We start from the raw sequence: 68,479 nt of genomic DNA, 5'->3' as shown, positions 1-68,479 counted from the left end.
ATGACAGTGTTTTAGCAGTTTTTTTCACAAGTGGTGAAGAACCTAACCCTGAGTGTTCCACAATGTGAGACGTTAAAAAGGTGTGACACTAATGCAGCTGAGTTGTGTCACATTGAGGCACCAGAGACGAGCTCGGCTCCATATGTTCAAACAACAGGCCAACGCTGAACATTATTCCAGGTCATAGGTAACAATGTGGTATCACTTTGGTTAATGTGCTGTAATTTAAACATCCATAGTGGAGGGGGGACTCAGAGATAGTCCCCGGGCAGTGACATCATCTCTTCCTGTCTCCGCTGCCAGCCCCTTGACCTTGTACAGTGCGCGTTGAAAGGTGATACTCGCTCTAAACGGAGCATCACGCAGTTAGCCTAGCGCAGGCATCTTAATGGGACTGTGGTTTGGCAGTACCTGTGCTCAACACATCACAGATACTCAAACAGGATGTCCGTCTGCTCGAGTTTTACTGGTAATGTCACCAAAATCTTTGTAGCCCATTTACAATTAATAGTATTTTTCTTTTTCAGATGATTACTTTTATAAATATATTGGGGAATTTATAATAAAGGATGTTTGTAGAACACTGGAACACTCGGATGGACTATCCTTCTATCCTATACTGTTTGTCCCTCTGTTCACTAACCCCAACCAGTCAAAGCAGATGGCTGCCACCTCTGAACCTGGTTCCGCTGGAGATTTCTTCCTAAAAAGAGGGAGTTTTTTCTTCCCACTGTCGCTAAATGCTTGTTCATGTGGATCTTGTTGGGGTCTTTCTTCTTTTTTACTATGGACTTTATATTTTGTTCAGCACTTTGAGATGACTTTGTTGTATTTTGCACTATATAAATAAAGCTGAATTGAATTGAATTGAAATTGTAGATAATTGTAATGTCAAGCTCTATTAAAAGATCGTTTATAAGAATATAAACTGTCTAGCATGAGGTACTACCCTAATTAGCTGCTCTTCAACCAGGCAGGGCCAGCCCAATGTGCAGGCCAATATTGTTGGGAATTGTGAAACTGTCATGCTAATTAATCTATTGTTTTGTGCATACCAACATGAGGGCACCATCATTTAGTTTTGTGTGGTCTTTCTCGTGCCATCTCTCCCCACACAGAACAAAGAAGCTGCTAACCGTGAGTATAAAGAACGCCGCTGACCGTAAACTGTGACCGTCTGCGGATGTTTCTCTGTAATTTGCACATATTTTGTTTATCGGAAAAACATAAAACATGATGGATGTTGTAAACATGACTAGAAGTGGGAGCCTTTCATTTGGCTGTGATACATCATAAAAAAAACTCCAATCAACCAAACAGATATGGTTTGTAAATAAGGAAACCAAAGTGAATCAAGTAAGCTCAGGGAGAACATCCAAACTCCAGACATAGAAATCAGGATTGACAGAATCTAAAGCCAGGACATTTTCCAAGGCTGTAATTAACATGATTAGCACCAAAAAGGTTGAAATAAACACCTTTGTACAGGAAGTTACACCCCAGAGGCTGGATCCCCAACTTCTTTTTTCGTTACGATAATGTAAATAAAGCTCACAGGCAGCACCAACTCCAAAGACAAAGTTCAATTAAAGTCTTTAAATCTATTATGACCTCCACTAAGGGACTATGGATTCATTCCATGACTGCATTTACAAAACATGAACGTATGAAAGCTTAAAGACACTTTTTCAGAAACTAGAAATAACAGCAACAAACATTCATGACCACTGTCCATCACAATTTTTTTAAAAAAAAAAAAAACAACAACAGGCCTTTCGATGAATGAGTTTGTCACCTGTCACTGCCTGTGATTAATGTTCCAGACTTCAGATGGTCTATAAAAAGATTAGGGTAATTTCATTAGTTTTATTTTCCCTCGTGCTTCTAGCTTCCTTCATGGTCTCAGCATTTAGGTCACAGCTTTATGCTGCCAAAAGAAATCTCAGGCCAATATTAATGTGATGGCTGCTTGGGTGCGTCTGGTTCTATGTATGGTCAGGCAGAGATGGCGTATTGAAGGAATGCACCACAAGCAGAGCTCATTAAATCTGTTGCCAGCATTTGAGCGGCAGCTTGGTCCGTTCGGTCCACGTTTCTTTGTCATCGCTCTGTGCGTTTTTCTTTACGTCTGCAGTTGCTCATGTTTTGGACGGGATTCAGAGTTTGAACATGTAACAGTCATGTCTGTGGCATGCAGCCCTGATTGTGTAGCTTATGATGGCTGATTGTGACAAATGCACAGACAGAATGGCTTGCGTTAATACTAGAGTTGTTTTAAAGTGATGCAGGCTTTCCTTTGGCGCAGACAATACAAAAGAAACTTCAGCACCATCCACTTTCAGTGCCAATTAAAATGTGTCAGAGCAGTGTAGATGTGATATGCCAAGAGGCTGCGTAACTTCATTTGTATCAGCGTGGCAGGACTTTCCTTTTGTCCACTGCTGCAGCATTTAGACGTGATTAATCATGGCGACAAGAGGCTGACACAAGCAGGTCATTTGGTTAAAATGAGTCTACACAGTCAGCGGTTACAAGGAAGGTGGCACTAAAGAAAGAGTCTACATCACCTAACTGTAATCAATCACAATGTAAATGTCAATGGCCTCCATCTGCTCACGCTGGTCCTGATGTTGTGGCGATGACAGAGACAGACTCATCATTGTTTCATAGTATATAAAGCCCACTATTGCCTATTTTTACTCTTTTTCTGCAAATACACCAAACTTGCCATATTTTAACCTATTTTTATCATTTTTTCTTGGCATATTTATGCTCCTTTAATGCATTTTTTCTACATACATTACTCCCATTTCTGCCACTTTTCCACCAAATTTCAACGCCTTTTCTGCAAATTTTTTCCACTTTCAAGACATTTTCTGCACTTATAAACCCTTTTCACTAGTTTTACCATCTAATGTTGCATATGTTGACCCTTTATTGTCACTTTTAACATCTTTTCACCATGTTTCATGCTTCTTTTTGTCAACTTAACCACATTTACAATTTGTCATGCCCTTTATTAGCCAATGTCGACACTTTGAACCTTTTTTACTTTTGAACCAATTTCTGTGGTTTTCAAAATCCACAATGTGTGAAGCAGAATTCACCAAGCCTTTGATGGTTCACCCATTAATAGGGAACTTGAGCTGGGATTAGACCATCGTGACACAGGTTAGTTTTACTCTACTGATGATGTGTTGTTGCAATAGTAATCGGGCATTAGCCCATCATGTCCAAATGTTGTTTTGTTAGTGAGTTTCCATGTTTTCTATTTCTTAATGTATGTGTCATGTTAGAGAACAACCAATATGAGCAGAAATGTTGACCTCATTCCATGGACAAAACTAAAAACATCTGAGGTTGAGTGTGGTCGACACACCCTTTTAACTGCAGTGAGGAAACGAGGCTCCTTTTAACAGCCTGACATCTAAAATCCTATCTCTGACATCAGAGATATTACCTGATCATTGATACCAAGTTCACCACTAAACGCTGCTTATCCCTCGCTCCCTCCCACAAAGTGATCTGACCTCCAAGGCCTCCCACCTGCGTCTGTGTAACCTTTGTACGCAGTTCTTTCCTGTGTCCCTCATATCTTTCAGTCCCTTTATTCCTCATGCCTGCACAGTGATGAATGGCTGTCCCATGTGTTACAGTACGAGCGTGTTTGTCTAAAGTTCTGCTCTCGCTTTCGTGTTTTTTTAACCCTCTAGGGAGGGGAGGCTTTCCCCCTTTTTTGCCAAGAATCATTGTGAGTAATGGGAAGAGTAACAGGACAGTCTGCATTGTTCCCCTAAAGATACAATGTATCTATATGATCCTTAAACAACGTACTTGTGAGTTAGTTACTTCTTTATTCAGTGAATGTGCTGTGCTTTAACCCTATACAACTCTATTGATACTTTCTCACCCAAAGGGGTAAATCATCTAAGTGGAGGAGGCCAGCATGGCTACAGTTTACACACCCCCATATATAGGCAGTAGACATTAGGTAAACGCTAGGTAGACGTTAGGTCAACTGAAAATAGCCACTACTCAGTCAGCTGCTTTGTTTGTAGTGCTGATATGCATAAGTGAGTTGGCAAAGGTGAAGCTGACAGCAGGTGGAGGCGAGAGATAGAAAGAAAGAGAGAGAGAGAGAGAGAGAGAGAGAGAAAGAGAGAGAGAGAGAGAGAGAAAGCACCTGTATTGTGCTGACTGTCAGAGTTTGTATGAATCACTCTGTTGGCTCGCCCATCACCACTTTCACCTTCATACAGTAAAGCAGGCTGCGGGTCTGCACCCATGTCTGGGCTGCTCCGGTTTGGTCTTATTGCTCGGGATGGCCCGAACCAAACGCAGACAACATGAAGTCATGTCTACACTGAACCTGCAGCACAACAGAATTTTGATAGCTGCAACTAATCACACCATCACATCAGCTGCGTTTCCATTACCCTTGGAAACGCGCAAAATCTAAATAGCCCAATAAAAACTGGTAATGAATACACCCAAATTTTGAAAAAACACTGAAATATCGCCAAAAAGTTATTACGCTTTCATGAAGAGGTATTTCAGATGTTTCAATTTTGAAATGTGTTGCGAAAGCGCTATGGAAACATCTTTTCCGCAAATACACGTCACAGGACATGACCACGTCTCTCCGAGTAAACATGACGCGGTACGTATAGACAAAAGAGGAGACCGCAACATTTTTTTATTGTGATGCTTATAAAAAAATCATTCCTGCCACATTAGGCGTGAAACAACAAAGGAATACAGAGTGTTCTAAGGAAGTTCTGAGGATCCGTTTTCCTGCGGCAAAGTCTCACGGTATGAGATTTCACGGGGTGAGATTTCACGGGAGTTGCGAGGCTCCTGCCCAAAACAATGTTCAATGGAAACACGTTGAAAGCGAAATTATTCTTTGTGGACATTTAGAACTATTGCTTTTATTTTGCGAAAGTTTGTAACAAAAACCCAGCGAATGAGAGCGGACTCAACATTTCTCTCTCCTCACAAGAAAACAGAGCGAAGGTGCGTTATTTATTAAGAAAGTAATTCTTCAGAAGTAGTGCTTCTGAAGTACTACTTGAAGTAGTGACAGATATCAAAGTTTTTTTTTTTGCGTCATTTGTTAAAAATCAGCATCAGCGTATTGAAATTCAAATTGCTCTGAGAGGACTCTGGACCTCTGCTCCTTCCCTTAGCTCTGTATTTGAGTTTTAGAAATCCAGGAGCGTGACGCTACTATTCGGCCAATCAGAGAGCTTTTTACAAACAAAGTGCTCCATGAGCTGTTTTGGGGTCGTTACTATTTGGCTGCCCGACTAAAGTCAGTGCTTGTTCTGGTTCAATTGGAAGTAAAAACGCAATGGCGAATGTTTCAGCAGGCAAAGTCCCCATCGCGGTGTAAGGCTGTGGTTGTGGAAAAGCAACAGTCTAAAGTTGTAAAGATATTCGGACGAAACGGACTCGACGTAGATCCGTGACCGCACGCTGTCAGAGGGAGAGTTATAATAGACGGGATAGATCACATGTAAACCTTTGACATGCATATATAAGGCGGAGAGAACATGTGCAATTAGTTTGTAGTGTGGACATGGAGAGGTGTGGGTCTGCTCTGACCTGCAGCTGGTATATATATATATATATATATATATATATACACATATATATATATATATTTATATATAAATAGATGCTGAATATTGGAAAGACATTAACTTCTGGACTAATAAACTCAGCTACAGTTTCCAAGTTAAACCCTTCTCCCGTGCTGCAAAAATCCATGATTTAGCAGTCCTGCTGCATTCATCCATTAGAAAGTGGATACGGATACGGCTTTATCAAAGAACCACTGGTAAGCATCAATACATGCCTATCCTGATAAGATGCATGTGAACTGGAAATACTTCAGCAGGCAAAATGTAATCTGGATTGGTCACCAGTTCATTGTCACGTGTCCAACCCATTTTAATCCAGGGACCAAATAAGATTAAAATGGCCACATAGGAAAGAAATATATATTGTAGCTAGCTTTTCACACTGTTAATGTGTGCTTAAAAATCATCGACTAAGATGCAAAATGTTTAGAACTCACAGCATACTCCTCATGCCCTGATTTCTTTTCTTTTTTTTTTAACATAGATGCACAGATAATAACCTAATAAACAGATTATATCCTGCTCTATGTAAGATAAAAACACATATTTCAAGAAACGGATCCTTTTCCCTTTCCATTCTGACAACAACTAATATTTTTCCACATACACACTAGAAAAAAAGAAACAATAATGGGAAAAATGCCTTCTTCATCCCCAGGTGGATCTTCTCTATACTTTCTTTTCTTTTTCTTCTTTTACACATCAATTGAAACACAATGATGTAATTACAGATGAAATACTCAATTTTAAATAGAGTAAAATACTTCATCCACTTTAAGATACTCCAAACAAAGGGCCATGTTTTCTAATGACAAAGACTCAGGCAGCCATGCTCCAAGCAGCAATTAACAGAACTGACAAACTCTGAGTCGTGTTAAAGCACCTCACTGTTTGTTTACAAATGCAACAAACAGCGAGCTTATGTCACCATGAAGAACCGACTGGAAACTCTCAAAATAAACAAATAAACAGTTGGAAATAAACTCTCTCTTTGTCTGTTTCCAGTGTCGGAGAGTCATTGGGATTATACAATCAGGGTGATTACACTTTACAGGCAAAGCCGTCAGTTCACCTTCAGGAGAAACATGCTGAAAGCTGTATTGAAATACACATAAATCACTAAACTTATTGCCTGCATATGGTCATGATTACTCATACTACTGTGTTCATAATTCAAACATGTTTTATGCTCAGTCCTGCTTTCACACTTGCATTAAAAAAAACACAAGCACACAAAATATATATTACTCTTTCATTTTCCCTTCACTCTCTGATTGCTATTACTACCGTAGTATTTCACTGCATAACTATGTGCTTCCCTCTAAGCCAGAAATGAGACATTCCTGGCCTGAAAATGGAGCAGTAAACGTGCCTTTAAGACCAACTATGGGTGCTCATCTAGTGTTGTTGTTTTTTTACATGCAGACACATTATACGCTTAAAAGCTGGCTGAAATTGCAATCATGCACGCTTGAAGAACTACGGTAATATTCTGTATGTTTTGAATCAATGACATACTTGCAGCCTGTTTAAGGCAAAGATGGTTTGGTGCTAGCTCCAAGGTTGCTGTTATAACACTAGGTTAAATAATAGACAGCTGGGAAAGGTTAATATCAAGTCCTCCCTCAGGTACACAGACTAATTAAGGTCCACTGTTGGGATTTCTTTGTCTGCCAAAGAATGAGCGCAGCAGATTCTATATGGGAGGATTTCAGTGTTTCTCCTATCAGTGTGTAAGTGCTGAGGTGTTGTTAGTTCATTTACATCATTGTTTTTTTTTTCTTGGAACAAAATTCCCTCAAACTCAGACATTGAACCTTAGGAACTGGGAAAGGACCAGTCAGCCCAAACATGGAGAAAAAAAAAAATCCCTGCACACAAAGTAGGTTAAAAATCAGAAACACTGATTGTGTAAGTAAATTTTATTTATAAAGCGCTTTTCACAGATAAAAATCACAAAGTGCTGTACAAAACATTTCAGTTACATCCTTTCCAAAGGAACATGAAAAGACATATATACACATATAACATGGGAGGACAAGAACGAGAGAACTGTGGGTCGTCAATGGCATGGGAAGCGTCCTGTATTTAGATGAAAAGTCAGCCTCTGTAGGCGCTTCACATGCTCCCTTGTAGCTTTCGGAGGGCCAATGGAGGCATTGAAAAATAAACCCTTTGCTTTCCCTCTGATACAGTCAGATGATGTGTGATGACCTTGGTAGACCTGGTTCAGAAAACAAAAGTCCAGGTGGCGATGGGGGAAGAGCTGGGGGAGATGGAGGGGGACGGAGCATCAGTCTGCACAACATCTTTGGTGAAATAAAAGACAGACAGCCTTGAGCGACTGGCGTGTGGAGGAGGCCAATGATGATAAGCTGTTACGACCCCTCTTTGGTCTCCAGCAGTAAAATCCAATAATGTGATCTCAAACTGCAGGCCGAGCACTTAGCCTCTCCAAGGTGGTTACAATCCCGCCTAAAACGCTTCAAAGTAGTGACCTCCCACTTATTCAAGAAATCCATTGTGTATCCGGCCACAAACGTTCCGTCCGGACACGCGGGTTCACCCCTGCCCGGTCTTTTTGTCAAAAGAATTTGATCGATTGCATTGAGAAACCAGCTGACCAATTCCATCATTTCGGTTTTTGGATAAAATGCAGAGAGAGTCTCCAATTAGATCCAGAAGACTGAAGAGAAAACAGCAGCAAGGACAGATAGGGATGAGAGTGGGAGCAGAGAAAAATGTGACCGCCTTCACCGAGTAGCAGAAGAGAATGTGAATCAACAATACACAACACAACTGGCAGAAAGCAGCACCAGACAAGGCTAAGATACAGTTTTTGTCTGAATGCTGCATCAGCATTTGAACCAAAGGAACCCCTGCAAATATTTTTAAGTTCTATTTAAATAATTGTTGCCTTACAAAGCCCCTAAAGGCACAGGCAAAAATACAAAAATTCAACTTCTGCGAAATCTTGCAAAACTAGTGCAATTTTTTTTTGGCATGTTCCATTGAGGGCTTCATACTGCCTACAATTATCACTTAATTTAAACATTTCATGTATAAATCTGTACAAATTTTTGTGCAAACTTAAGTTCAGCGCAAAGTTTTCAAGTGCAACATGACATGTCACATGACTGTGAAAAAAAAGCCTTTCAATCCCTCTGGAAATTGAGTTTCAACCAGGAATTACCAACCAGTGTTAACTGGTTTTCGGGGGCAAACATTTATCGGAACCGTTTGCCCCCGGTTTATGAGGTCTTTCTTTTAGATCATCGTGAGAGAAGTTAGTTTTAAGGGTTCAACGTATAAATACTGTCATCATCCTGTCCGGAAAAAAAAATACTTCCTACAAGGTTAAAACTCTTCTTTATGAGATGTTTTAAAATCATTCTTTGGGAAGCACTTTTGTGAGATCGAGGGCTTTGGTTTATCAAAGAAGCATCCGATGAGTCACAGTATCTAATGAAAACCTATAAAAATAAAGGCTGTTGCGACACTTTTTACTTTATTCCTTGCGAGTTTTCAATATTAGCTTGGAATTACAGTAAAATGTTGTATTACATTTCTTTTAATCTTAGCTAACATTTTAGCTTTTTTCATTGTTGTTTTATGTGAATAAATCCTGACAGCTACAGCCTGGGTAATTTATTCAATTATACTTATTATACCTCACTTACTTTTGCTTTTGTTTTACTTTCCTCCAGGATTCATTCCACACATGTATCTCTCATGGTTAAAATTCTGAGAAAATGGAGTTAAGTACCGGTGACTCTTACTTCTAGACTTTTCATTTTGTGACGGAATCAGGTGTAAACTCTTTTCTCTGGCATCAAGCTCTAATCTTGTTGCTATAAACTCATTGCGCCTACCTCTGTTTGTGCACGGCTGTAAAAACATCTCTCCCTCTGTAGCCACAACATGTCCACAGTCTAGTTTTCTAAATGATTTCACTTTATTTCACAAACAATGATTGTTTCACATCCCCATCTTCAAACTAAACCCAACACAGTGTGAGGAAACTTCTGCAAAACCCTCACGTCCATTACTCCTAATTTCATGCTCGTTCTTTCGTCTCTAATGACTTTACAAAATAAACCAATTATGTGCAGCCCTGCAGTGCATTGGATATTTGAGCAACCAATTTGTTTTAATGAGGTGATGCAGTGTATTTTCACTCCCCCCCACTCCCCTGTTTATCTTTCTCCATGTGTGTCATGCAGCCACTAACACAAAGTCCTGGTTTGCATCCTTTCCCCCTCTTTTTTTTCTTTTTTTCTTCAGCTCAGACATTTCCCCGCCTTCTTTCTGAAGGCCTTGTTGAGACCCGAGAGGCTCGTGGGGTTAAAACCTGCAGCTTGCATGATGAGAGGGACATTTTCGAGCAAGATGGCAAGGGGGACAGTGGCTGCGTACCTGCATGGAGTCCTTCTCGTGACTTTGTGGAAACCTTCGCTGCAAGGCGGTGAGTCTTTACGTGCACGTGTGATGCACTTTTGGTCCAGGTGTAACAATTTTAGTGAACTGAATGCAAATTGTCCGTTTTTTGGGTAATTTTTAAATGAGGTTGTTCTTCACTGTGTTTAATTAATATGGATTTATAGGGGCCTGTCATGCAATATTTGATCAAGCGGAAAATATTATGTTTTGCAGATTTTTTAAAATTCTTAAATATATGAGATTAATATTATAATGCACATTACTTTTGAGTTGTATGTTGTGCAGAAAATTGTCCTTCAAATACTGTGAAAGTTATTTCGAGGACAAATTATTCTTTCTTACAATGCCATTGGTTCAAAATGTGGTTAACTTTATGATTTAGAGTTTTTAGGTTTTTTTTTTAAATTGACTTCCTAAAACTATACCATACTAAACCATATTTGCCTTTTTAAGTGTCTCCATCATGACAATTTCTTTTTTTTTTTTTTTAGAAAAGTTTAGGATTAAAACTTCTTATATTTAATGCCTATTTTGCCCTTTTGAATAAAGTGTGAGCAACAATATTATAAGGCATGAAATAAGGTTACGAATACAGTAAAACTCAACTATAATAGACCCTGTTGCCTTTGATCTCTTATCTCAAAATGTGAAATGTTGAGGAGTGACCAATATTTTTTGTGCTTTTGTTTTAACTAAAGATGGAGGTGAATTGTCTTTGGTTTCAGTTTTGACATCTGTTGGATTTGTCTGTTAAAAACTCAGTGAGTGATGAAGCTATGCAATCATCATCTAAATTAATGTGATGATATCTTCAAAATAAAAGCCCTACTGTGGAAATCTTACCTGTTTTACTTACTTAAACACAGTCATCAAGTTTCAAAATCATTCCACTTCAATTTGCATTAATTACAGCTGGAAAATAACTCACATGCAACACGAGAAAAAAGTTGAAGTACAACAACAACTTTGAAGTCTTGCTCTTACTCTGCAGAGTTCACATGTTCTGTTTAAGTGTGCCTAAGTTTCTGTCTGAAAATGTTCTCAAAAATCATTATCAGGTGTATTCTGAGATCCTAAAAATATGTCATGACCTGTTTAAGACCAACAGATCTTGGTACGCAGGATTATATAATTAGAACAAATCTGACTCATTGCAGGGCATTCCAAGATGGTTTATATTTCCAAACAGTGAGTGGACTCCGAGTGAATTTCAGAAAACGTGTGTATCGGCCCAACTCCTAATTATAAAAGACTGCTCCAAGAACACCTAATTTTGGCCGTGTCCAGCAGGTTGAGCTAAATGACTGAGGATAATTGGCTGTGTTGTTGTGAAAGTGCTGTTTATGGCATTACTGCAGTGAGATCCGTACCCTACATTCTTTAACAGTCCCCACAGAATTCTTACTTTCACATCTAGGCTGTGGGTTCCAAAGAAAAAAAAAGCCCAAAACACTTCCTTTTATAGTACTTCTACTCCCCAACTTTCTATTTTTAGCTTTGGGTGATTTGTGTAAAACACCATCGGTGTAGAAAAGTGTGAGAATTATTACAGAGCAAACATGCCTTTTAGGTGAAGCAGCGTTTGTTATCAACAGAGTAACTCAGGCGCCGAGCTTTGAGTTGATAATACACACACGCACACACACACACACACACACACACACACACACACACACACACACACACACACACACACACACACACACACACACACACACACACACAGACACACACACACACACACACTTCTCTGTGCTGGAGCTTGTGTGAGAGTGGATATGATGTGTTAACAGCTATTAAGAGAAATTAAATGGATTAGGTGCAGCCACAGAGGAGAAAATGTTGTGGTTGATGACTCACAATTGTGTCGCCTGTTATAGGATCTAAAACATTGGAAACACTGTGTTCCAGTTAACTGCTGCAGGAGTTGCTTGTTTAAGAGACCTGAGTGAATGACTTTCACTAACACAGCCTTTTAAGATAATTTACATCCATATTGTGAGTTTAATTTTTTTTTATGAAACCGACTTTGGTTTTGTTTCAGGTGTTTACATACCTACTGGTGGAGCTGCAGCTGGTGCTGGACCTGTACCTGGATTTGGACCAGGTGGGACTGGAACAGGATTTGGTCCTGGAAGTGCTGGAACAGGTTATCAGCGTGGTGGAGAAGCTGGACCAGGAGGAACTGGTGCTGGTTTAGGAAGCTTTGGGCCAGGAGCTGGTGGAGGTAAAGGAGATGTGTTCCGGTGAATGGCATGCAGTAAATGTGAGATGGTTTACTGTTAAAGGGTTAGCATTGTTGGTTATTTTTTCTCGATGTAACCCCCTGAATGGTTCTGGACTGTTCAGTTTGGTATGGGGAGTCAAAGGCTTGGCACAAATTCCATACACTGTTCACCAACAAATTTTGTGAAGGTGTATCAGGATAGGGTTAGGCCAGTATATTTGGGGAGACCCAAAAGCACCATTGAACTCTGGTTCTGATTTGATGTAATCTCTCAAGATCTTGTTTGCTTAAATGTGAAGAGGAGCAATCTATGAAGTGAAATCAAGAGAAACAAAGAAATGAGAACTAGAGTTATCTTGGCTCCTGTTTAAGCCAAACTAAAGCAAATTCATGTGTAAACATTTTCAGCATTCCTTCCACAAGACAGAATTGTTTCCCAGTCACAAGTGTTGCTTTCGGCATTCTCCACATCCAGTGGGTATGATTTATTCTGCAAGTTTTCAATTCTTTATTTGTTCCTTAGCTGGCTTTGGTGGTCAAAGACCAGGAGGTGTCGGACCAGGAGGTGTCGGACCAGGAGGTGTTGGACCAGGAGGGTTTGGACCAGGAGGTGTCGGACCAGGAGGGGTCGGACCAGGAGGGTTTGGACCTGGAAGTGTTGGACCAGGAGGTTTCAGGCCAAGCACCTTTGGTCAAGGCAGTGGTGAGTTCAAGGACATAAATCTAGTCTAATTCACTTTGAGAGGAGTCCCTTTTTTCTATTGTAAATATTTTTCTCTATGAGGTGGACAATCTTCAAAATCAGGCAAGTCTTCACGTTTGTTGGCCTTTAGACTGAATACTCATTCTATGACTTTTCAAAGTTAAAGTGAAGGAGCAAGCCTAGTAATCACAGTGATAAAACACCACTAAAACAGTAAAGTTGATCTTCATCTCTTTGTTCTCCTCATATTTAGGAGGTGTCTATGGTGGTCTGGGACCGGGTGGAACTGGGACAGGTGGTTTTGAGCCAAGTGGTGTTGGTCGTGGAAGTTATGGAACTGGAGCTGTAGGCAGTGGTACCGCTGGCCAAGGAACAGGTAAGATGATATTTGTTCAATGACATTCTTCTGCATGACATAATGGCGACTGATTAAGCAGCAAAAACCTGCAGGAAAGTGGATGTAGTAGACTCTAGCTGCACACATCTGATATTGATCATGTTGGAACATTACAATTTTGGTTGGATTGATGTTTGAAATGTATTTCATTCCCATAAATATTTTTAGCACTTGAGCCCACTCATCCATTGCAAGAAAACCTTACTGTAGTATTTTGAAAATGTAATAAGAACACGTCATAAGATGATTTAAAACTGATTCTCTCAGCACTCTTATCATGTGACATTCACAATAAGTGGAAGCTCTCAGCTCCACTCACACGACTCTGCTCTGCTGCTTTCAGTGTAAATATTGTTCCTATGTTCAGGATAAGGACCCCATATATGTTCCGAGTTTCATTTCCTCATCGCTTCAAGCTTATAAGTTATTGTTGGGGGGTTACCCAGCTTCACACACACATGTGCACTGTGATTAAAGCTAATGCCTTGGAAATGTCAGGGCCCTGATAAAGAGAGGAAGACTAATTTGCTTTGGAAAGTCATTGTTTTTCATCCCTGAGTTACCCTTACTGAAGAAAGGAGGAGGAAGTGGAGTTGGGCTTGTTGCTGGGGAGGCGGGGGCAATAATGTGAAAACGGTGTTGGTAAAGCCTCAGCTTTGAACCCTTTGAAATCATTATGTCAGTGGGTCAAAAGCAGATCAGTATGAACGCAGGAATCACACCAGTCATACTTTTTAGAGAAACATGGGTTACATCCAAAATCTATGCTGTCCACAAGTTAGAAGATCCAATGAAACTCCATTGGAGATCAAGATAATCAATGAACAGTTTGAAATGTATCTGTAATGAAGTCTACTCTTATTAACATTAGATAAGATTACATTTACAGATGCTGGTCCATTAAACAAACTTAAAGACAGATAATAAAAACAATGCCTATACTGTATACTCATCAATGTGTTTTTGGATAGGAATAAAAATATCCTGAATTCAAACTAGATTGGTGCCACACTGCAGACTGTCCCATCCAGCACTTAATGATGTAAGCAGCAGTCTACAACGGCTGCACATGAACTAAACAAACATTTGCATTGATGCAGGTGGCTATGGGGGGTATGGAGGATATGGACCAACTGATGGAACTGGCCCCAAACCACCGAAAACAGGTAACGCTGTTTACACGGTTCATTGTAATATAATAAACAACTTTATATTTCTACTGCAAAAACAAACTACTTTTATCAGTCCTCACTTTGAAAAACTACTGACCTCTGTATCATTTACCTTAGGTGGTGTTGGAACAACATTTGGTGGAACTGGTTATGGGCCTGGGGGTGCAGGAGTCGGGCCTGGTGGTGCAGGATATGGACCTGGCAGTGCAGGATATGGACCTGGCGGTGCAGGGTATGGGCCTGGTGGTGCAGGAGTTGGGCCTGGTGGTGCCGGATTCGGGCCTGGTGGTGCAGGGTATGGGCCTGGCGGTGCAGGAGTCGGGCCTAGTGGTGCCGGATTCGGGCCTGGCGGTGCAGGAGTCGGGCCTGGTGGTGCCGGATTCGGGCCTGGTGGTGCAGGGTATGGGCCTGGCGGTGCAGGATTCGGGCCTGGTGGTACAGGAGTCGGGCCTGGCAGTGCAGGAGTCAGGCCTGGCGGTGCAGGGTATGGGCCTGGTGGTGCAGGAGTTGGGCCTGGCGGTGCAGGGTATGGGTCTGGTGGTGCAGGAGTCGGACCTGGCGGTGCAGCAGTAGGGCCAGGCGGGGCAGGAGTCAGGCCTGGCGGTGCAGGATTTGGGCCTGGCGGTGCAGGAGTCGGGCCTGGCGATGCAGGAGTTGGGCCTGGCGGTGCAGGAGTCGGGCCTGGCGGTGCAGGATTTGGGCCTGGTGGTGCAGGAGTCGGGCTTGGTCAAGGTGGAGCTGCTGTCCCAGGAAGAGGTGAATAATTTGATGTAATATAGTGCTTAAAACATTATTTACATTAAAATGAAATAAAGTCAGTGTAATTGTTTTAAAAATGTATATATAAACTTTAAATGTCAATTAATGTAGTACATTGTAGTTTTAAAACTAAGGTTGAATTGTAAATAAACATTTGGAGTAGAATTAATTACAATAGGTACATGACATTTTCAAATCTACATAAGTTGTATCTGTTTCATGTTCAAGGTTCACTACTTCCACAAACTGGTACAACTGGAGCAGGGCATGGTGGGAAGAGTGGTGGAAAAGCATCGAAACAAATTCCAGGTAAACCCCACATAAATTCAAATACTCTCCTCAGGAGGAGTTTCTGCTTAACGGCTGTGGTCTCACACAGGAATTGGAGTACCTGGACTCTACCAAGGTGGATTTGTACCAGGACAAGGTGAGTTGTCACATAAATGTAAAAGCATATGCAAAACTACTGACATATACCATCTAAGAAATCAAATGTCACTGGATACTTTTGGTCAGGCTTTGGAGGCAGAGGTGTTCTCCCCGGAGTGGCCACAGGATCAGGATTGGGGTCTCAGACTGGTATAAAAATATTTCAATATTCATGCATCCTGGAATATCCCCTTGTGGGATAAAAAAAAAAACATAATACAACATTGCTTTAATCTTCATTGGTGCAGGAGTACTTGGTCAGGGAGGTACTGGACCAGGAGGGACAGGAAGTGAGTCACATTCTTCAACATGATGTGAAAATTAAAAGCTCTCTGCCTGATACTTGAGGGGTTCTTTGTAACAATTTCAACAACTAAAATTCAGTATTTCACAAATTTAGTGATGTGTGTCTTGTCTTAGATGGTCGTGGCCAGCAGCTTCCAGGGGTTTTTCGAGGATATCCGCTCATTACACCAAAGTCAGGTAGGCAAAAACTAGAAGAGGAGTAACAGTTTTCTTGTCTTTAAATAATAAATGTATTGCCTACATTTCTTAGTCTAAGATGCTTTTCCTCTCTTGACTACAGGGGCGGGAAAATCGAAGAAACTCGGCAAAGCAGCAGCTAAATATGGTAGAGACAGAACAGCTTTGTCATTAAAAAGAAGCACTCATAAGAAACATATTCAGGACTTCTTCATCCATACTCACTTAGCTGATTGCAACATTTGTCTGTACATTTGTAACATTAAGGTGCAGGAGTTGGAACCTGGGGACCTAGTCAAGGAGGCGTTTTAGGTGGTGGAGCTGGTCAGCAAGCAGGGGGAGGAGTGGGAGTCGCACCTGGTTCAGGTGGAGGTGTGGGGACAAGAGTCGGAACGGGATTTGGAGGAGGTGTTGGAACAGGAGCCGGACCAGGACTTGGAGGAGGTGTGGGGACAGGAGTTGGACCAGGACTCGGAGGAGGTGTTGGAACAGGAGCCGGACCTGGACTTGCAGGAGGTGTGGGGACAGGAGGTGGACCAGGACTTGGAGGAGGTGTGGGGACAGGACTCCGTCCTGGATTTGGAGGAACAGGAGCAGCTGGAACAGGAGGTTGTATAAAAGTGTTTTTTTCGTCTTCTTGTTATGGTGTTATTTCCTGTCTCTGTGATATTACTGTTAACACCTAAAAATTCCTTCACTGTTATGGTAAAATAGTTTGACTCATTCAAGTTTATAGTTTGATAACCATTCGTTTCCACATCATTTGGAATCACAGGTTACGTCCCTGGCTCTGACAAAGCTCGTAAATATGGTGAGACCTTTAAAATACTACAACCACAAACTAATGCATGTTATTAAAGCCTCACTCACTCATTGTCCAGGAGCTGGAGGGACTGGTGGTGGCACCGGCTTTAGCCCTGGAGGTGCTGGTACTGGGACAGTTGGAGGACCAGGAGGAGTGGGCACTGGTGTAGGACCCGGTTCAGGTGTTGGCTATGGTCCTGGTGGGGGCAGCACTGGGCCAGGTGGTCTTGGTTACGGTCAAGGTGCAGCGGGGGCTGGATATGGAGGGGCAAGAACAGGACCTGGTGGTAAACATTATTCCAAAGATTCTGCCTAATACCAAATGTTACCAGTAATAAGTGACGTAGTCTAGCAGAGAGCAAAGTGTAGGATACATGTAACAGTCTTTTTAAATTTGTTTTTCAGGTTATGACGCCAATGCCAAAGCACGAAAATATGGTAAGAATAACAATCAGCCGTGGACACCTGTGATAATAATGTTACTGCGTTGAAAAGAAAGGCACTGTTCTTTGTCTCATAGGTATGCTTAGTGGGGCACTCGGAGGGTCAGGAGGAGCAGGGACTGGTTATGGACCAGCTGGTGCTGGACAAGGAGGAGCAGGTACTGGTTATGGACCAGGTGGTGTAGGGACTAGTTATGGACCTGGTGGAGCTGGACAAGGAGGAGCAGGGACTGGTTATGGACCAGGTGGTGTAGGGACTAGTTATGGACCTGGTGGAGCTGGACAAGGAGGAGCAGGGACTGGTTATGGACCAGGTGGTGTAGGGACTAGTTATGGACCTGGTGGAGCTGGACAAGGAGGAGCAGGGACTGGTTATGGACCAGGTGGAGCTGGACCAGGAGGAGTAGGGACTGGTTATGGATCACGAGATGCAGGGACTGGTTATGGACCAGGAGGAGCAGGGACTGGTTATGGACCAAGTGGAGCTGGAACTGGTTATGGACCAGGTGGTGCAGGAACTGGTTATGGACAAGGTGGAGCGGTGCCAGGAGGAGCAGGGACGGGTTATGGACCAAGTGGAGCTGGAACTGGTTATGGACCAGGTGGTGCAGGGACTGGTTATGGGCCAGGTGGAGCAGGACCAGGAAGAGCAGGGACTGGTTACGGTCCAAGCAGTGCAGGGACTAGTTATGGACCAGGAGGAGCAGGGACTGGTTATGGACCGGGTGGGACAGGAACTGGTTATGGACCGGGTGGAGCTGGCTATGGACCTGGAGGTAAAGATACATTTTTTACTCAAGGCTTTTCAGATTCAAAGGTATCAACATCATCAAGTGATTCTCAAATGCTGATGTTTTTTCAGGCTATGCCGGAGCCAAAGCCCGTAAACACGGTAAGACACTCAGATCCAACGAGCCCTATTGATTTTGTTCTTCTTTTGTCTAAAGTCATCTGCTAAGACTGATCTGTGAACCTAATCAGGTTGATGTTTAATCCATATTTGCTGCAGGGCTTCCTGGAGGTGCTGGAGGTGCCCTGGGGGTTGAGGCTGGACCTGGTTCTGCAGGGGGAGTAGGTGGTGGCCTCCCTGGCCAAGGTGCAGTAACAACCAGTGGTGGACCTGGTTCTGGAGTTAGAGTTGGACCTGGAGCTGGAGGTATTATTGGAAAAACAGAGCTGAGTTTGCACAGCACGAAGATAACATTGAATGATTGAAATACTTTTAATTGATCTTTCATTTGAAATAGCCATTATGAAAACTATAGAAACATCTTCAATAAAAGAACATAATGAACAAATAAGGATATACATTCCCAATAGTTTAGTAGCAGCTAATCCACAGACAATAGTGCTGAACCATATTTCTAAGCACCAAATTCTGATCCAAATCTCCCCTTTGTCCCAGTAGCAGGGGGCTATGGTCCTGGTTCTGGAGGAGCACTGGGCACTGGAAGAGGATATGGGCCTGGTGGATTTTGGCCTGGCGCTGGAGCTGGTACTGGTTACGGACCAGGTGGAGGTTATAGTGCAGGACCAGGAACTGGATATGGAGGTTTAAATATTACTTAAGCTTGGAGGTTTTTTTTTTTCTTTAACAAACTAAAAAAACTAACTAAATCTTTTTATACGAACAGGTTTTGGAGCTGGACAAAAGCCTTCAAAATATGGTAGCCTATATACAGTATCTATGTCCTTCTCTGTTCAAGAAACTCAAATATTGATAGTTTTTATAGCAACATTCCTACAAATCATTTTGCTTGTGTAATTCTGATGAAGGTCAGGGTGCGGGTGGAGCAGGAGCTGGAGGAGTGCTTGGAGGTGGAGCAGGAAGAGGTAAGCTGCTTTAAAAACTGCAAAAATTATCATTTTCATTGTTTGCTGGTGTCAAATGGCTGTGGAGCTTTGGATGTATGTCTTTGGTCAAAGTGCAAGAGCTCCTGCAGGATCATCTGAGTGGCAGATTTCACTTTGAGTGATCAGAACAATCACCTCGTGTTCAGTCCTTCTGAAAATCATTCATTGAAAAAAAAAAAAAGGTCATGTGACAAAAAAATATCAAGTTCCCTTGAAGAGTAGAATTGAGTTTTGTTTGCCCAAAATTTTGTAAAAAGTACATGAAAGGATTATTGCTACTTGCATTGATTTGCAAATTAAATACATCATTATGACAGTGACAAGGGTTTGAGACATCTTAGACATTCAGGATGAACAATCATTTTTGAACGACAAACAAGGTAAATATCTAAATAAAAAAAATGTAAAAAATACATTCTCAATCCTTTTGAAATAAGGGAACAAACTTTTTTCTTGGTTGAAAAGTTGGTTTATGTCAAATTCAAATTCATGAGTTTTCTTCAAGGTTTTTACTGATACAGTGTAATTGTTGATTTCATCCTCAGATTATGGTACATCTGCAAAATATGGTAAAGTGCAAATTGGTTTTAATTTGGCAGTAAAAACAGTTTGAACTGTTTACTTTAGTTTAAATATAAAAATCTATTTACCTTGTAATTTTCTACTCTAATAACTGAAGGCCAACCTGATGGGGTCATACCAGGAGTTGGCACAGGAAGTGGCACCACAGGAGCTGGTACAGGGACTGGAACCACAGGAACTGGAACCACAGGAGTTGGTACAGGAACTGGTACTACAGGGACTAGAACAACAGGATCTATTGGGGCTGGCACAGGAATTAGACCCACAGCAATTGGACCTACAGGAGCTGATACAGGAAGTGGTACTTCAGGAAATGGCACCAGTACAGGAGGTGTTGGGGGAACAGTTGGATCAAGTGGTGAGGTTCTGTGTAAAGTTTAAAAACGTTTATATATCATTCCAAAATAAGTACAAAAATGTGCTGAACTGTGTCTGTTGCATCAGGTGGGGGACCTGAATCCACAGGAAGCACAGCAGCTCCAGGATCAGAAGGTATCTGCATATACACAATACACACAAACTCTGTTGGTCTTTTTATGACTTCATTGTCGCACATTTCTCTCGTAAGCTTTGACCCTTGTTATATTTGATGTTATCTTATTTAAATGCTTTGTCATTATTCCAGGTGACAGGGCTGTGATTGAGGGATCTGGAAGTTCTGGTGGAGAAGGCAAGTGAACCTATCTGATCTACAGACATTTATTCCACTTTCCACCACCCAGAGACATTACCTCTATAAAAACTCGTAAAACAACCCCTAAATGTATGAAAACATAATGCATTCTATATTTAAATAGGAGACACTAGTGTAGCTGGCAGCCCGACCGGTGCAGGAGGTGATGGAGATCGACTGGGTGGAGCAGGAATCCCAATTATTGGTGCAAAACCAGGTAAGTTCATGCTTCACATTTAAAATGCATGTAAAATGTATCTGCCTACATTTGATCGAAAATGGTTTTTAAACTGTACCACAGGTAGAGAATGTTTTCATATCATCCTAAAGGTCCTGTTGTATCTTCTTTATCAAACAGGACTCAATGGGACCACCATTTCAGGTCAGAAACTAAGTTCACTCATATCTGCCTGAACAAATGGCACCACACCTGTTATGTAATACCTTTTACCCTTATGAACTAAATTTCTGCCAGTGCCATGTGGATAAGACCTCTCAGGCACATTAGATTCTAAACTGTATATAAGTGATTGTTTTATATGGAAGGGAATAGCGCCACCATGTGGCCCTGCAAACATCCAATTACACAAATGTAAAACTGTTACATTTATCAATACTGTAATATCTATATCATTTTAATTCAGATTAGCTTTTTATATTATTGGATTTATATATTAGATATATTTTAATTTATACAAAAGTGGCAATAACTAAACTATGATTAATTAAAAATAATACACGTGAGCAAAAACTATATAGAAATATATTGATATTTTCATCAACTAATACAAAGTAATTTTGCAGGGACTGGTGACAGGACAAGTGTGATTCTACCGGGAGCCAAACCCCTCAAACCCCCAGGTGATACATATAAGAATAAGTCTGTCTTAACAATTTAAAACAAATATTTACTTGAACATTTTTCCTTTTTTTAGTGAGGTTTACTTATATTTCTGTAATGTAAACATTTTTGACTGTTAAAAGAAAAGGGAGAACATGCTAAATAAGCTTTGTGATATGACTCACCTCACTTATTTAAGATACTTTTCACTGATGTCTTATGTCTTCTGTCTGCAGGTGTTCCCAGAGGAGACACACCAGGTGAGGGAGATGGAGAAGGAGGCCCTGATGGAGAGAGGGAGGGTACTATTGGCATAGCTGGAGGTCCTACTGGTGCAGGAACACCTGGAAGTGTTTCAGGTGGAGTGGCGGGAACTGGAGAAGGAGGAAGCCCTGCAGCAGGAGGAACACCAATGCCACATAAAGGTGCTTCTCCAAACATCAGGAGGTTCTCTGTGATGCCCATGTTTGATCAAGGCGTGTGAGCAGCTCCATCCTGAATGTCTCACAGAACATGGAGCTGATGGAACAACAGGAGGAGGTAGTGGCAGTGCAGGTGGAGTGACGGGTGGGGTCAGCACTGGTCCTGGGTCTGTTGGAGGGGGTCCGGGAAGTGTCGGAGGTGGGACAGGAGCAGGTGGTTTGGTACCAGGTGGAGGAGGTGCAGGAATTGTTAAACCTGGAAAAAGTGAGCTGTCATCATATTTTCTCCTCTGCAATGTTGTGATTCAACATCTCAATAAAGAATCTTCCTCACATCATCTTCCACAGGTTATGGAGCAGGTGGAGCTGGAGTTTTGCCAGCTGGAGGTAATGTAACAGTTCCCACCTGGATTGAGCAAGTTATCAGACACTGAAGTTTTACAGTTTATTTGTTTTCCCTTTCAGGTGTTCGTTATCCGACTGGAGCGGGAGTAGGAGCCGGAAAACCAGGAAAAGGTTCAAAGAGCTATCAAACGATTTCTCCAGTATGATTTAATTTGGCGTAAGTGATAGAGGTTGCATTGTTCTTTTCATTGTTTTTATCTTTTCATCAGTGTATGGAACATTTGGAGCAGGAGGCCAGGGAAGGCTTGGAACTGGTATCTACAACACAGGCCTAGGAGGCTATGGCACAGGTCCAGGAAGCTATGGTACAGGTCCAGGAGGCTATGGTACAGGTCCAGGAGGCTATGGTACAGGTCCAGGAGGCTATGGTACAGGTCCAGGAGGCTATGGCACAGGTCCAGGCAGCTATGGTACAGGTCCAGGTGGTTATGGAGCTGGGCCTGGAGGCTATGGCGGCAGTGCTGGAGGGACTGGTTTTGGTCCTGGTGGTGTTGGGACAGGTCCAGGAGCCACAGGAGGTGCTGGAACAGGAAGAACTGGAGCAGGCCCAGGAGGAGCTGGTGCTGGACCGGGTGGATATGGTGGTGTAGGCCCTGATGGTAAATTGGATTTCTATTAAACTTTGTAGTTAAAAAAAACATTTTGCTTCAATAGAAAATATGTAATAATTGGTTTTGTTCATCAGGCTCGAGATATGGACAAGGAACGGGTACTGGAACTGGAAAACCACCTAAAAGTAAGTACATATGAACAGCAGTGTGGTAATGGTATTTATGAGCATTTTACAAAGAAAGTCAACTGAAGAAAGTTTGTTCTTAGGTTATGGAGCAGGAGCTGGTGGAACAATAGGAAGACAAGGCTTGGGAACTGGTATTGGTCCTGGTCCAGGAGGCTATGTGCCAGGTGGTTACGGGGCTGTTAGTCCTGGTGCAGGCACTTATGGATCTGGTGGCACTGGGCCAAGTGGTTTTGGACAAGGTGGTGCTGTGACAGGGGCAGGAGGATATGGACAGGGTGGTCAAGGACTGAGAAAACCTCCTAAATCAGGTACATTAGCCTTTGCTTCGTCACTAAAAGTGACCATTAATGATACACTTAAATTACATTAAAAACTGTGTATCCCCCTGACAGCCTATGGATCCTCCTCACTTGGCGGACCTGGTTATGGACAAGGTGGTGCAGGAACTGGTTATGGACCAGGTGCGTAAATCTGGTTTACACTGAAGCTGGTTTGAAATGCCCATTATTTTTTCCACTCAATTCCAAAATATCTAAAATCCAACAAATCATTGCAACTGACCAAATGTACACCAGACAATATTACTGTCAGGGATTAGTTTACTAAAAACCCACCGCTTGTTTCAGCTACAGGAGTGGGACCTGGAGGGGCTGGGACTGGAACTAGTGGTTTCGGACCAGGCGGAGCTGGAAGAGGAACTGGTGGTTTCGGACCAGTAGGAGCTGGTACAGGAAGTGGTGGTTACGGACCGGGCGTTGCCGGCACAGGAACTGGTGGTTTTGGACCAGGAGGAGCTGGTACAGGAACTGGTGGTTATGGACCGGGCGGTGCCGGCAGAGGAACTGGTGGTTTCGGACCAGGAGGAGCTGGCACAGGAACTGGTGTTTTCGGACGAGAAGGAGCTGGTACAGGAACTGGTGGTTACGGACTGGGCGGTGCCGGCACAGGAACTGGTGGTTTCGCACCAGGCAGAGCTGGTACAGGAACAGGTGGTTACGGACCGGGAGGAGCTGGCACAGGAACTGGTGGTTACGGACCAGGCAGGGCCGGCACAGGAATTAGTGGTTACGGACCAGGAGGAGCTGGCACAGGAACTGGTGGTTTCGGACCAGGAGTAGCTGGCACAGGAACTGGTGGTTTCGGACCAGGCGGTGCCGGCACAGGAACTGGTGGTTATGGACCAGGAGGAGCTGGCACAGGAACTGGTGGTTTCGGACCAGGCGGTGCCGGCACAGGAATGGGAGGATATGGAGCCGGTGGTCCAGGATCAGGAAAAAGAAAACCATCTAAATCTGGTAAAAAACTGCTTAAAGTTGTACATCCAGCTATATGGACACATTTATTATAATAATAATAATAATAATAATAATACATTTTATTTAAAAGTGCCTTTCAAAACACCCAAGGACACTGTACAGGGCAGTCATTAAAATAAACACAATAAAAATTATTACAGTGTTGCTTTGTGTATGTTGTGATAAATGTATTAACAAGACATTTTTGTCCATTTGAGAAGCTGATCGTTGATTAATTCATAGTTATTTTCTTCTCTGCAGGTTATGGAGGCGCTGGTTATGGGACAGGTAAGTCATCAGCTTTGGAAAGGAATCTGGTAATGGTCTACTAAAAGTCTGAGGTACATATTTTACATTTGTTTTCTGACCTAGGAAGCTTCCTAGGAGCAGGTACAGGACCTGGTACTGGTGGAACTGGAACAAGACCAGGTGGTTTTGGTCCTGGTGGTTACGGACCTGCTGGAACTGGTTCATCTATTGGTATTGGCCAAGGTGTAGCAGGAACTGGTGTTGTTGGCCCGAGTGGTTCAAGACCAGGTGGTTTTGGCTCAGGGGGTGTCGGACCTGGTGGGTTTGGTACAGGTGGCGCTGGAACTCTGCCAGGGGGGTTTGGACCACAGGGAGCTGGTGGATACGGCCCTGGCGATCAAAGGAAGCCTCCTAAATCAGGCTATGGCTCATCATTGGGAGGAACTGGCTATGGACCAGGTTTGGTTCTCATCCTTTTAAACTGTAGTTATTGGAATATGTTTTCATGTGCTTAGCATGTAGACATGAAAGCCACATTTTTGGGTACATTCACTTGCTTATATACCATATACCTAAATAACTATACTAAAATCACTGTACTGTGAAACAAATTTAATTTATGTTTATCTACTTATACAGGAGGAGGTTGGTATATTTAGAAAATTAAATCACCTAATCAAATTTGTTTAAAAAATGAATTTTGTTCCTTAAAAACAGGATTAACTTGAAAGAAAGGGATGTTGGGCTTTCAGGTGTTATTTTTGCTCTAATATACCTGCATACAAACATTTGTTCACCAGGTGGAGGAGTGGGTGTCCTCCCTGGAACTGGAGCAGGAGGTGCCACTGGTGGAGGACCAGGTAAGATTGTGATCTACAAAAACATAACAATAACAGTATAACAGTATTAGACAACTACACAGGTCCAACCATGATTTTGATGATTTTATTACGTTTTTTTATTCTCGTTCACTCACCTGTTTAGGTGGAGCAGCAGCAGGAACAGGAGGAGGAGTAGGAGGTGAACAATGCAAACTAACAACAGACAATAAAAGCTTTTGCATTTTTTTTAATATTGCAAAAGTCATAATCAAAGGTTCTGGCCTGTAATGAGAGCTTTCTTCCAATAGGGGATGCTTCCCTTGGTTTTGGTGGAGGTTATCCAGGTAAGAATGACAACATTGTCTTAATGCCTATGGAGAAATCCCTCACAGAGTCCTGTAAATAATGCACTTTTATCTCTGTGACTGCTCACTTTGGTATTCTAATCCTCATCATGTCACTCCTGGGAAACCTTGTCATTGCTATCAGTTGTTTATCATGACTTGTCTTTCCTGTTTTTGTTCCCTAGGATATGCAGGAGCAGCCCAAAAATGTAAGAAAACTGTCTTTAATCCAGCATTAGCACAAAGGTATACACTAGTCAACCATAGCCATAATAATGATCGCACATAAAGTAAATAACACATCGTTATTTACCTTTTGTCTTAGCACCAAAAGACTTGCCAGCATTCAGATTTTTTATTACACCTTAAACTACAATAAATATGTTGTACAAGTATGTGTTCTATTATAATCCTTGTGCAAACATCACACCATGCAGATTCTTAAGATCAGAAGGTTTAGGTAAATATTTGTGATATTACTAATGTTTTTTTCTGACTTCCTTGTCCCCCCAGCTAAAGCACAGAAAGCAGCTAAATATTCCGCTTTGCAGGCTTTACTTGGAGCCGGGGGCTACCGAGGTATAAACCAAACACACAATGTGACTTTGCAATGAAGCCTAACCACATCCAAACATGAAAGCCTCTCTAGAACCAAACCACCACCATAGGCAGAGTTTGAGATTCTACGATACGATGATGCAAAAATTATTAGTAACATCATTGATAATGTTGACTACAAACTTTTGCGTCGAAGCGTTGTTTACTATTGTAAATTCATGATAAAATCAGGCCTGCTTCATTTTTGCGGCAGTAGCATACATGAACTGCTGGGCACAGTGTCGCCTCACTTTTACATTGTGAAGAAGAATTGCGCAATAGAAGAAGAACCAACCTAAAGTCTCAAAAGTATGAGACTTTAGGTGAGATTTTTAAAAGAACAACAAATGAATTTGTATATATTTTGTACAGTCACTATGTTTTATGGCACTTAAAATGTTTGTATATTATATTAAGAATTGTATTTTTTTGGAAAATGAATCCAAAAATCCCCCCCATAAACTCTGCGTATAGTCACCACTGTCTGAGTTCTAAAGTAATATTTCTCAGATTGTTCCCCTGTCACTGACAGACAATATTTGAGTAGTTAGTGTCATTCACAAAAAGTGAGGAAACGTTTTAATTTCTTTGTGTTCTTGGTGCTGTAGGCGCCGGCTGTCAGGGGAAATACTGTGGCCGTCTAAGGAAGTGAAGGACCAGCACAAAGGAAGTGACCTCACTAAACAACAGTGGTGCTAATGCTAATGCCTGATCCCATCCTGCAAATGTTCACTAAAGCGAGGCGTAGCTTCTTCATTTATTGTTGTACAGATCTCTGTGAGTAAGCGAAAGAGCTTGGATTCAGGATTTTAAAAAGTTATTGGTGTGATTGTATTTCTGTTTCAATGCGTTTGGAATATTTTTTGAGATTATAATTTTTAAAAAATACAATATTTTGCAATCAGCTGTAGTAAAAGCATTTTTTGGGCACATTATTTTCTTCTCTGAACAAACCACCTTAATGTCTGAGCAGATCCTGAGAATAAAAAGATCTACATATGTTGTTTATTAAAAACCAGGAAAGTCGAGCTATACTATTGATTTTTTTTTTTACTATTTTGTTTTAAGTTTGAGAGAGTTTCCATTCCTGTGCAAGTGCCACCGTGATACTAAGGACTCCCTGAGGGCAACTCCTTCAGACCTGTCTGCATGCTGACTAAAGTTTCTCTGAGGTCACACTTTTACCCAGCCAGACTGGATTTCCTGTTGATTCTAGCACTTAACTACTGTTTTTTTTTAAGCTTTTACATCGTGAGTATGGCAGTTAGATTTGATCATGAAAGAGCAGTCTCTGGTTTTCTTTGCTTCAACACTGTAGGCACTGTTTCATAGCTTCACAACACTTTATTATAGCATTAATTTCAAATGTGTTCACAGACTTTGTTTCTAGAAGAATGTTTCTGTCTTGTGTTGTGGCTTATGTTTTAGCTGTTAAACATGAGGGTGAGGAAACATCAAAATCACATCTTTCACTGTGTTTTCCTTCATCTCTTTTGCCACTGTTGGTCACCCACTCACTAGACTTTTTAAATTATACTGAGAACTTCTTTCAGTGTCATTTTACAAATCCACCTGCTTTTTGTAAATCAGTGATTATTTGCCTTTGTTTTTAAATTGTGTGTTTTCAACTTTTGTACAAGGAAGTGCTTTTTTTTCCAACATTGTCCTTGAATTTTAGAACAGCTGTAAGTGAATGTCATTCTTTGTTGATAAAGTGGCACAATGTGTGTTTTTAACATCTGCATTTTTTGATATGGCCTTTGAAGATTATGCACTTTTTTTTGTAAACATTGCTCTCTGAAATAAAGACATGAACAGTGACTCGTTTCATTTTTTATTTAATTTTTTAATTGGGTGTTTGTTTCCACGTTTATATTCAATGCCATTTGATGGGCAATACTGATTCAAAGCCACAACGTTTTTTTTTGTGTGTTTATAACCATAAGTCGAGCAGCTCTGGATAGAAAAAGTGTATCAGTGATAAAAAAAAATGATAAATGGGAATTGGTAATAATATTTAAAATCAGATCAAAGAAAATGTAGTTGAAATTGTAAAACCAGTTCCACACTAAAAGTATTTGGAATATGAAGCAGGTCTGGTTCTTAAATGAATAGATCTGGTGAGCCAGTCTGACCAGTCTAAAACTGTAGAAATACATGAAGGATAGGACAGGAGAAGACAAGACAAGAATAGAAAGCCATTTCAGCATTAATATGACATTGCTGATATCAACCATATTTAGGCTCTAATACAGACAATGGCCAAACCCCAAAAAATATTCCAAAAACCTACAAAATAACAGAAAAATATACAAAACAATTATTTAAAAAACAGCAAAAATTCACAAAATTACTCCAAAAACACACATTGACACTACAAAAATATAAAAAAAGACAACTAACACCCATAAAATTAGAGAGGAATAAACAGAATGACAACAAAACCACAATTAAACTACACAAAATTACCCCAAAACAGACAAAATAACCATTTTGTAGTTTGGATCCAAAATGAATCCTAAAACACAAAACAACGACAAACCCACACAAAATGAGAGAAGAATATACAAGATGGTCGTGTTAAAGATTGGATTGTTCATTAATGCTGACATGAATGTTGATAATGTGGTCCTTGGATCAGACAAGTTGAGCCGAACAATAGATGACCCATTAAAAACTTTTCTTTTCGACAAGATCAAATAAGTTATCCTCAATTGACAGGTGATGCTTTCGCTGACCACAGGTTTAAAGCAGATAAGGCTGCTTTGCATGTGAGGTCAGAGGTGAGCCAAACGTATCTTGGTCAGGGTTGGAGAATGGTGTCCGCTGTCATGGTGCTCAGCAGGTTTCTGACTACAGAGCCAGAAACTCTGCAGGAACGAGTGAGTGTTGTAAACCTCTCACTTAACTAATGGAACATTTCATTAGGCAGCAATGAACACAAGCATATCGTATGATCATAACTATGAAAATGAAGAATTCAGAAACTAATGCAGATAATTGGTCTGATGTGCTTCCATGCTCTGTTATTTAAAGCAAACAAGGACATTATTGTTGGTTTTATGATAGAATTAAAAAAACACCTCCTTCTGTCCGTTAGTGCAGCTGCACTGAATGTTTGTGCGGACATGTTTTAACACTTCAACTATGATTTACAGGCAGAAGATATACATTTAGAGGCTGGGCTACATGCAAAATTCAGATATACAGAGGGAATCAATGGGTTTGTGCACTGATCTAAAGCTTTAAATGCTACATCTGTTTCCCTGCAGAGGTGTAAAGAATACTAATATATCTTACTCAAGTAGAAGTGCTGTTACTTGATTGAAATTGTTCTCAAGTACAATTACAAGTAAGTCATACATAAAATACTCAAACTAAAAAAGGAGACTAAATACTTTGCAATTGGAAGTTAATTTATTTTCCTCAAAGGCATCTGTATAAAATAAAAGGGTTGACAAAATGTAGAATTGTTTTTTTTAAATAAAAAACACACCAATGAATTCAATTTTAAATAAATTTAAAAAAAATACTCAGACTCTAAGTATAGCTACATTTATGAACTCTAAAACAGTGCCATGCCAAATGTGCCATGTGGGTAACAACACAATAGGTCGACGCCACAACCTGAACCAAAGATAGTGGCTGGACGTTGATCAGAAATGCCACGACTAAGAAAATATGGATTATGTTCAATGTGCCAGTACATAAATGGGAAAAAAATAAATAATAATAATTTAAAAAAAACTTACTCAGTAATGATTGGGTGTAAAGATGTAATAAATTACTTTACTTCTTTTAAAACGTGGAAGTTAAAATACTGATTTAGAAATATACTAAAAAATAAATAAATAAGTAAAAAACTACCCATAAATGCAACTCGTTTACAGTAACATGAGTACTTGTAATCCATTACTTTCACCTCTGTTTCCTTGTTAAATGACCTGCATAGTGCAGTAGCTAATTGGAGCATTCATAAAGACATTATGTCTGCTCTGATAGGATAAAGTGTTTTATTCTATTTATTTATTTCACTACCTCAAATATTCATTATAGCTTCCACAGAAACTCGTGCAGGTTCAAACTGAAGAATGTCTGTGTGGGCTTAATTTGTCTCCACTCTGCAGAGCACTGTAACTATATCTAACAGAAGTCTACATAGTGGAAGAGGGGGTGGAGCAGAAACATCTATACTGGGAAAGAGGTGTGTGCCTCCCAGCAGCCAGCAGGGGGACACTGGGCAGCTGGTGTAAAAAGTCAGTGGGTCAGAGCTGCTCAAACTGGGAGAGGAAACAGCTTTACAGAGGAAGCTTCTACTGACATGCAAAGAGTGTGAGAGAGAGTGTGTGCAAAAGTCAAACAACGCCTGTTTCTGGGTTGAGCATCTGAACATATGACAAGTTTGTTTTGTGAGAGATCAACAAGTGTGAGAGCAGCAGGATGTCACGGAGGGATCAGAGGTTCAGGAGAGGAATGAAAGGACGGTAAGAAACGCTACAGTTTCTCCTTTAAATGTCTGTGTAAAGTCAACGCTTTGGAAACCGAGAATACTTCCTTAAAAAGCTCAAACATGATTTTCATTCGAAAATCTTCTTTGAAACAAGTTAAGGCAGGGGTTCATTCATTGTTTCACCTGATCTGAATGAAACAAAAAAACAAAAAAAATAAATACATTTAAAAAAATTAAAAAAATAAAAACAAAATTAATGAACTAAACTAAACTTAAAAAATGAAAAATACTAGATGAGTAGTAAAGTAGTGATGATACTATCATGTCAGGACTGATCCTTGGAGGAACGTAGATGAAATATCTTCAAATGCATGTCAGGACTCATCTGAGACCAAATGTATGAGTGAAAGCACAGATCAGATAAAGTTAGAGGTTTTCACATTCAAAGACAAGGTAAAAAAAGAAAAGAAAAGAAGAAGAAGCACCAGCTGGCTAATGGCTCTTATTAACTAATTATTTCCTCAGTGATTAAAGAGATTCAAGAAAGTTAATCATTCAAACACTTGTTGCAGAATTGCCAAGATTATCATCAGCATTACGATAATACTAGATGTGAACATGATCAAACGAGAACATATGGTAGAATCATGTTTCAATATGAGTTGTATTTTTAAAGATAACAGCTGGAGTTTCCATATTTTTGTTAACTTATGGAATATTTTATGAAGTTATTTTAATTAAATATTGCATCTGAGTGTTGTGAAAACCATACATTAAAAAGGGCTTGTGTGTGTTTTAGTTTAATATGCGCTTTAAACCCAAGATAGGCTTATCTGATTAAGGGGGGCAAACACCAAGATGTTGTATATTTCAGGTAAAAAAAAAAAAAGAGAGAGCAAGAGGTCTAATGTTTTCATTTGATAGTTGATTAATTGTCCATTTAAACCAAGCACTGCATGACATTTACAGTTTAGCTTTGGAGAAAGGAACGTGGGCTTGTTTTGTGTCCAGGAAGTCGACTCCCTCTCTGGTTGTACAGTTGAAAAGATAAGGAAGTAGGACGTCAAAATGTGCACACAGTAGGTATTATTTAGCAGGATGCCAATGAAGTTTTCACCTTTCAGAGGACTGAAGGTTAACCAGAAGCCATTTGTTTACAGTTTGATTTATACTTAAGAAGTAGACATCTTCTAACTGAGTCACTCAGAATGGACGTGTCCATGTTTTTGGGGCATTACAGGGTTTTTCATCTGTGAACCCTCATGAGTGGCTTTTTCTTTTTTGTCACAACAAGTAATAAAAACTTCTTCTTTGACATCTCTCGTCTCGTGCTGTTGTCTTCCCACTGGTTATGTGAAGAAAACCAGCCGCAAGACTGAGTTTTAATCAAATCCCCACAGGAGTGTTTAACATAAAGACAGAGTACATTACATCGGAAGTGGTGCATTGTTTTAAAAATAGACTCGACCGAAGACTATGACTTGAAGTGTAACCAACGGGTCGGCTTTCCTCTCTACTCTCGTGTGTTCTGCTGCTCGTGTGGCTCACGTTACTCTAGTATCCGCTGTCTCACGGCCACAGTTTCTCCTTTCTTTTTTCCAACTACTCACAGCATCACAGTTATGCATGCATGACCTCCTTTCTGTTTTATTTCTCCTCTGTAGGTGTTGCGAGTGTGGCTGTATCCTGTCTCACTGGTACTATGAAAGAGATGGACAGCTCTACTGTAAGAAACACTACTGGTCACGCTTTGGAGAGCACTGCCACGGCTGCAAGGACACCATCAGCACTGGACTAGTTATGGTAAAACTGGGTTGTTTTGAACTACAATCACAAAATGTTTAATTATGGTGGAAAAAATACAATGAAATCAATCAAACTCTTGGTCATTTCTTTTGAAAATCATTTTTCATCAATGCCATAAAGCTGCTGGTGACAATCCCTATCACATCATCTTTTAACACAGATTCAGACATCGTATAGACCTCATAGATCAATAAATCAAAGGTATTTGTTCCACAAAATGGGAGAATTTACTCACAAACTAAGGTCCAACGTTGAATTTGGCACTCGTGAGAGTTTTTTCACTCCATCTCAAACACTGGTTGGGTTTGCTGACAAATGATTGTGTTTTTTGACCTGCGCAAAAGTTTCACGCATCACTTTCACTTTCTATGTGGAAGGATTTATTTTAGGACAAGTTTTGTGGGGTAGAAGGATAGATTTAAAACAGAGATTTGACTTAGAACTGCAACTCGTTTAGCTCGTGTTCTTTAGTAACATTTTGAGCAACAAAATCTTCTCTTTCTACAGCAGCTGTTTATTCTTTCAAAGCCTTCCTGTCTTCTATTTTCCTCCTAATGTGGAGGTAAATTCCTTTTTCTTTGTCCTTTGGTCCATCAGTGAAACAATGTTCTGTGAAAACATCCGTTGTGTGGAGATCAACAGAAGAAAGCAGTGGTTGATCTGACCTAATGTCTTTTTTTAAAATGAAAACCCACATTCTATTGTTTTCTGCATTGTGTTATATAACCTGCCTTCATATGCAGGTTGCTGGGGAGCAGAAGTACCACCCAGAATGCTTCGCCTGCACGAGCTGTGAGGTGGTCATCGGTGATGGAGACACGTACACTTTGATTGAACGATCGAAACTCTACTGGTAAGACAGAAAGTTCAACTAAAGCATATTTTTGAATCTGAATAGGTCACCAGTCATCAAGATGGGGTTTATTAGGTCAAATTAATAATATTAAAAGTTTTCCTGGCATTAACTAATAGAATTAATTCAATCAAAATTTAAAACAAAACAAGACCACTCACCGAGAGCGCAAATCTCCGCCAAGCACCAAACCTTCTACAATATAGTAGGTCTAAATGTATGGGCAACCCAGTTTTTTTTTTTTTTTTTTTTTTTTTGAAAAGTCGTGATATAATTCGCAATCTAGATCTGATCCTGATGAAACTTGGTAGGGTAAATGAGGAAGCAACCCGAAATAACTGAGTCAAATTTCATACGGGTCGACTAATGATGAACATTATGAAATTTTGCCAATGATGACATATATGGATTATTTAATCTTTGAAACTGATCCAGAATCAGTATATTGATCTGGATCTGCTCTGAAATTCAATGGAGTCTACCATGTTGTAAGGTCTATTTTTGGCAACATTTTTGTCAAAATTCCTTAAAGAATAACTAAACCCCAAACCCATTTTTTTCTGCTGAATACATATGTATTTGGGTATTAAGTAGTGATGTTTATCAATCCTAGTCCCATTCTTCACATTTTAGTGAAGGTATTTTATTTTTGCATATTTAGTTGTAAAATGTCAGAGTTACTGACCACTAAGGGTTGAATGCCAGCTATTACAATTGAATTTTGCTATTGGCTGACATAGATTCTTTAGTTTCCTCTGCGTCATCATTGTTGGCCCGGCCCCTTCTATAAAAGCTGAGAGGAGGGAGGAGAGTTTCCTCCAATCACAGCCCTCAGTGAGCATTGTATGACAGTTTGAATAAGGAAGTCCACTGTGTTTCGTGTAAAACAGCCGCAGTAGCGTTGATGTTTTTGACTCTGTGCTTCTATTAAGAGCAGATTCTGCGCTAATCAGAGGGTTCATTAAGCTATGTTTGTATTTAAAGACACAGTTATGCTATGAGTGTATTCCCGTCTGTCTCTGCGTGTGTGCGGGCGCGTGTGTATGTCTTATCGCTGTGTGTGAGCTTTACGTCGTGATTGTGTGTGCCTGTGGTTGGAGTGATAAATCTCAGCTGTGAATTCGCTATGTGTGTGTGTCTACAGACACATCATTGTGTGTATTACCGTCTGTGTCTGCGCACAGCGTAGCGCTTCCTGAGTGGGAGTGTCTTACTGATACAGCAGTAACGCCCATAATCAAGGCATTTTTTTAATTTCCCTCCTAGTGGCAGGTCAGCAGAAAGCAGGGGTTTAATTACTCTTTAAGTCATTTTGATGTAATCCTGCTAAAAAAATAAACGTCATTAGAAAATATGACCTTCTTGGTGAAGGTAAAAAAACTTTTGAGATAAGCAGTTTGAAACAGGATAACTGATAACTGAAACTGATTCTCTTTCCTTTAATGACTGTCCATCTTTCATGACATGCTGTCGTTGGATTATACTGATTTTCTCTCTGTAGTGGCCACTGCTTCCGTCAGGACGCTGTCTCGGCTGCACAGCCCAATGATCTGCTCCCCGAGAGTCCCCACATTGTGGCCCTTGTGTCTCTCCCTCCTCATGCAGTTTGCAGACGAGCTTTGACTGTAACAACCACGATCAGCCATGATAAAAGCCCTATTGTCACTGTGGCAGAGTAAGTTTCCCAACTCTAGACAGTTTTAGTGAATTTAGCATCTTCATTATTAAAATATTTTCCTTTCCATCCTTGTTTCCTCTGATTCGCTCTGTGTCACTCTGCCTCAGGTTAGATTTACATGTTCCCAGTTCTGACTTGCTGTCTTCGATCCATGCTGGTGATCGAGTACTGGAAGTCAACGGTATCCCAATCCGAAATATCTCCGCCGATGAGGTAGGCATCATGCTAGCCTGTGATGACTTCCATGATATGTGAAACTAAATAAACTGATCATAAGGGATGTCATTGATTTACTTGTCATTATAGGTGAACCGTATGATCCAGGACACAAGCAGACCACTACAGCTCACCATTGAACATAACCCAAAAGCTCCCGATGCCCTCCTACACTCAAACAATCCTCCAGATGATGAAACGCGCATTCATGACAAACTTTCACCAACACATAAACTTCCTAGCTTGGAGGAAGAGCCAATTCCTCGAGAGGAGGCGGACAAGTCCAACAGAATAAGCCTCTCACCGCCTCCAAATCCAGTAACCACAGGACTGAGATCCAGAAATATTTTGTAAGTCTTCTTGGCTCAAATTATTCTATTACTCATATTTCTCCCCCGTGTGTATTCACTTTTATTCATTCATTTTCCAGACGCAGCTGTAGCATAGATAAGTGTCCACTGTCTCCTGGAGCACTGTCGCTTTTATCTCACAGGAGAGACATGGTTCGGTCTGAGTCTCTTCGTGTTGATCCCGGGGATCGAACCCATCGCATCTTCAGGCCCTCGGACCTCATCCACGGGGAAGTGCTTGGCAAAGGTTGCTTTGGTCAAGCTGTGAAGGTGCCACTGCTTCTCTTTGTCCTCATTATTTTTCTAAAACTTTTTACACAGCGCTGTGATCACTGTCCGATTAAGGCACATGTGTCAAGGGGCCAAATGTGGCCCTTTGGAGCATCCAATTGGGCCTGCAGGAGAATGTAAAAATGACAGAGAAAACATGAATCATTATGCTCACAGTTATTCTGGTGTTTATATTGCACGATTGCAGTCATTTCTAATGTTAATGAGTTAAAAAAAAAAAAACTCAAGTCTTACAAAACCCTTAAATTTTTCTGAAATAATGACATATTTCCCCCAATTAAACAGAAATTGGTCACAAAATCTAGGAAATTTAAAGTGAATATCGCTTATTGCTTAGATATGGTCGGTTTCTTACATATTTTGTATTTAATGTATATGTAGAAGTGCAAACTAGGGCACAATAATGTTGAAATTACTCATTTTTCCGCATAAAATCTGTGGCCTACTTGAGATCAAATTGCTCCGTATTTGGCCCCTGAACTAAATTGAGATTGACACCCCTGCTTTAAGGTAACGCATCAGGAGACCGGGGAGGTGATGGTGATGAAAGAGTTGATACGTTTTGATGAAGAGACGCAGAAGACGTTCTCAAAGGAGGTAAGAAGTTACCATAGTCAAGCATAAAAAACTTTTGGTTGAGTTTCTTTAGCCTCCAATCATCTCTGTTTTCCCAGGTAAAGGTGATGCGCTGCCTCGACCATGAAAACGTATTAAAGTTCATCGGACTGTTTTATAAAGACAAGAGGATACATTTTGTCTCGGAATACATTCAAGGAGGAACTCTTCGGGAAACAATCATAAAAATGGTGGGTTAACACACACAACTTGATTAACTTTGTTAATCTTGTGTAATCTTAAGTGGACTAATGCAGAAGGTTTGTCATCATAGGAGGAGGATTTTCCCTGGAATATAAGAGTTGGATATGCCAAAGACATTGCAGCGGGAATGGTGAGTTTTTCCTGGTGACTGAGCGATGCAAATTAACTCAGAATGAGAGACAAGTTACCTGTTAAACATAATGTGTCTACTTTAAAGGCTTACCTACACTCCATGAATGTAATCCACCGGGATCTCAACTCATACAACTGCCTAGTCAGAGAGGTAAGCCACTAAGCAAGTTTCTTTCTCTATCAGTTTTATTCTTGACATTCTTAAGTTTATTAAATCAAAGGTTGAAATTGGCAGTGACATGTGCAATATTTCCTTAAAGCAACTCTGGCCGCAGATGCAGATAAAGTCCATCAGCATATGGGAAAAGAATGTAAATAAATAGTTTGTTGTCTTGAACGTTTTCTATAATAACAGATGGAGGTAGACCTGGGGTGGTATCCAAATTTTATATCATCAAACCTTCTCCCTATTTTACTGTGGTATACGGTATTACCTTGACTAATTAAAAATGATGACGTAAGGCTGAGGGTGCATTCACATCGAACGCGACTGCAGTCACTTCAATCACCTGTGATGAGTCGCTTGAACATAGTGATGCTTTTTGGTCACTCCATCACTTCATCGCTCCAGTGACATCATGACCAGGGAACTGCATGTGTGTGTTATGGAGCCGAATGTCAGGGGAGAGAAAAGACTGATCGCTTCTTCTCCGGCCGTATGTTTACAGCACTTATCATTAACAGCGCCGCTTTTACGGTTTATGATTGACTTACGAAGTTACTAAGGGATGAGTTCACTCAGAATGTTGGCTTATTTAAGGAGTTAACCGCTTTAATTTTGCCCCGGTAAGTTGAGGAAGCCTCCTGCTGCAGCCGTCTCACTGTAGCGGGAGGGAGGAGCTGCTGCCTCGGCTTTACAGACGGTGAAGGACAGGAGATTTGTCGCTTGAAAAGTTCACATTTTTCAACTTTGAGCGACGAGGTCGCATTTGACCTAGTTGTTCAAATCACGCAAGTCACGTTCCTTGAGGGGAGATAACTTGAGGTTGCGTCATTGACATTGATTTGATTGTAATCAGCACAAGTGCTCCTGGACATAGAATCATGTTTAGGCATGAAATAAATTATGTTTAATATTTAATCCTTATCTCCTATAGAAGTGCATTGCAGTTTTTTTTTTAAAAGACATTATTGAAACTGATACCATTTCTATTTTTATGACCCTCACAGTATACGGTATTACCACCCAAGCCTTCTTCTTTGTATGTTGCATTTTTTAATGCAATGATTAATCAGATTGTAACCTGATCCAATCCTGCCTTGATTTCTGACCAGAACCAATCAGTGGTGGTGGCAGATTTTGGACTGGCCAGACTGGTGATGGATAGGAGAAATCAGGGCAAAACGTCCTCCCTGGAACGGCCAGCAAAGGGAACGCTGTGCGAGGTTCGCAGACTGGACCGAAAGAAGCGCTACACAGTCGTGGGAAACCCTTACTGGATGGCCCCCGAGATGATCCATGGTAAAGGACGCAAAGGACAAACTCCAGAAACCTAATCGTATCCTGCATGTTCTTCTTTATTCTTCTTCTTCCGAGGAAATCCTACATCCCTTGCGCAAAAGATCCCCAAATTTTGCACAAAGGTCCAGTTCCATGCCAGATTACCACAGCTGCTAAACAGACCAATCATCCTAAACGTGGCGCTACAGCAAGCCTCTAAAGTTCAAAATTCTTAAAATTCACAACAAATCGACTACAATGTGCTACAGATTTGCCTTTACCTAAATGTAGCCCCAACCGTGAAGAAACCTTCGTACACTCAAACCTATTGAAAATTATGAACTCAATCATTACTCACAATTTTCCCTCAAATGACACCAAACTAAAATCTAGGCTAAAGTGCATCATAATGTTTGACAGTAAATGGTGACATATGCATATTCTCTCAACTGTGTGAAATATACATTTTCAATGTTCATTTTACAGCAGTTTAAATTTTAAATAAAATAATGGGATTTTTAAGCATTATTTTTTTTTCCAACTTATGGAAACCAATAAATCACAGTTTAAAACAAATAACCAACATCTCCATGCTGTCTAGATGCAATTTGTGTATTTTCGGATGTTTGTCTTGATAACGTTTGAATTCTGCCTTTAAACGCTACTAGCTGTTGTCATTACCTGCATAACTACCTGCTATAATTGTTGATTGTTTCATGTGTAAGAACAGTGAGAAGTCCTTTATTTTATAGTTTTTTTCTCTCTTCACTTCTCAGGTAAAAGCTATGATGAGCGTGTGGACATCTTCTCCTTTGGCATCATGATATGTGAGGTGAGGCAAAAGTAAAGCAATCATTGTAAAGTACGTATTTAACAACTGAGTAAAACAATAGCAGATGAGTGAGTAAGCTATCCAACTGCTCTATTAAAAATTTAAATCTCTGCCATCAAAAACACTATGATATAGGAAGGATATGATCCAGCTTGTGTCTGCAATGCCCTGGGAGTGTTTTAAAGTTTAGTGTTTCCATGTGTTTCTAAGATAATAGGGAGAGTGAATGCTGACCCAGACTACCTTCCTCGGACCAGTGACTTTGGACTAAATGTAGCTGGTTTCCTGCAGCAGTGCTACACTCCACTGTGCCCTCCTGCCTTCCTCCCACTGGCTGCAATCTGCTGTGACATGGATCCTGATAAACGGTATTCCAAACTCTTTCAACCACTTAAAAGACTTCTATCAGCCGTTATTAGCCATAAAGTGTGGTATCAATTGACTTTGGTACCATCTCTTCCACCAATATTGAAAATTTGATATGTGATGTTGCTTGAAACAACCTAATCTAAATTAATATGGCACTTTTTCCACAACTTTAGTTAATAAGTTTTCCTTTTTTGCACTGATGATGTTTATTTGTTGAATACATCCAGTGGGTATCACATTAAAAGGAGCCTTAACTTGTTATTTCCTTGAAGATATGATGAAACATAAATAAAGTCTAAAGGGGACACTCATAAATCTCTGTTCAAAATCACATACTTACTTACTACACATACTAAGTCTGGCGTCAAAATTAGTATGTAGTGCGTACACATTAGATCGTATGGAAAGATTGAGTATGCAAGAAATACCCGCATGTTTACGATATAGGGACATTTTGAAGTGTGCACGGTGGGCACACTAGTCAGATTCAACCTCAGTCTCCGAAAAAGTTGGCCTGTCGTGTTTCCGTGAGTTTTATTGATCAAATGACCACATGTCAATATTCTACTTGGTCACTTTCAAAAGTGGCAAATCAACGGAGATATTTAGCCTCAGTGTGCTTCAAGTTTTTGGTGTTGTAGGTTTGAAATGCATCTTGGGAAACTTTGAAGTACACTTCAGTGGGAACGGTCATCACCGGTCATTGTCCATAAGTGAATAATGAATGATCAAATGACCAGATGTTGATATTCTACCTCGTCTCTTTCTCACTTAAAATGTGAAACAACAGAGATATTTAGCCTCAGTGTGCTTCAGGTTTTTCTTGTAGGTGTAAAATGCATATTGGGAAACTTTGAAGAATACTTCAGTGGGAACGGTTATCATCCTAATCATACTTATTGAGTTTGTAGTGCCATTTCAAACACAGCTTCTCATTTCTGCATCTTTTTGCCTTCCAGTCTATCCTTTTCCAAGCTGGAGGAGTGCCTGGAGAACCTGCTGATGCACCAGGACATTGGTCTGCCGTTACTTTCTGAGATAGATCAGCTCTCCAGAGTCTTTTGGCAGAAAAACAAGCACCACATTTCACCTCACAACCAGAACCATACTGATGATGAACCAGTTCATCACACTCCCCCAGTGAAGCAGAACCCTGGAGCTCAACAATGTTCAGACGACAAGGACAACCAACAGACAAGGTGCCTAACTCAGAGCGAAGATAACGTATCTGAAAGTCATTCAGATGGAGAGAAGACCACACATTTGCACCCTCGTGTCCAAGTCGGCTCAGAAAGTGGTCAGAGTCCTGAAAATAGTAACTTCGAAGGACAACAAAAAGAAGACTCTACACAAGTAGAGAAGTCTCGGTCAAACAGGAGCAGGAGGATATTTAGAGCAACGTGGGATGGACCCACAGAAGACGGTTCTTTTCTCTGACGTCACAGATGAACCGTGTTCAGGAACGAAGGTTGTTATCAAGATGTTTGCCTTTTTTGAACAACTGGAAGACGATGTTTTGAGAACTGTGCCTGGAAAAGCTGTGGAATTAGGAAGGAAAGCGTACGTAGAATGGGAAATTCTTGCTCATGATCTCACCTCATACTATGTTTTGTGAACTGGTATAAATATGTTCAACAAGAGCTCAGCTGCAAACAGAATTTATTTAATATGTGTGGACAGAGAATGTAAATGCAGGCATTGTTTACTATTTATTCTGTGTAACATAATAACAATTTGTGTTTGTTCATCTGTCTGTCTGACTGTTTTACTTAATTTGTTCTCAGCTGAACCTGCAGATATCAGGGTTCCAAGCTCACGTTTTCCCTGAAGCTGTGAAACTTGTGGCACTTTAAAGTTTTAGCTGCTTTGTATTGTGTTATTTATCTGAATGCCTAATGTCTTACCTACAAAGGTTCAACCATGTCTGATATACTGAGCTGTACTACTACTGATGTGATAACATAATAAAATATTCCAAGTTGTTACTTAAGTTTCAGGTTGTTGTTTTTTTTACCCTTTTCATCTTACAAACTTCAAAAAGTAAATGGAAAAAAAAACAAAAATGTTAATTTTGAAATCATTGTTATTTAGAAAACAGTGTTATAAACAGCCATCACCCACTTTATTCACTCTCAGACCTATTAAACATGCATTTGTCTAAAAATACAATTCCCACACTGTTAATGTTAATTCACCTTTGAGCTGTTGTTATAGCAAAAGTTGTTAGTTCCAATAAACAAACTAAGCAAATTTCAGCTAATTTATTTTAATCTTGTCTGCACATGCTGTCGAAGGTCAACACTACATGAAGTGCAATCTTTTTGCGACAGCTATGGTTTATTTATGCAATTTAATAAAATGTATTATATTGCATATTTGTGACCATTCCTAACCCTCCCTAAGAAAGGATAAGAAAAACTTTATTAAAGGGAGAGTATAAAAGAGAGTGCAGTGTTGCACCTAGGTGAGGGGGAAGGGAAGAGGGAGTCAGGGTAGGACAATGGAAGGTTTAGGAAAGACTTAACTAATGACTATATTGCGCTAATTTAAATTATTAAACTCAAAACTACCTGCTCTAATTTCAGTATTTGTGACTTGTTTTGTTTTTTGGTGCCATATGTGATTTGAAATATTATAATAAAATAATTACAATGTAAAGCTTCCAAACAGCTATTTACTGCCAAGCAACTTACATGATATTATTTACTAAAAATAAATGGCATTTTTACAAACAATCAAAAAAAAATTTTTTTAAGATACAACTTTAAAGGCAATCATTGTATTTGTAGTTTATTATTGTTGTTAGTATGGTGCGTCATAGTAACGTCAGTCAGCACACTAGCAGACAGTGGAGCAGAAGAACACACACGAACACACACACACAACACACACACACACACACACACACACACACACACACACACACACACACACACACACACACACACACACACACACACACACACACACACACACACACACACACACACACACACACACACACACAGTCTTTGAAAGAACATGGAGCCCATGTCCTCTCCCGTCAGATTTCGCAGCAGTAAAAAAGGTAAGTCTATGTTACTGCACATTTCTTTTGTTCACAAATATTGGACATGATGACATTAGTTTGTATTCTGAGCTCTTTAAAATCCAAATATAACTACATTTGTGGGCTCTGTTGTGTCGTGTTGGTTGTTGACTTTTCTGCATTGACTACCTCTAAAAACACAATATGCTATTCAAGAATCATTTATCTCATTAAGCTTGTTTTTCACCTTTTTTTCCAGTTTTAATTAATTTCTTACATCAATGATGATTAAAGTTTGTTTGCAATTTTCCATCTTTTAATCCAAAACTGTTTCTAAATGTTTCTGTGTTTAAAAAAAGCTGCAACGCTGCCAGAAAAAGAGGTATGCCATATTAGAGTTTGTGTCTCTTTGTGTGTGTGTGTGTGATTTAGGAGTTAAACCTTCTACCCCCACTTTGTTAGGGAATTAAAGCTTGGCTAAGCTTGTTGTAAATCTCTGTGGTTAATGAGAGCTGACAAGTAGAGGGATACCATGTGAACCCTGGCTGTCTTTAAAGTCACACATTACTCTGTATTCTGCTGCGGGGATGTTGACTGTACAAGCAGGAGAAGATATTGAACATGACGAAACTCCTAAACCATGAGAAGCTTCATAAAAACTGAGAAGAACAAGCAGAAGAGTTTGATGTCTCCCTACTTCAGGCTTGAACAGATGGATGAGGGCCTTTGTGATGGTATAATACGATCACATGTCAGCTAATCGTTAAGAAAGGGGTGCAGCCATTAGCTAACAACTATAGACTGTTCAAAATGGCATACTACGTACTATGCACTTAGTGAGCATATACTGTCTACTATATACTATAAGTATGATTAGGATGATGACAGATGATGACCATTCCCACTGAAGTATTCTTCAAAGTGTCCCAAGATGCGTTTCAAATCTACAACGAGAAAAAGCTAAAGCACAATGCATTGATTCGCATTTTACGTGAGAAAGAGACCAAGTAGAATATCAACATGCGGTCATTTGACCCATAAAACTCGCGAAAAACACATTTCATGCCGACATTTTGGAGATTTTCGGAGACCCGCCATTGTGCTACTGATAAAACGACTGGTTAACTTCAAAACAAGAGCTCTGTTTACAAAAGCGTTAAAAAAAACTAATGGAAGACAAAAACAGATGCTTTTGTTTGATTTTAACTGAAAGGCGGCCCCAGGACGATTTTACGTTCCGTTCACAAGGCATTATGGGGCGGTTGAGTATGACTAGTGCCCACTGCCCACCATGCATACTTCAAAAATGTCCCGATATAGTAAACATCAGGGTATTTCTCACGTACTCAATCTTTGCATACTATCTAATGTGAAGGCACTACATACTCATTTTGATGTCAGACAGTACTAGTTGTACGTTAGCATGTGATTTCCGACACAGCCTAATAAAGGACAGCAACATCAGTGACATTTCCTGTTTTTTTTGTTTAGTAGTTAAAAGCTCAAAGCTTATGTTAAAATTCCCATGATCCTCAATTTAACTGTTAATAAATTTGACAACAAAGTTTGTAAGATTTCCTTCTGCTACATTTTGATGTCTGTCCTTGTGTCACTTCCTAGCTGTCCAGTCTCTCTATCGACGACCAGGATGACATCCACATTCCCTATGCCATGAGGGACCTGCCCCCACTCTCTCTGCGTGGTGAACAGCGGCCATTAGCGTTCCACTCTGAGGCAGAGAGACCTGCACCGAGGATTAACGGAAGATTTCACAGCCTTCCTGGGACACCCCCTCTGTCTCGCCCCTTCTCCTCCTTCTCTACTGGCTCCCCTGTGGTCCCTCCCAGACTGAGTCACATAGGTTTGGACTCTGAGTTTCATCATCTGCCTCTACGGAGGCAGCTCGCCTCTCAGGTGTCCCTGGACTCACCGCTCAGCCCGTCCTCACGTCCACGTAGTCCCTGGGGACGTTTTGACCCCTACGACTCCCCAGAGGTGTGGGTTTTTCTTTCTTTCTTTTAACATTCAAATAAAATTCATGTGCACCTGACATTAAACAAAAGACCATCTGGTTGTTTACTTTTTAACATTGTATTGAGTTATTGTTGATTGTTATTGCGATGGTATGTCCCTTTCTGTACTGCATAGACTCAAATTTGTTCAGGTTGTATACTGAGATACAGCCTAGCAAGTTGTAACCCCAACCTGACAAAAGCAGGAATAAAAAGTGCATCAAGAGATGCTTTTTTAAAAAAAGAATATTAGCTCTACATTATAAAGCTCTGCTCACAAAATGGAGCGATTTCTGATAAATCAATGTCAGGACCATCCAAAATATCTTGTTTTTCAAACTTTTATGTAATCATGTAACTTCTATGATGAGGAACATATACATCGTTTTAAAAGAGTGTCTATAAGAATGTAGTATTTCATCATTAATGGTTTCTTCTGTTAGTCATAAAAAATACAGTATATCGTAGAATTACTAATCCCTTGAAATCTGCATTTGATGGGGTCTGAAGATAGACTTGAGAGGGTTAGCGCTCATTACAGAACTAACAATCAGATATACAGTAGGCAGGTGAACCCACTCCTAATAATAATAAATTAAAGGCTCCAATAAATCAGTCAGTGTATTTGTTCGATATGTGTTTGTCGTTCTTTGCAGGATCAGGACAAAGACTATGTCGGCTTTGCAACGCTGCCTAATCAAGTTCACAGAAAGACGGTGAAAAAGGGCTTCACATTTACACTCATGGTGGCAGGTGAGATCAAGGCTGTGATATCGTGTTACAGTCTCGTCATTGTACAACTCTCACACACACACACACACACACACGCACACACATACACACACACACACACACACTTTGAAAGAACATGGAGCCCACTATAGGTGGAATAATATCGCATTCGATATATATCGCGTTAACAAAACAGGCGGTAATAGTGGCACTGTAATCAAAATGCCTGTGACTGTGTAGTGTGATTGTGCTTCTTTATGTGAGCAGTGGAATAGAATATTATTATATAACATCTTCCTGTATATAACTTAAGTTAAGTGTTTGTCAACCTCTGCATTTACCATTTTCTGTATGCAGATGATGTAGTAGTCTACTCTACTGTCTATATGATGGTGATTTTCAGCAGCTTTTCAATACATGGACTCAACATGGGCAACATTTTGATTCAATGAGAAGCTGGTAAACATAACAATGTGATTTTTGGAAGTGAAGGAGAGACAAAGCTGACTATTCCGATTTATTTGTCTTTGGTTCTAATGATGAGATTAGGGATGAAGGATGACTTTGTCACATTGGGATTAATTAACAGATTACAAAAATATCCACAGACAGTTGGCAGATTTACCTTTTTTTGCTTTCTCTGCTAATGCAAATGTGGACTGATTTAAAAACTGCTCACCTGTGGAGCTATAACAGTAAAAGTGATATGTGTCAGTAAGACTGAATGTGACTCTCTCTCTCTTTCTACAGGTGAGTCAGGCCTTGGCAAATCAACTCTAATCAACAGTTTGTTTCTCACTGACCTCTATAAAGACAGAAAAGTCCTCAACGCTGAAGGTGAAGGTTGTTTTTTCCTCAAAATGTTTACGCACTAAACTAAAAGTTGCCTATTTGACTGAAGTAATCTTGTGCAAACTGTTGCATCTCCAGAACGAATATGTCAAACAGTGGACATCGTCAAACACACCATCGGCATCGAGGAGAAAGGAGTGAAGCTGAGACTCACCATCATCGACACGCCTGGCCTTGGAGACGCCGTCAACAACACGGACAGGTGATGTCATCAACACAAGTTCTTTATCTGTAACCAAGAAAGTAGCAGTGAATAGTGACATTTGTCTGTACATGCTGAATATTCAAACAGTTCCCTGTTTTCATTAGCTGGTTCCATATAGAGCAGTACATCGACCAGCAGTTTGAGCAGTACTTCAGAGACGAGAGCGGCCTGAACCGAAGAAACATCCAGGACAACAGAGTTCACTGCTGCCTTTACTTCATCTCACCATTTGGACACGGGTACGCTGACTGCAGGACTTTCTAACGCTCATAACGATGTGTCCTTTTCTTTCTGACTCATTCCTGCATGTGTGTGTCTGCCTTTATTAGCCTCCGTCCTCTGGATGTGGAGTGTATGAGGGCCTTACATGAAAAAGTCAACATTATCCCCGTGCTGGCCAAAGCTGACAGTCTGACGCGAGCAGAAATTTTCAAAAAGAAGAGGAAGGTAAAGGAAGAATAACTGATATCCTCAGGGACAAGAATTAGAGCTGCATAATTATTCAAATTTTGTTGCCACGATTAAATTAAACTGATCGTCGGCAATATTTACATTTAAAATGTGGGCTCTGCGGCATATCAAATCAAACACTTTCTCAACCATTTGGTGGATTGATGAGAGCTGTGAGCAGTAATTGTTTCCAATGAGTTCCATTTCGTGAAAGCACTCTGTAAAGTGTATTTATTCAGTTATACCTTGGTATATTTTAAATTATTGGGTTCATTTCTTTTTTTTCATTTAAAGCCTAATTTTGCACTGTAAACTGTTCATATTTAGTTTTTTTTTTTTTTTAAGTAGTGCAAAATATATACATACTGTATTTTTCCTTAACATGATAAAAAAAATTGTGATTATAATCGTGATTACAATATTGATCAAAATAATCGTGATCATTTTGGCCACAATCATGCAGCCCTAACTGGAAAGAATTCAACTATCTTGTCAGTTTTTAAGGCCATGCTTTTACTGAAATTGTCACAAAATTGTCCAACTGGTGATTTTTCATCTAAAACTGGGTCCCTATACTATAGTTTCCTTTTTTCCTACTTAAGAAAAACAAAAACCATTTGTATGTTCATGTTTTGGACAAAAAGTTTGTGTAACTACTCAGGTTTGAGATAGGCCACCAATCATACAGATGTTTTTTAACATTTATTTCTCTTCAGTTATCCGACACCGTGAAAACTACAAAAGTAAAAAAAAAAAAAAACATACAAAGTACTTTTAACAAATAATGGCAACAAATATGAACGAGTGAAACTTTCACAATTACCGTGCGTGCGCCTCTCAAATCATACAGAATAGTGAGGGTTTTGGACATATCAGTTCCCTCTGCAACAACGTAGGCTTTTTTCTCTCTGCAGCCGTATTGCATCTGACTGATTCCACAGGTGCAATCCTTAATTACCTGCAGTCACGTGACTTGCCTCATTCCCATAAAATAAAAAAAAACAGTTCACATTTTTAAACCATATCAACTTAAGTGCTTAGGAAAACGATCACAGAAACCAAAAGTCTAAAACTCAAAAATAACTGTCTTCTGGACAGTTACAGTTCGATAGTTTCGATATGAACCATTTTTCCTGCTGCGATTCTCTTTGTTTCAGATCAAAGAGGAAATTAAACAGTTTGGAATAAACATCTACGAGTTTCCGGAGTGCGATTCAGACGATGATGATGAATTTAGGATGCAGGAGCAGATTCTTAAGGTGGTTTTTCGTCATTCCTTTGCTTGTTTTTGGGGGATAAGTGTGTCCTCCCACACTGATACTTTCCTGCTGTGGCTTCTGTCTGCAGGACAGCATCCCGTTCGCCGTCATTGGGAGTAACATACAAGTGGAAAGTAAAGGTCACAAGTTCAGAGGCCGCATCTATCCCTGGGGCGTGGTAGAAGGTCAGTGGCTCCAACAGTCCATATTTATTACATCATCACAGATTTGGGTTCAGCTTCCTGGTGAGATGATCGTTCTTGGATGACTATGTTGCTTTTGTTCTGTGTTGTTTATTTTAGTGGAGAATCCAGCTCACTCTGACTTCCTGCTTCTGAGGAACATGCTGGTGAGGACGCACATGCAAGATCTGAAAGACATAACGCGGGAAACGCACTACGAAAACTACAGGGCCCAGTGCATCCAGAATATGACGCGCATGGTGGTGCAGGAGAGAAAACGGAGGTGGGTGGAGTCAGAGTTCATTGATTGGTCTTTTTATTGCATTAAAAAATAAAAAGAATAGTTCATTTAAAGATGTGTAGATGAAAGTACATCACAGGGCCAAGGCAGAGAAACAAATAATCACAAACATAGAGTCAGTTTTTCAGAAGCTTCAGCTGAAATCCACGTTCAGACGTTTTGTTACAGCAGCTGGGCTAACCAACATTTTTTTTTATTGCTACCTCTATTCCATCCAAAAGTTGTCAAAAAACACGGCCAAAGTAACATTTCTGGGAATTTCACAGATTGAAAGTTGTGCCAAAAAAAATAGCAGATGTTGATTTTGGGGCTTTTCTACGGAAGCGCCTGAACACAACCAAAAATGTATGTCTCAGTGAGTTCATATCAGAACACAAAAAACAAACTTGTCTTCCTTGTTTGGCGTAGAAACACAAAACAAAAACTAAAGTAAAAATTATTCTTAGATAAACTTTTCTGCTTCTGCGTTGTCTTTATATTCTTCTGCTCGATTCCCAATCACACAATACAAAGCAAGTTCAAGTCACGTGACTATGGAAGTGAATTAGAGCCAGGGAGAAAATATCTTTGGCCAAATCAAGAATAAAGTCAAAATATCGAGATTAAGGTTGAAATTTCGAGAATTTAATTGAAATACAATGTTGAGATTAAAGTCGAAAAGATGAGATTAAATTTGAAAAGATGAGATTAAAGTTGAAATTTAAAAAATGAACTGAAATACAATACTGTGATGAAAGTTTGCTAATAAAGTCAAATCTACAGATATTGTGTGTAGAGTTTATTTTGGAAATTTCGACTTTAATCTTGTTTTTTTGACACTATATTTTAACTTTAATATCGACTTTATTTTTGACATTTCGACTTCATTTGTCCAAATATTTTCTCCATGACCATTTGTCAACACACCCATTGTTTGTGAATGAATAAAAAAAACAGTCTTGCAAATGGCAATATCAACCTTAAACAATTTGTTTGTTCGTAAAACTTTTTAAGAAATACCTTATATTTACTGTTTATTGAGACCTACACTACCTTATTGTTGTTATATACAGATACAATATATATATATATATACACACACACACACATTAGTTAGCATCCCTAGCAGCTGTAGTGTGTAGTATAGTCAGAGTGATTAAGCAGGAATGAGCTAATAGCCAGAAAGCTAACCTAAGCTAGCTTGCCATTTTTAAATTCATGCTGGTTTATGGTGTTGTTTTAATGCTTTAAATCTTAAAGTATTAAAAAAAACACACTATAACTAAAGTTTGTAGATTATAATGACTATAACTTTGGTGTAAAAACTGCTTTTAGTTTACGTGAGAAGCATCGAGAGGACAGTGAGAGCGACTTTCCTCTGCCGCTCGCTGCCGTCGACGACTCAGAGAAAGAAAGACTGATCTTTGAGAAGGATGAAGAGGTGTGTTTCATCAATTATTCCTACTAATAATTAAATAATTCGTTTACCAAGCTTCCTCTCTCTGTCTGTAGCTGAAGAGGATGCAGGAAGTCCTGGAGAGGATTCAGGAGCAGATGCAAAGCAGTCAGAGAGGAAGCTGCTGACGTCATGAAGACCTTTTTTAATGTAATTTATGTGAACAATAAACATTAAAGGATGTTATGAATCATTTGCTGTTTGATGGACACTAACATCAAGCAGGTGGTCATAATATTATGGCTGAGTAATGATCGTTCAACAGCGATCAGAGACTACTTTTATGTAGTAATATCGCCATCTAGTGGTTAATGTGGCACAGTGACGTTTTGAAAACGTGATGTATTACTAATGATTTACTCTTCAATTTTGATTTTTTATAATTGTCTTCTTTTTTTGTAACTTTTTTTTTAATCGACATAAATTGTGAGGTAAATTGGTTGTATTAAATATATTCCATTGTAAACGGAATAGGAAATTTAACACCTTTCCCCAATCATAAAAATAAAATCCAGCTTGATGAAAACAGTAATATATGTGATTATTGGTTAGTTTTTTTTATTTATTTACTTAAAAAATTAATAAATATACATTATATGATGTGAAATTTATCTCAAAAGATTTAAGAATTAAACATTAAAAATGTGTTTGTTAGATTTGAATCATAGAAGAAATAAAGTCTTTAAGTGCATGTTAAATATTTAAGCTTTTTATTTGTGTTTTTTTATTTGTTTCGTTTTTACACAAATACATATACACAATTACTCATGGGAAACGACTTTGTAATTAAGAATATAACTTTGTGCAATATATATATATATATATTTTTTTTAATGTTCAGGTTGAACATAATTCCTACTTCTAGATTTTCACAATAAGAGCTCTGGATATATGTTTTTGTTTAAAATAGAATTTGCAAGTATTTCTATCTGTTTAAAAGTAACCAATGAACCATAGTTGGACAATGCAACCTTGGGGTCGTGACCCCACATGGGGTCGCCTGAAATTTTTAGGAATTGTGAATTTTTTTCAAATTAACACATCACACATTCAATATCAAACAACTGTATTCGATACTTAAACTTTCTGAAATATAAATCTAGTTCAAATAAAATGTAATATTGTAACACTTTAATAAACATGACCAAAAAGTAATTCTAGAAAAAAAAATGCTGCACCAGAAATTTGTGATATCAAAATAGGGTCAAGACCCAAAAAACGTTGGGAACCACTGCACTGAAACATAAGGACACAAGTCGAGTGTGTTGTAAATGTAATAAGATTTATTAAGAATCTTTATTATTTCATCAGCATAATTCTTCATAATTAATGTTTTCATCCGTCATCATCATTATTATTTCAAACAGTGGACAGTTAGCTCTAAAAGGCAGCCCAAAGTGTACAGGCGATATATAACTTAAAACTTTCTCCATAGGGAAAACATGTTTTTCATATTCATATATAATATCAATGTAGCATGAGGTCCAAGATTCTGCCCACGTTATACAGTATTGTACATGGTCCCAAAATTAACTAAGAAACAAAACTTTGAACAAAAAAAAGTAACCAAAACAGCAATCTACATGCAAATCAAAGCTAAAGGAGGAAACAAGCATTTTAAAGTTTTAGGATACATACACTCATATACCAAAAAATCATGCGTACAATCACAGATTTACAAAACTTCCATACGTACATAGAAATATTACAAAACTCAAAAATTTATATTAGACATCGTTTCATCAAGAAAAAACAACATTTTTTTGTTTGTTTTTCACTTTTTCCACTCAGTGCCTCCGTCTGATTCACTAAATGGAAAACTAAACAAAAAAAAAAAGAATAAATCGTTCCACTTGCTTCATGTCTTCATGTTTCATTGTCACAGTGTTAAGGAAAAGTGGATATAATAATAATAATAATAATAATAATAATAATAATAATAATAATAGTAATAGTAATAGGCACACGATAGCACCCGAACAGGCTCGTACTCACACTCCATCCATCATGCACAGAGAAAAAACCTAAGAAGCACAGCCATGCTACAGGTACGAGAGGAATAATTAGAGTACACATTTAAAAAAAGATATCAAAGTACGCTCGTGTATATATAGACACACAGAGGAAGCAGAGATACACACATACAACTACGGACAACCATGGAGCTACACACATAAACACAAGGTTGGTGGCACATCACACGTTCCTGGTGCGGAGGATTTCCTCGACTAATAAATGAGAATTGAGGATAATTCTATGTTATTTCTGCAATGTGTGAGTTTGTTTTGTCCTATTGGTGTCCAAAACGTGTGTGCGAGGAGTACCATCCCTATGAGGTCTGAGGTGAAGCAGCAGGGGGCGCTGTTGCATTACACTGAGGAGGATGAAAACATGGAGCTCATGGTTTGAGGCAGTTAGGTCACACGTTAGGATCATTCTACAAACAGAGATGGGTTTAAAATAGAGTACCAAGTGTTAGCCAAGTGATCAAAGGACTTTCCTTTGAGGAGTTTTGGGAAGTCCTTTGATCAATGGAATTTCCTTTTGATCAAAGGAATTTCCGTCGATCACTCTTTAAAGTAGTTTTTTTTTTTTAAACTTAAGGTTCATTCAGTTGCCCTGTGGGTCGGATAGAGTCACACATTTAAAACTAGAGGATTTGTTGTGATTTCTGTTTCAACGTCCCAACAGTGAAGCATGGTGGTGGTATCACCAAAAAACACTGATCAGGGCTTCAGGCGGTTCACCCTGGATCGAAAGTTCACTTTTTTTTTTTTAGCATGGAATGGACTGAGCCGACACCATGCAGGAGTGGATTAAGGACAGCGCTGTGAATGTCCTTTGGTTCCCCGGTCAGAGTCCTGACGTGAACCAGGTGACCTAAATATGGATTTCAATGGATATAATCAAACCAGGCTCAGAGTCTCTGCTTAGAAGAACATCTTAAAATCCAGTTGGACGTACATTACAGTGAAAAGTTTAAACACTTGGGTGATAATCCAGTTTAATTTATCCTTTATCAATTATGTTAATAAATCTGTTTAAAATCTGACCTTATGGAGTAGTAGTTAGGGTAAACTCATGCTGCATTTTCAATTTTTATCAATTTAGATACTTTGAATTAACTGCACACACAAAAAAAAAAACCTACATTCTGTGAGAAAGTCCTTCTCTAGACTTTTCTGGGCTCAAATTTGTTTCACAGAACAAACTTTACACCCCGCCATGTGTTCCAAGATGTTTTAGTGACATGTGATGAATGTGCAGATTTAGTAACGACTACATATTGGCTGAGGATTTCAAAGTGAAGAAGTGCATCAACGTGAGAAAATGATTCCAAACCTTGCGGTCGCGTGAAGACAGAATCAAAGGTTAGACTGTAATAGACACTGGGATTTCTCCTCCTGCTGTCAAACACATCATCAGTAGTTTCTACGTCACTGTTCCCACATCGTTTGTCGACTGTTGTGATAAAAGTATCCAAAAATTAGCCTTGTCTAAAACCTCCTGCGAGTTGCGGTGCATCTTTGAGGCGTGAGCTGAATATGTCATGTCAGTGCTTGTTGAAGTGAGAAAGAGGAGCCAAACAAAGCTTCCCATCATCGCAGCGAAACGTCAGAATCTCATGTCGTGACCCATTAACTCTGATTCATCTTATTGTTCCTGAACTCTCAGAGCTGGGATCACAATATCCCCACAGATCAATGATGGGAGTCTGGAAACGTCTCTTATTTGGCGGTTAGGCCAGTTTGAGTGTGCTGACGGGAAAGGTTGGGACCGTAACCATGGTGACGGGGTTGAGGGCAGTAGCCTGTCCCACCAACTGAGCGTGCGGAGCCAGCACTGCCGTGGTTTTCCCCAGGGACGGGTTCCCCTGGCCCACCACCGTGCTGCTGTTCACCTGCGCTCCATTAGCGTTAGCTTGTGGGTAAGCCTGGACGTGTGGCAGCGCGTGGTGGGTGAAGGTGTGGGTTATGTGGCCCACCATGGTGGGCTGAGACACGGACACGCCCTGAGGGTACAGGGCAGGGAGGTGGGCCACCGGGTGGACGGTGATGTGTCCGATGGGCTGGGCCGCAATTGGTTGGTGGGTCGCGGAGGCAGCTGCCACGGGAGCTGCTGCAATTGGCTGAGGGGTGGACGGGGTGGGGCCTGGAGAGGGGGCGATGTGGGTTAGGTGTTTGTGATTGGCTGGGAGTGCGTGGTTGACGGCCTGGATGACAGAGGGGTGGGAAACCGTGGCGTGGGTGATGACGGTGGGCTGGACCTGCACAGCTGGAGGTTTGATAGGTTGAGGCATCGGCTGGGGGGCGGGGCCAGGAGCTGGAGCAGGGGCGATGGCCTGAGGGAGGGTTGGACCAGAGCAGGAGGTGGCGAGGACTCCCGTTAGAGGTAACGTGGCGTGTTGGATAGACAGGTGAGGGGTGAAGAATGGCTGAGTTTGTAAGATGGGGGGAGTCGGTTTAGGGAGGGTGGACGAAGCAAGAGGAGGAGGGGGGGTGTCCATGTCCATGTCCTCGTAATTGTCCTCTCCTTCTGCAGAATAAAAAAAACAACAAAAAAACACATTAGCTCCCAAAATATAACAGACCGACAGAGGTGAAAGTAACGGATTACAAAAACTAACGTTACTGTAATTGAGCTTTTATGGGTCTTCTAGAATATTTATAAATCAATAATTTTACTTGTATTTGAGTACGTTTTAAAAGTAGTAATTAGTTACATTTCTACACCCAACTGTTACTGAGTAAATTATTATTTTTTGTTTTAAAATGATCAAAGAACATTGAGAATCTACAAAAAATGAAATAACCAGACAACAGTTAAATGCATCACATCATGGCAGACAACAAATCAGATTAAAAGTAATGCACCATGCTAAAACAGCATTGAATGTTGGTTATTTTCTTAGTTTTAGTTTCATAATTGTAGCTATACTTAGAGCCTGATCATTTTTAAAAATCTTGAATTGAATTCATTGTTTTTTTTTTTTAAATTTAAAAAATAATTGTACATTTTGACAAACCTTTTATTTTATACAGATGTCTTTGTGGAAAATAAATAAAGTTCCAATTGTGCAAGACTTCATCTCTTCCTTTTTAAGTTTATACACGAGATGTTTACTGTACGTAATTGAACCATGGCAAGATTTATTACCAAAAATAACATGGGGGGGGGGGGGGAAAGTTAGTAGTAACTTTTACTTTGAGTACTATTTTTTCAGCTACTTTTTCAGTATTTTATGTATGACTTACTTGTTCTATCAAGTAACAGTACTTCTACATGAGTAGAATATATCAGTACTAATTACACCTCTGCAGGCTGAAAGTGAAGTATGTGTGTAATGACGTGTTTAATCCGTGTCTAACATAAGGTTTGGTCAATGAAACACTAAACTCCAGCTCTTACCTGAGGCGGTAGACGTGGACGCCTGGTCGTCTTCGGGCTGGATCGTCTGTCGTAGGACTCTATCGATCTCCGTGACGTCCATGCACTGACTGAGCTCGTTCTTCAGCTCTGCCAGACGCTGCTGCGTTGCAATCTTCTCCCTGGCCAAACGCTCCATCTCATGCTCGTACTCTTTCTCCTTCCGCTTCAGGGTCTTTGAACACAGAGTGAAGACTGTCAGCATGTGGCTGCAGTAAAACCCTATTTCTGTTTTCACTGGTGTCATCGTTCTATTAAAGATGCTGTTAAAGAACAGTTTTAGATGGAGATGAAAAGCTTGTAAATAACATGTCAGGAAGGATCAGCAACCACAAAATGTCCATCAGTCATTTCTACTCAATTTATTCATTATAATACTAGTGTGAATATTCTATCATTACAAAAATGTAAACTACAATCGTAGAACAGTCATCACATGTATTTCTTTATAATTTATAATACTGGAGGGCTTTTATTTTGAAATGCATACATAAACTGGTGACTTAACTACAGAATTTATCCTGGAAAGTGAATTATTTCTAACAGGGGCATGAATGCCATAAATCTGACAATATATACACCAATATATCCCCACACTAAACAATACAATATACATTGATATCAATTACAAGTACAAAATGGTATTAAATACAACTTGTTTTATTTTCTTTAAACTTGCGAGAACAAGTAAATGGTAACTAACTGTAATTCAAGAACCAATACCAAAAATGCTATGTTTTATATTAAAAAAAAAAAAAACATTGATACATTGATATGTTCAAACTGTCAAATTACATTTTTCAAAAAAGTTTAACTACAACAGATTCTTAAATTCTTAAAAAAAAATAAAAATAAATAGAAAATCGATTTAGACATTTTTTGGATTGATACTATAATCATATTTTCTTCCACCCTTACTTACTACATATTAAATTAAAAATATTTAACCAAGCCTATTTAAAATAAATAAATAAATAAAATAAAGGATACATCCCCATTTTTGATCAAAAACTTTTCACAGACCTGAAACAAACCAATGTAATAGTCGGCCTCTGGATGAGGTGTGGGTGTTTTTCCCTACAACACCCTTTCTACAGTTAATAAAATGAGGAACATTCACTGATAGCCCTGAGGATTAATCGTGTGTTACTGCTGTGTCTTATTCAAACAGTCGATTCAAAGCCCGACACAACAACACATGGGACATTTATAGTTGCTTGAACATTAGCTTTAGAGAGAAAACATTAAAGTCAACAGTTTGCCACAATCTGCCCGTTAAAGTCAGAGTGAATGAATGAACGAACGTGTGACTTCAATTATGTCCTAACAGAGTGCAATTAAAAAACAACACTTCAAAAAACACAAAAGCATTTTTTCCCCATTCCCAGTCCACCTCTCTGTGACCCAGTTTCTGTGCAGGTCAGCTGACTCATGAGCACCAAACAGGCAGCGGGCTGAGGACATTAATGCAGATTACAGAGTGCCGGGCAGGATAGGTGAGGGTGGGTAGGAGGAAGTAACTCTTTCAAACGGCTGAATCAAAACACGTAGAGGGGGTGGAGAGGTCGGATAAAACATACTATCATCATCATGACTAATACCATTATCATCATCGACAGCATCATTTCTGGGTTCTTCTTGTCACCACAACATCCTGAACAATAGGTTTGTCTCAAGTTATGAGCAACTAATAAACACTTAATAGTTGCAAATTATTATTTAATAATTTTGTATTCAATTTAAAATTAAACAATCACAGATAATCTAAACTGGTTTATTGGTGCTTTTAACATTATGCCTAACTTTGGTATTACAGCTTAAAATCAATGCAGGTCTGCAAAAGCCTCAATATTCAATATTAATTGTCTGGAATCATAGTCTTTAATGTCTTCTCTTACTTTTAAACAGTAGAAATATCATCCCATTAACAAAATGTGGACAAAACCAGTTCAACATTTACCAGCATATGTTTGACACCCTTAAGTTACCACTAAGATAGATTAATATGTTAGGGTTTCATTTCATCAGAAACATCAAAGTGATCAGCAGATGCCTCTGAAGAAGACTTAAACATAGACTTAACACATTATTCAAAAAGAAGAGAAAAATAACTTGCTGGAACTAAGATTGATTGCCTAGATTTCATTTTTCATTTAGTTTTTGTGCATATTGTTATTATTTAGAGTAGATTCAGCATTAACCAAAATTCCCAAAACCAGAGTAAGATTGAAAAAGTGAAAACATTTGTCAAACTTTCAGCATTAGCTTACTTAAGAACAAAGCTACTCATCTAAATGATCAAAACAAAGAAAGAAATCAGGATCAAAGTAGAAAAGAGCAGCGAGACAATGAGCACACGGGGACACATGATCCTACGTGACTACAGGATGCTCACTTCACTGAGCAAAGCCGTTTACGCTCTGCTCTGCACGTGATGGCTCCACAGGCGCGCCTGGGCCCACTTCCCTTCTAACCCTTTCCTGTCCGAACTCACAGTCACTGCGCCTCTCCACAGCCCTCAGATAACTCCTGACCCTCTCGCGCAGCAAAACAAGCTCACTTCCACCAACTACTGTAAATGACAGGGACAGAACAACCTTACAGCCCATCAGTGGGGAACAGCATAGCCCACTTCACTTAAATTAATTAATGCTTAAAACATGCCACATTTTTGAATTGGCACTTCTTTGCTATATATAAAAAGTAAAATAACTGTTCTTTAAATGTGCTGTCAAACTTATCTCATTCCATCATATTGTTAAGATAGGAAATACCAGCCCACAGTGCATCCATGAACATTTGGTTCAAGGTCTTCTAATGGAGTCCCAGACACCATTACTCTTGAAGTTAATCACCAAGGAAACAACTGCTACCCGTGGACGTTTCCGTGGTAACCTCATCTGTGAGGATTGGAGCGCTTGAGCAGCAGTTCATAAAAAGCATAAAGGAGGTGCCTCGAATTAGAGGAGTCTATCGGAACGATCACAAACGAGGAGTGACGTTGCTGGATGTGCAATAGTTGAGTGCTTTGGATTCCTCCCCCCGCTTCCTGCTCGTCTGCACTTCCTCTCTTCCAACAACCCCCCCACCTCATACTTCCTCTGTTTCTGTCACCCTCCTCCCTCAGGTGACTTATGGCTTCTATATCTGTCCCTTATCTAAACGGCCATTCTAGTAAGAGCTGCTCAAATGTCACACTTCATACAAACCCCATGGGTGCTCCGTCACCTCTATCCACTGACACTGAAACACCATAACCTGATTCCATTGGTGTGCCTCTGCACAGCAGCACACACACACTCCCTCTCTCACAAACACTCTGGCTGCTGGTTGCCACGGTAACCCAGTGTCCCTTAAGGCGAAGGACAACATATCTCTACAGATATAGAAATTAAGGTTGAAAAGCATATGGTAGGACGATATCATTTGTGGCATATCTGCATTCCCCCCGCTGTTATCACCATAGCAACACTGCCGCACTGCTCCATACCCGTCGCCGTCTGCTTTCACTGTAATCTGGAGGTGCAGCGGCAGATAGCGGCGGTGGGTGACGTCACCCAGTTTTGCAGTAGCCATGTGCTCAGATCTCACATGGCCGAGGGAGAGGAATAGAGTTTAGCAGGTTTACACGAAGAGAGGAGGCGGGGCTATAACGGCCATGATTACATAGTTGGACACCAGGCATAGGATTCATTATTACAAGTAACTGAATGAGCACAACACAGAGATGCAATCAGCTCAACAACTTTGATCCTGGTTTGAAAAAAGGCAGTAATAATAATAATAGCTGGAGAACAGTTAAAGCTGCTACCCCCGATTATTTTTCATTAAATTAAAATCATAGTGTACGCCTCATAGATCAATGAATCGAACATCATTTACTCCAAAAAGAAAGGAAAAAAGTTGAAATTGCTGCTTGACAGTTTGTGCTTACCTCCACCGTAAACGCTCCATTTGTTGGCATTTTTGCGCATTGCATTGTGGGATGTTCTAATGTTTTTGCCATTTTCAGATTTTGAACTTCAAAATTCAATGTATTTTATTGAGTGTGTCACAAATGTATTACCATTGGTTTGGGGAAAATGTCTGTATTCATGTAAACATTTGTCCTATTATGTTTCCATGTACCCCCTACGATGTGTTCAAGTACCACTAAGGGTACACGGAAAACGGATGCATAGAAGTATTTTTATTTTATTCTTACTGTAATTTATTGTGTTTCCTCAGAGAAAAGAACACCAATTTTTGTTACTTTACCATTTATGTTTTTTTTCTCAGGCAAATAAGCTTTGATTTATCAATTAATGAGGCATAAACTATGATTTTAACTAAATCAAAAACTTATCGGGGGTAAGCAGCTTTAACAGAAACCAGGTAACAGTAATTTATAAGCACCTCACCATGATTGTAGGTTGGTGGAGACCACCGAGCCTGAGTCAGTCAGAAATCAAGAGTAGTCTGCAGACGGACAATCAAAAACCTCAATTATTCAAGTTCAGTTGTCCGTGTGAATTTTTTTTAAACTTTAGACTGAACACGTTGTGAGTAGATATTCAGTTACAGTATGGATGGTAGTGATGAAATAATGAAAAAATAAAAGCCAAAAAATGCACACCTTCACCCACGTATAGCACGGATTTGAACATTTACCATTTCAAAGTTTTTCATATACGCTCCTAGTGAAGAAAATACGCAGTTTATTCATCAAACTCGACAAACATTTTCCCAGGAGGTGGAAAACTTCCTCCAGTTGCCGTCTAATCCTGTTCATTTTCCATTGCAAAACTTAATAAGCTCCAAATCTCAAAGCCTTACTGGACATTAAAGGAACCCCTGCATCGACTGCACCCTAGGGCCACATTTCCTTTCTGCCAAAATGCAGAAATCTTTCCTCATCTCCTCTTGATGCTCTCCATGCCCCTCCCCCAACGCAGCCTCAGTTCTAAGACATCCACATGCATTACCACGCTTCACATCCCATTATTCAAAATAATGATTTCTTAATCTTGCATTAGATTTCCTTTACATATTCACTAACATATTTGCTGATTCACAAAATCAAGTGAAATGACTTCCCCCATTCCCCCACCAGTTATACATACACACTGCATAAACCTGGAAGAATGTTAGGTTTAATGCATTCTGTCCAAAATGCTGACACCAAATCTTTTGTAACAGTAACAGGACAAGCTTCAAGTATCGAATCCATGAGCTTCAGCAATGATTTCAAAAGCAAACAGAATAAAAACAACCATGTAAATAAGTCAGTTTGCTGCAGAGAAGTGAGCAGATGACACCGACCTGTATGTAGCGCAAAGCACTGCGGAGAACACTCAGGTTGGAGGTCTTCTTCTCATCGACATTGGGAACGTTCTTTTTCAGCGTTTCAAAACACTCTTTAAGGTGCGCTCGCCTGTGGGACAGATTGGAAAACGTGATCAATGTGAGGTTAACAATCAGACAGAGACAACTAGAATTTAGCTGTTCTGATTTAATTAATGGGATCCTCCACTCACCGTTATAACAAATGTGGCCTAAAACCTTTGAAATGTCCTTATTAGTTGATCTATGCCTAACAAAACACATTATTTTGCACCATATTCATTTTTTTTTTTAAATGAAACTACTTTACCGTTTTAAAACCTATGTTCGGCCATACTGAAATCATGTCATTGATGATGTCCTGTAAACATTGTTTTCTATTGAATGCTAACTTGTGCTGCTTTTGGTTGCTCCAAATAATCAAGAGAAGCAAGTTTGGTTTACCGAAAGATGATAAAAATAGTTGTGACCCGTAAAATAAGCTATTATCGCAGGGGGAGACAGTTCTAACTGTGCGGTTTGGTAGTAGACAATGAAGCAGAGAAGATGAGCTCTCCTAAGTGACCTTTACTTCCCCTTAAACAGTGTGCGGCTGGCGCTTTGGTGACTGAAGATAGTGAGTAATCACGAACTGTTGAACACACTAACCTTGAGGATGAAGTCATTTTGGGTGGAAGTCTGGAACACAGGTTTTAAAACAGTAAAGTATTCCCATTTTTAAAAGTAAATAAAGTAAATATAGTGCAAAATAATGTGTTTTGATAGGCATAGATATTCTAATAAGGACATTTCAAAGATTTTAGGCCACATTTGTAAAAACAGTGGAGGATCCCTTTAAGGAAACTCCATAACATTTAAGCTTTTGTATGTAAAAAGTTACAAAACAAAGTTTGCATGTGTTTGTTAAAATCAATCCTCGTGTACTGACCTGTCTTTCTCCAGTTTATTATGTGCCTCTCTCGTTCCCGCCCTGAAAACACAAAATAAATAAATAAATGATGAACACAAGCTGAGCTCACACTTTTATACATAATGACGAACTGACCCTCCCGGTCTCTTCTTCACGTCCAACCCTCTCAGGTCATCCATCATCATGCCGTTGAGCCGAGGCTGTGATGAAGGTGGATGCTGATGGGGAACCAGTGCATGATGGGAGCCCGAGCTATTTGTGCTAATAGAGGTTGGGTACTGGATCTGGACCTGAGGCTGGGGCTGGCTGGGCTTTACGCTCACTAGAGGCTGACTGGTGTCTACCTTCAACTGGGAGGCACACAACAAATGACGAGATACTGGGGGAAGTTGCTGTGGAGGGGGCGAAGAGTTCTTGATTGATAGTGAGGTGTTGAGTGGCGTTGTTGCCGCCGCGATCGGCGTTTGAAGCGGAAGTGGAGGGACGGAGGGCGTCGCTGTGACGACGGGGACCATTGGGATGACTGCGATAGGAACTTGAGGAGGAGGGAGTGACGGGGGTGGAGGAGGAGGAGGAAGTTGAGGAGGCGGGCATGGTGGCTGTTGGCGGTGAGTGTCATTGTTCCATGTGATATGGTTGGCTCTAACAGGCTGAGGTAATGAGCTCACGAGTTCAACTTGCCTCAACTCCTCTTCCTTTTTGACAAGCACCTTCTCTTTGCATTGCTCTTCCTCTGTAAAAAAAAATGTGTGTGAGAGGTACCCATGCTTGGTATAGGTCCTCGACAAATTAATACTCGGAGACACTGTACAGACAAGAAATAACATTTTATTCAAAAGACTGACTCGAAGACACGCTTTTCAAATTTAAATGAGGTATTATGTGGGATCCACAGTAATATTGGGACTGTTATAAATATTATTATGATGTTACAGGTTAAAAAAAAAGGGAAAACAACAACAGAGAAGCCACCATGCTGGTTGAGACACAATGGAGTGGGCGGCATCACACCGTAAGCCGGGGGATCAAAATCACAGCGGGCCCCTATACTCAACAGCAGTGGCGAGAACCCTGCGATATTGATAAACGAGAGTTGGATTATATCAACCTACATGTCAAATCTCTAATATAATATTAAATATTGTGAGGCTATTTTTCTGGTAATTTAACACAGATAACAGTGAGGCCTTACTTTTGTGTGGGAACCTTTTTTTAAATTATTAAATAAACTGAGTATTTTCTCCACTGATAATTACAAGCCTCTACCCTGGGAATGAACCCTGGAATTGTATCCTCTAAACACTTGTAGCCTCCGGAAGACAGCAGTGAACCCACTACTAAGCTGCAATCGCTCTTTGGCAAGCTGACCACAAGTGAAAGATGCTTTGTCAGGCTACAACAAATAAAAGAGGCCCAGGAGGAGAAACTTTTAAATGTAGCAGCAATGATATCAATAAGGAATTCTTCCACACTCTGGCAGACAAACTCAAAGTACTGTGGAAGCCCTTGGTTACCATGGAAACAACACCTCTAAAAACAGAATTGCAGGGATTCTTCAAATTTGCACAAAGGCAGCGTGCATGTCAGTAGCCACCTCCAACAAACTAGAGACATCACATGTCCAAAAACAAGGCAGTGTTAAATAACACGGGAAGGCTGAAAACTCCTGCTGACGCAATTTCATGTTACCATGACACAAAGTTTACTTTTACTGTATGAAATGTATTGACTGTGCAGCCAACCAGATTTGAATGATTGAGGTATTACTCATTTATATACATTATTTATGAGTCCTGGTTAATTATTGAACTCATCTTGAGAGAGAAAAAATACTCAATGTGGGAGAGTACAAAAACCAGTGAGGTCTTTTTTGACTGAAGTCACAATATATTATTAGAATTGTACATCAATTCACAATGGGGGGAGGGGAGAGAGACTGCAGAAGTGCTTGTAAAACCATGGAGGTAGGAGACAATCAACAATCTCAAAGTTATAATAATAATAATGCATTAGATTTTATATATAGATTTGTCATAAACACTCAAAGCACTTTACAGAATTAAGGCATTAGTCTTTCACTCCACACTTAGTGGTGGGAAGCTACTATTTCAGCCACAGCTGCCCTGGGGCAGACTGACAGAGGCGAGGCTGCCATAGTGTGCCATAGGCCCCTCCGACCACCACCATACTAGGCAATGTGGGTGAAGTGTCTTGCCCAGGGGCACAATGACAGATTCCACTGGAGCGACTGTCCCCCACTGTGGCACCTGGAATTCTCAGTGGTCTCCCATCCAACTACTAACCAGGCCCAGACCTGCTTAGCTTCCAAGATCTATTGCGATTGGGCTGGTATGGACACAAATTCATTTACTCACTGAATTCACCAATTTCCAAATGGTTAGATTTTTTTCCTCCTGATATGCAGAATCTGGATCAGATCTGAATGAAACTCTGTGAGCTAACTGAGGAACCAATCTGACACAACTGAGTCAAATTTTTTAAAAACTTGTCAATTACAAACCAAGCTATACATTTGCTTTTTTATGATGAGAGATCGGGATTTTTCAATTATCGAAACTGCTCCAGAATCAGCATTTTTTATTTATTGGAATCTTCCCGAGTGTAAGGTCAATTTTTGGTTAAAATTGTCCAAATACTTTTGACGTAATATATATATCCAAATGTTGGTGAAAAAACTACCTCTTGGGTGGAATTAATATAGATACAATACATATACTGTATGCAGTGACCTGCAGTCAGGGGAGGCATAGTAGGCAGTGCCTACCCAAGGCTGAATTGATATTTTGATTATTTGTTGTAATTATAATATAATTATAAATTATTTATTTTTCCATTTCCGATAGCCTATAGTAACTCTAAGTTTGAAAGTGTCAGCATTTTGTGCATTTTCATAACCCACTACTACTAAACATTGCTATTTCCTGGAACGGCTGCAGTCTCATTCCGCTGTAAGGCAGGAGGAGGCCACGCCCCCTCCCAAAAGCACATTGCTGCTCTGCCTCTGTCCCCATAGCGTATTTTATGTGTTTGCGAATGCACAGTCTGTTCCCCAAGATGAAAACCATTAACGTAAAAAGGCAGCTCTCAACGCTGCCTTTGGACGTAACCGTGCTATGCTAAATGCTACACGTAAGTTCACAGTACATTAGTGAATTGATATCACATGAACTCTGCTGCTACGTTCTCTAGCTAGTGGGCGGGATAACACTACAGTCAGAATGACAGCGCTAGAGACGATAAAGAAACTTTCTTTTGAGGAAAAATGACAGCTTTTAAAAGATGGGAGACCAACACCTGAGCTATCAGACCTTCAACAAAGGTAAGGTCAGAAAATTGTTCATATTTTTCACAGTGAATGGTAGGATTGGCTTTGTGGATGTGCCTCACTGAGGTTGTTGAGTTGTGTTGTAATTTTCTCTGTGTTTCCAACACAAACAACGGATGATATATATCTTGTTGAGAGAGTATGGAGGATATATTAAATATTTGTTTATGTTTCTTTAATGGTATTTTACAATGGTGATTTTGTTAGATGGCTAAATGCTTCTTCATGTGGATCTTGTTGGGTTTTTTTCTTTCTTATTATGAATTTTATATTTTGATAAGCGCATTGAGATGACTTTGTTGTAATTTGCTTTATACAAATAAAGTTGAATTGAATTAACACTTGCCAGCAGAAACATACGAAATTGCCATCGGTGGTCTCGATTTGCAACGTGCCTACCCAACCCTAGTGGTCACGGCACGTCACTGACTGTGTGGTTGAAACAAACGCACAAAGAGTGACTGACTGAGCATAGCTACACCTGTACACTTACTATTCCACGCACAAACATAAATTACGTAACACATGCGTGGCGTAGTGTTGCCCTACTTCAGCCCAGTCTCGCTTCTCCTGACCCTCCCCTGTCAGCAGACTGACTGAGGAAGGGCGGGGCCGGAGTGGGAGCGCTCCCGCGTGTGCAAGGAGGGGGGGGGGGGGTGAAGCACGTGGTAGTTTGGGCGGATCCTCCTTGCACGCGGTAGGGTGAAGTATGCGCGCGAGGGAGAGGGTAGGATCGCCTGACACGTCATCAGAGACACAAAAGACCCCCAACACACACAAGCATGCACGTCTTCTCAGCTCTTGATCTGTGATCGAAACGTCATATGACGGCTGATCTGGATCTGACACAAAGAATGGGGGCTTTAAACTGGTCCTGTATGGAGGACACAGACGACTCAGAGGCTGACAGTCCAGTTCCGGTGTGTGTGTGTGTGTCAGTCATAAGATAGCTGAGCAATGTCAGGGCATTATGTAAAGAGCAGCCTCTGCTCGCCACCGCCCTGCCGGGACACGGCGGACTGGAAGTGGGACGAACCGAGTCTCAGGAACTTTTTTCACTACAGTATATCACTGTGTGTGTGTGTGTGTGTGTAGCTCAGCTTTAAAGGAATTCAATGTGGAAAAGCAGCGCGGAAGGGAACTCCACCACTGTCACACACACACAACTGAAAGCGCGCAAAGCAGTTCACATAAACAACTTCTTTCGTTTCCGCGTTACAAATATTACTTGTAGTAACTCGTTACAGCTATTACGTTTTGAAGAACACGCCTCTTCGGTGTGGGACGTTAAACTGCTGCAAAGTGGTAAATTGAGCTCAATTACAATGTTTCTAACGGGACTCTGGGGGTTTCCTACACCTAAAGCCGGGACACAGAAGCTCCCTGCGCGTGTCGGTGTCAGGTGTCTTCCTCGCGCTCGTACTCACCACGTTTGATTTGTTGTTGTTGTTGTTGGGCTTGCCATTCCAGATATCTGGCCGCCTCCAGAAGTGTGTCGATGCTCATTGCGCGTAAACTGTGACGACAGGCGGCCCGGTGGCCCGGGACAGACGGAGGACCCACCAAGGGATGGACCTGCTGTTCCGGTAGTAACTGTAGCGGGAACGCCCGAGCCTCTTGTCCTCGGTGCTCCTCCGAAAAGCCGTCGGGCCACTTTTTTTTTTTTTTTTTTTTTTTTTTAATCCGGTCGAGGGTAACGTAAATCCACGCATTCAAAAAAAAAAAAAGAAAAAAAAAAAAGGGGGGGGATAGCAACAAGATGGCGATGCGAGCACGAGAATACACACAACAAGCCGAGTCGCGTTCTCGTTAGGGGCCGCCCATCATGGACTACGGCCACGCCCTGTTACTACGGCCTGTCACAAAAGCCGGAGACTGGCTCGCGTGTTGACGGTGCGTTTCGGGAGTCTGCGGAGTTCCATGTTTTAGCTCCCGCCGCTGGCCCGCAGCGCGTGCCGACCGAGCTGCTGCCAGCTGGCCAATCAGCGCTCAGAAAAACAAGGCATGGTGCTGGTCCACATGGGTGCCCGCCCGACCCGGGCGGCTCATTAGCATGGCGAGAGCGTGACTGCCCCCCCCACCGCGCTGTCTGAGGACCAGGGGGCGGGGCTTAGTGAGGTCTGTGGGTTGATGTGAAGGAAGCAGCTGACTGCAGAGTAACATGGGCCTGGCTTTGTAACTACAATGAAGGCTCACAATCAGTCACTCTACACACACACACACGCGCGCGCGCATGCACAAACACACTTCAACTTTAAAGAATATTTATTAATTCATTAAATTCATCATTATTTAGTCATTATTGTTCTATCTATACAAATATATACTCAATAGCAATATAGTAGCGGTGGGACGATATACGATACTGGGCTCACGATATTGATAAGCAACAATATTTTAGGAAGGTAAAAAAAGACAGAAAATATTGCAGTTGGAAAAATAATCATGTTTTAATTTGGCTAACTTGTCCTGTCTTAGTGGCTCCCTTTGTAAATACACTTATCTATCTTTTTTTTCTTTGTATCTAGCACCACAAGAGTTGACCCTTAATTTAGTTGTACTTTGTGTATAATGACAATGAAAGCATTCTATACTATTCTAATTGGGTATTCTTACATCTATTCTGGGTATAATATTTTAAAACAGAAGTTCAAAAAGTGCCAGTCGAAAAATTAAAAACAAATCATGTCGTCATCATCGTGACATTCTTAAAACATTTTTTATATCTCTATGAACTTTGCATAACAACATTTGTGATGTTTTAATATCACAATATCTTGTCAGAATCAGAATTCCTTTATTAATCTCAGGGTCACATGACATATACAGGATGGTCCCACCCTTAGTTATTAGTTAAACCATTAAAAGACCCTTATTCGTTCACTCAGTGACCAGTGAAAATATTGTTAGTGCAGAACAGGCGATGCTTGGCAACCCTCTCGTTGTTGTGCTGTGAATTAATATCCACTTAAACCCATTGTGTACGCTATGCTAAAGCTAAAGGGAACACATAATGTAAGGCAATGGCACCAATTATTCCTTTTATGATCCACTTCAGTGAAGAAAATCTAATTAAATTTTGGCAGCATAAATAATGTGAAGCTAGGGTAGAGTATATAATGTACATAATGGCTTTTGCAGGCATGGTAACAGGCATTGATTGGACACTGTAGTCATACTGTATCCTCATCCACTGCATCGGTATCAGCCAATCAACACAGAGGCTGGAATTACATTAGTGCAGGCTTATAGCTACACACGTACAAACCACAAAAGTACAGTTTTTGATGAAAAAATAAACTAATTTCCCTGCTGTATCCATGTGTGTCTGCATAAGTAAGTGGGAGAGCCATGGCAGCATCGATGGGAGAAACTGAATCAGGCTTAAGGAGGGGATGGAGGAGGGAGGGAGGGAGGAAGCTGTAGCACATGGTGAGCACATGAGCTGCATGAAAAA

At 40.2% G+C, this 68,479-nt stretch overlaps 4 protein-coding genes across 5 annotated transcripts; 3 read left to right on the top strand and 1 right to left on the bottom strand.

Moving 5' to 3' along the window:
- Window positions 1-10,022: 10,022 nt before the first annotated feature.
- Window positions 10,023-28,145, top strand: elnb (elastin b). Its single transcript, XM_028465904.1, has 46 exons — window positions 10,023-10,110; window positions 12,130-12,312; window positions 12,836-13,015; window positions 13,269-13,391; window positions 14,513-14,578; window positions 14,702-15,340; window positions 15,572-15,652; window positions 15,723-15,770; window positions 15,860-15,922; window positions 16,021-16,062; window positions 16,193-16,255; window positions 16,359-16,403; window positions 16,523-16,864; window positions 17,031-17,066; window positions 17,137-17,346; window positions 17,465-17,497; window positions 17,580-18,278; window positions 18,365-18,394; window positions 18,512-18,658; window positions 18,911-19,054; window positions 19,137-19,169; window positions 19,279-19,335; window positions 19,902-19,925; window positions 20,036-20,296; window positions 20,383-20,430; window positions 20,564-20,608; window positions 20,736-20,828; window positions 20,970-20,993; window positions 21,416-21,472; window positions 21,689-21,877; window positions 21,963-22,139; window positions 22,223-22,261; window positions 22,340-22,390; window positions 22,489-22,878; window positions 22,965-23,015; window positions 23,099-23,326; window positions 23,411-23,479; window positions 23,645-24,313; window positions 24,575-24,601; window positions 24,686-25,021; window positions 25,363-25,422; window positions 25,547-25,582; window positions 25,692-25,727; window positions 25,913-25,936; window positions 26,241-26,306; window positions 26,933-28,145. The coding sequence occupies exons 1-46, from the start codon at window positions 10,035-10,037 to the stop codon at window positions 26,974-26,976; spliced, it is 6,384 nt and encodes a 2,127-aa protein (XP_028321705.1). The 5' UTR covers window positions 10,023-10,034; the 3' UTR covers window positions 26,977-28,145.
- A 2,435-nt stretch (window positions 28,146-30,580) lies between these two features.
- LOC114475238 (LIM domain kinase 1-like) lies at window positions 30,581-41,546 on the top strand. The gene is made up of 15 exons (XM_028465905.1): window positions 30,581-30,808; window positions 32,439-32,577; window positions 33,324-33,433; window positions 34,935-35,108; window positions 35,219-35,324; window positions 35,418-35,677; window positions 35,758-35,947; window positions 36,479-36,565; window positions 36,643-36,774; window positions 36,858-36,917; window positions 37,005-37,070; window positions 38,195-38,381; window positions 39,137-39,192; window positions 39,403-39,560; window positions 40,521-41,546. Exons 1-15 carry the CDS (start codon window positions 30,765-30,767, stop codon window positions 40,996-40,998), a joined length of 2,247 nt encoding a protein of 748 aa, XP_028321706.1. The 5' UTR covers window positions 30,581-30,764; the 3' UTR covers window positions 40,999-41,546.
- Window positions 41,547-42,576: 1,030 nt separating this feature from the next.
- LOC114475239 (septin-5-like) lies at window positions 42,577-50,150 on the top strand. Its single transcript, XM_028465906.1, has 12 exons — window positions 42,577-42,628; window positions 44,210-44,584; window positions 45,258-45,354; window positions 46,084-46,170; window positions 46,264-46,387; window positions 46,495-46,629; window positions 46,720-46,837; window positions 47,998-48,099; window positions 48,188-48,284; window positions 48,402-48,564; window positions 49,897-50,002; window positions 50,074-50,150. Exons 2-12 carry the CDS (start codon window positions 44,261-44,263, stop codon window positions 50,143-50,145), a joined length of 1,425 nt encoding a protein of 474 aa, XP_028321707.1. The 5' UTR covers window positions 42,577-42,628; window positions 44,210-44,260; the 3' UTR covers window positions 50,146-50,150.
- Window positions 50,151-51,754: 1,604 nt separating this feature from the next.
- mntb (MAX network transcriptional repressor b) lies at window positions 51,755-66,729 on the bottom strand. 2 transcript variants are annotated; one of them, XM_028466830.1, is made up of 7 exons: window positions 66,450-66,729; window positions 61,812-62,409; window positions 61,695-61,736; window positions 61,415-61,444; window positions 60,746-60,857; window positions 55,427-55,619; window positions 51,755-54,553 (listed from the first exon to the last, which is right to left on the bottom strand). In XM_028466830.1, the coding sequence occupies exons 1-7, from the start codon at window positions 66,526-66,528 to the stop codon at window positions 53,757-53,759; spliced, it is 1,851 nt and encodes a 616-aa protein (XP_028322631.1). In that variant the 5' UTR covers window positions 66,529-66,729; the 3' UTR covers window positions 51,755-53,756. The 2 variants fall into 2 exon arrangements, with proteins under 2 accessions (XP_028322631.1, XP_028322632.1); XM_028466831.1 differs by lacking the exon at window positions 61,415-61,444 and having other exon boundaries at window positions 66,450-66,728.
- Between the last annotated feature and the right edge of the window lie 1,750 nt (window positions 66,730-68,479).

The sequence above is a fragment of the Gouania willdenowi genome, chromosome 14, assembly GCF_900634775.1.
Source record: "Gouania willdenowi chromosome 14, fGouWil2.1, whole genome shotgun sequence".
Taxonomy (NCBI): Eukaryota; Metazoa; Chordata; class Actinopteri; order Blenniiformes; family Gobiesocidae; genus Gouania; species Gouania willdenowi.
The sequence above is the reverse complement of the archived record's forward strand: the minus strand, read 5'-3'. Positions and strand labels throughout refer to the sequence as shown.

What these genes read in the sequence shown, in the direction of transcription:
- elnb (XM_028465904.1), top strand. Translation starts at nt 10,035, where the DNA reads ATGGCAAGGGGGACAGTGGCTGCGTACCTGCATGGAGTCCTTCTCGTG. An exon ending in TGGAGGTGGAGCAGGAAGAG is followed by an intron (nt 19,336 to 19,901) that starts GTAAGCTGCTTT and finishes TTTCATCCTCAG; the next exon opens with ATTATGGTACATCTGCAAAA. An exon ending in TGGTACATCTGCAAAATATG is followed by an intron (nt 19,926 to 20,035) that starts GTAAAGTGCAAA and finishes TAATAACTGAAG; the next exon opens with GCCAACCTGATGGGGTCATA.
- LOC114475238 (XM_028465905.1), top strand. Translation starts at nt 30,765, where the DNA reads ATGTCACGGAGGGATCAGAGGTTCAGGAGAGGAATGAAAGGACG. An exon ending in GGCCCCCGAGATGATCCATG is followed by an intron (nt 38,382 to 39,136) that starts GTAAAGGACGCA and finishes TTCACTTCTCAG; the next exon opens with GTAAAAGCTATGATGAGCGT. An exon ending in GACATGGATCCTGATAAACG is followed by an intron (nt 39,561 to 40,520) that starts GTATTCCAAACT and finishes TTTGCCTTCCAG; the next exon opens with TCTATCCTTTTCCAAGCTGG.
- LOC114475239 (XM_028465906.1), top strand. Translation starts at nt 44,261, where the DNA reads ATGAGGGACCTGCCCCCACTCTCTCTGCGTGGTGAACAGCGGCCATTA. An exon ending in ATCTCACCATTTGGACACGG is followed by an intron (nt 46,630 to 46,719) that starts GTACGCTGACTG and finishes TGCCTTTATTAG; the next exon opens with CCTCCGTCCTCTGGATGTGG. An exon ending in GTGCAGGAGAGAAAACGGAG is followed by an intron (nt 48,565 to 49,896) that starts GTGGGTGGAGTC and finishes AACTGCTTTTAG; the next exon opens with TTTACGTGAGAAGCATCGAG.
- mntb (XM_028466830.1), bottom strand. Translation starts at nt 66,528, where the DNA reads ATGAGCATCGACACACTTCTGGAGGCGGCCAGATATCTGGAATGGCAA. An exon ending in ACAACAACAAATCAAACGTG is followed by an intron (nt 62,410 to 66,449) that starts GTGAGTACGAGC and finishes TTTTTTTTACAG; the next exon opens with AGGAAGAGCAATGCAAAGAG. An exon ending in AATAAACTGGAGAAAGACAG is followed by an intron (nt 61,445 to 61,694) that starts GTCAGTACACGA and finishes CCTGTGTTCCAG; the next exon opens with ACTTCCACCCAAAATGACTT.